At 37.5% G+C, this 72,089-nt stretch overlaps 2 protein-coding genes, 1 long non-coding RNA gene and 1 other non-coding gene across 4 annotated transcripts; 3 read left to right on the forward strand and 1 right to left on the reverse strand.

The window, feature by feature from the left end:
- Positions 1-812: 812 nt before the first annotated feature.
- LOC148862045 (uncharacterized) lies at positions 813-11,133 on the reverse strand. The gene is made up of 4 exons (XM_088941658.1): positions 10,999-11,133; positions 9,989-10,072; positions 9,084-9,239; positions 813-1,665 (listed from the first exon to the last, which is right to left on the reverse strand). The coding sequence occupies exons 2-4, from the start codon at positions 9,993-9,995 to the stop codon at positions 1,493-1,495; spliced, it is 336 nt and encodes a 111-aa protein (XP_088797784.1). The 5' UTR covers positions 9,996-10,072; positions 10,999-11,133; the 3' UTR covers positions 813-1,492.
- A 1,981-nt stretch (positions 11,134-13,114) lies between these two features.
- On the forward strand, positions 13,115-14,870 carry LOC148862046 (uncharacterized). The gene is made up of 2 exons (XR_016095009.1): positions 13,115-13,998; positions 14,511-14,870. It is a non-coding gene; the product is annotated as an uncharacterized LOC148862046 (long non-coding RNA).
- Positions 14,871-44,582: 29,712 nt separating this feature from the next.
- LOC148862047 (uncharacterized) lies at positions 44,583-60,321 on the forward strand. The gene is given in 7 exon segments (XM_088985085.1): positions 44,583-44,693; positions 54,931-55,030; positions 56,847-56,984; positions 57,107-57,241; positions 59,143-59,421; positions 59,424-59,464; positions 60,145-60,321. Coding segments are annotated over 7 exon segments (981 nt in total).
- Positions 60,322-68,479: 8,158 nt separating this feature from the next.
- On the forward strand, positions 68,480-68,586 carry LOC148862048 (small nucleolar RNA R71). The gene has a single exon (XR_016095236.1). It is a non-coding gene; the product is annotated as a small nucleolar RNA R71 (small nucleolar RNA).
- Positions 68,587-72,089: the final 3,503 nt, after the last annotated feature.

Genomic DNA, 72,089 nt, shown 5'->3' on the forward strand with positions numbered 1-72,089 from the left:
ACAACCCAGAAAAAGGAAGAGGAACAATGGGGGACAGGTATTGTTTTACAAAATAATTATCAATCTGTGATTTCAAAGATAGTTGAAGGATCAGAGCTGCTTCAAGTCTTCAAGCTGAATGGAGGGCAGTAATACATGGACTGGAAAAAGTTCTTTCAATGAAAATCAAATCCGCAACTATTTTGTTCGATGCCCAAAGTATTGTAAATAGTATCAATGGAAAAGAAGAATGCACCAACTGGCAAGTGGTACACAACAAGGAAGCGGCCACTAACCTTTTTTGATACTATATATATCAAGTATGTTTGTAGAACTCAGCATAGTATCTCAGCATGTAGAGAAGGTTTTACTCAAGTAATGCAGTTTCATTCTTTTGAAAAAAAAAAAAGACTAAAATCATGACTAATGCATTATATGTAGAGAAAATTTTGGATTCTATTAAATTAGGTAGGGGTGCAACTCAGGTTCCAATTAGCATTTTATATACGGCTTTGGCCTTGGGCCTTTGGGCCAGGCCCATTGGAATTTTGAAAAAAAATCTCAATCCAAGCGAAGTCAAATTTAACATTGCACCCATAGTTATAGGTACAATAACTTTTTCAAAGTGGATGTTAAAGCCACATCAATCATTATTAAAAAAAAATTCACCAAAACAATGTTTGGCCTATTATCATCCATCTTAAAGTAATTGTACCACAACTGATTTTTTCTCCTGCAAGTATACAAACAACTAAATAAAATATAAAAGTGCAAGGTTTAATTTACCGATAGACAGGTGTATCGATACTTTGAATCTTGCTTGCGACCTCCAATGAAACACAAACTTTTTTTTTTTTATAGTATTGGAAGGGGCTACACAGGACGGGGGGGTAGCACGTCCCCACACATCACTAGACACAATTACACTAAGATCATACGGAAGAGCTCCTGGATTGAAGGTTGAAGAGGCATCACCAAACTTTTTGCGCTTCACGGGCTAACTAGTTAGGATGACCTTGTTATCTTCTTGATTGCTTCATAGTGTAATTCAGAGTGCAGAGGAGCCTCTCGTAGTCCTCTGTATTTGCATCATATACAAGTCCGAGGTCAAGCGCCTTGTTAAGATTGAGGTGACCCACTCCCGTGACTAGAGGACTGGTGGGTTGCTCATTGTCTAAGAGTTCTGTGATGGGTTCAAGAGTGGTATCTAGTGAATCTGTTATGGTCATCATGGCAGATTGAATGGCCGTTGGGCTCCATTTAGGATGAACTGCTTTCAGAACTGCTGCCACTCCCGCCACATTAGAACAAGCCATGGAGGCTCCGTATATGATGTTGAAGTTGCTAAACAACCTTGTTGATCCTTTGTTCACCACAGGACTTACTGGAGGTCAATGTTGTGGTCTCCTTTAAATTTACTGTTATAGCTACTCATGCAGTCACACAACAATTTTGTAACCAACATTACTAAAATCTTGCATACAGTTGCTTATGAAGACAAGGGGTACTCGGGTCAGCGATGAACCTCCATATAAAGATGCACCTGCAATTGAAACACCATAGCCACTGTACTGCTTGATATCAATCTGCATGGAACAATCTCTGATGAACTTCTCACACTTAGCTGTCCTGTGTTGATAAATTCATCCTTACCAGAAATTATGGAGACATTAACAGACAATGAACCTGAAAAGTAAGTGTACAACTTAATCAACATTCTTCACGGAAAACTTGAAGGGCTTGCATTGTCCATTTAACTTACAGTCATAATTAGCCCATCCAATGCATTGATTAGTTAGATCATAAACAAAAAAGAAAATCTTAGAACAAGGTCTGCAAAGAAAAAAAAAAATTGTTTCCTTCTCTCTACTCAGGCTTACCAACTCACACATTTAATAACCCATATACCAATTGAGGCATATATACACGCAAGTTTACTGGTATTGACATTGCATCCACATCATTCAAAATGTGGTTGCCAATATCGTGATTTTGTTTCAGACAGAAGTAGCTGCTATGCAACAGTTTGACATTTCATAAAAATGAAAGGAAGCATTTCCAATGTGTCTTAAGGTAGAAAGGTTTTAGAGAATCTCAAACAATGTAGAAAGTATATTGATGATTAAAAACATGCAGGAAGTTTAATGATAAAACAATTACTGATGAGAAAGAGGATTGTTGGGGAAGTCAGAGTTGGCAGAACTAGCTAAACCTCATAATGGACTTTCAGCCAAATTTTTATCTTAATATAACTTGATTAGTTGTTGCAAATTATCTTTTATCTCTAGATAAAATAAGGAAGTTCTTATATATGTTAACATTTGACACTGCTCTCGTGGAATATATTCCATGATATTGTAAGGACCATCTATTGTGACTTGCATAATTGCATCTCAAACTACCTAAGATAGACAATTGTAAGGATTTCCTTGCAAACAATGCAGGGAGTGCACATATCTAAAAAGGCCATTATCCAATGGTGGCTCTTGCTATCTGGGGTCTTGGGAAGGGTAGATTGGATAGTCCTAACTCTTAACCTTTGCCATTTTCTTTTGCACAAAGTGGTTGATCTCACTTTTACGATATGAGGGTGCACATATTTCTCATTCAAAGATAGTACTCAAGGAACTTTCAAGCAGTTTACTTCTATCCAACCCATGCCTAGCACATCGTTGTGAAAAGTTGTTTATTAGATATAATTGTTGCATAACTTATGCCCACTTTCTGAATGTTTTGTCAACTAAGCTTTTATGCAGTGGATAAAAGTGGAGATACCTTCAAATGATTTCTACATTGCGAATGCATTTATTAAATCCTTCTTTGCTATTTCTCTCTATTGGATATGGTGTCATGCCCTGATTTATTGTAATGTATTCAAGAGTTTCTGTACATACTACACAGATTACATTTGAAAATGAGTATAATAATTACATTTCATGTAACTAAGAAAGTGGAGAGTTACCAACAAAACCACAAATCATGAAGTACGAAATTAGGAAAAATAAAAACTAAGTTATACTTCACATTTACACAACCTCCAAGACCTAAAATTCGAGAGATCAATGATGGGTGACAAAAGAAGAGATAGGGGTAGACCAAAAAGGACATGGGTATAAGTAAAAAGAAATTATTTATGCACTAATAATTTAACAGTGGATATGGCTTTGAATTGAATGGATTGGCCAAACAGGATTCATGTAGCCAACCTCATGTAGCTAGGATAAGGCATGGATGATAATGATGATGACTTGTTAGGAATGGTTGTTTATGACCTAGCCCGGCCTACCTGGCTTGCGAACTTCTAGGCCCAAGCAGCCACATTTCTCCTAGGCTTGGCCTAGCCCGGAACCGCATTAGGCTTGCAAAAAATGCAAATATGTGATGTTTTTCTATAACTAGGATAAATCCGATATTAGTTGTAACTTCATAATGGACTTTCAACGTTCAACCAATAATTGTCACCTTAGAATGGATTGTCAATCAAATTTTTATTCCGATATAACTGATTCGATTGTAGATGTGTAGTTACAATTGTCTTGAGAAGTCCTACAGCTTATCTATGATGTTTGGGAACACATTAGACTTCAATATCTTAGTATTAATACAATATTATTAAATTAATAATAAGATAATAGTAATAACAATAACAAGAATATAATAATAATAATAATAATAATAATAATAAATATTAATACACTATTAACAAAATATTAGCAAAATAATAGTACTATAACAAAATAATAATAACAAAAAATTATAATTATTAAATATAATAATAAATGTAACAATAATATAATAATAAAACATTAAAATTAAATAATAAAATACTATAAATGTAACAATAATATAATAATAATAATAATAAAATAAAAGTATATTAATAATTAGAATAATAATAAGACATTGGTCAAATATTCATTAAATAATAATACTATAATAAAATATTAATAAATTAATAATAAAAACCAAAGATATTAATTTATTAAATAATACTCCCAATAATAATTAATTTCAAATAAAACGTTAATAATATTATAATTAACATTATAATAAAATATTGACATATTATTTATTAAATAATAATAAATTAATTGTAAAAAATAATTTTTAATAAAATATTCATAAATTAATGATAAATAATAAGATATTAATTATTAAAAAATAATAAAATCAAAATAACAATGTACTAATAAAACAATAATTATATATTCATAAAATAATAATAAATACTAAGATATAGCCCAAAAATCACAGACAAGTTGTAGGATTTCTTAAGACGATTCTAAACCTACAGATCTGTAATCCCATCAATTATATCAGGATAAAAAATTGACTAAAAGTCCATTTTGAGGTTACAATTAACGGGTGTAGGCTGAAAGTCCATTCTAAGGAAACAACTAATATCAACCTTGTAGAACTAAGCATCACATGTATGCATTTTTTGAAATCTCAAAGTGGGTCCAAGCTAGACCAAACTCGTGAGAAATGTGGCTGACTGGGCCCAAAAATTTGCAAGCTAGGAAAGTCGGGATACGTCATAAACAATCATCCCTAATATCGTCATCATTATCATCCATGCCTTATCCTAGCTATATGGGGTTAGCTACATGAATCCTGTTTCACCAATCCATTGAATTTAAAGCCATATCCATTGCTAAATTATTAGTGCCTAAATCATTTCTTACTACTTATGCTCATGTCCCTTTTGGTCTACCCCTAGCTCTTTTTGTGTCACAATCACTGATCTCTTGAATATTTTAATTTTAGGTCTTGGAAGCTGTGTAAATATGAAGTATAACTGAGTTTTTATTTTTACTAATTTCGTATTTCATGACTTGTGGTTTTGTTGGTAACTCTCCACTTTCTTGGCTACATGAAATGTCATTATTAAACTCATTTTAAATGTAATTTATCCAGTGTGTACTCAAACTCCTAAATATATTGCAATAAATCATATCAAGACACCATATCAAATAAAAAGAAATAACAAGGAAGAATTTCATAAATGCAATTACAATGTAGAAAACATTTAAAGTATCCACACTATTTATCCACAACATAGATAGTTAGCAAAACATTCAGAAAGTGGGCATAAGTTATGCAATAATCATATCCAATAAACAACTTTTCACAATGATGTGCTAAGCATGGGTTGGATAGAAGTAAACTGCCTTGAAAACTATTTTTGGACGAGAAATATGTGCACCCTCATATCATGAGAGTGAGATCAGCCACTTTGTGCAAAAGAAAATGCCAAAGATTAAGAGCTAGGACTATCCAATCTACCATTCCCAAGACCCCAGATAGCAAGAGCCACCATTGGATAATGGCCTTTTTAGATAATGTGCACTCTCTACATTGTTTGCAAAAAAATCCCTACAATTGTCTATCTTAGGTAGTTTGAGATGCAATTATGCAAATCACAATAATTGGTCCTTACAATATCATAGAATATAGTCCACGAGAGCAATGTCGACAGGCCCTACGGTAAAATAAAAAGAGGACTTAGTCAAGAGGCGAGCTAAGTAGGGGAGGTTCAAATTCAAATGGACCCCACTTAGACAAATCGGGCCACCATATGGACAGTTTGGAAAGGGCTCGATCCGGAAACAAACAATAAAGACTGAGTTGGAGCAGACTAAAGAGCAAGAATTCAGGAGCTCAAGAAGACAAATGGGTTTGGGTAGTTGCTCATTTCGATGGAGAGAAGAAAACATTTAGTTTCCAAGGACACACTACAAGCACAACTGAAAGCATCAAAACTGGAGTGCATGAGGTTGAGGAACAGACTGACATATCTGGGAAGCTGCCGATCGTTGAACACCAGGTTATCTCGATCTCTAATCATGAGATACAAAACCAGGACTAGCATCCAAAGTCACTGACTGAAGGGCTGCCAGTCTGAAGAAAGGTGAGTCTAGTGTGACAACAACTAGATAGTGGAATCTCAAGAGTTGGGAAGGCTCGACTTCATTCCAGGAGACCCAAATAGAGGAAGAGGTACGAATTTCTGAAATCTCAATTGCTTCAGTCTCCACATTGGTGGGAGAGCATCAATTAGCGGAGGAGGAGAAGAAGACGGGGGAAAGGGAAGGAGAAGAAGGAACCGGGGGAAGAAAAATAAAGTTTTCTATAGAAGGGGGGAGGGTAGAAGAACCGAGGAAAGTGTACAATAGAATGAGAAGATTAGAGGGAGGCAGCCTAGGCACTGAAGGAGAGGAATCGGAGGAAAAAGATAAGGAAGAAGAGCAAGAGGATCGACAAAGGGAGAGGGAGGAGCAGGGGAGAATGCGTGAGAAGTCGGGTGGGTTGGAGAGTGCCCAAAAAGGTGTAGTGGAGATTGACAAACTCGCTGAGAGGGAAGTATCAATAGGTAATTCACTAGGATTGTTTTTCTAGGGGAAGAGGAATTTGCAAGAAGAGCCTTCGTGCAATTTGAAAAGGACAAGAGGGAGGAGAAGGGTAAGAGAAAGGAACTAAGTGGGTTGAACAAAGAGTGGGATGAGGAAGGGGGCAAAGAGGAAATGCTAGAAGAGGATATGTAAGAATTGAGAAAGAGCTGCTCTAAGGAGTGTGGAAGAAGGAAGGATGAGGGTATTGAGCTGGAACGTGAGGGGCCTTAGGGAAAGCAATAGGAAGGTTGCCATGGACAGCATCCTAAATACTGATCATTTGAAGAGTAGGGGATTTTATATGGCAAGAATTTTTGTCACGTGTAGTTCAGATGAAGAATCTCTTTTACATTTATTTTCCACCTGCAAGACTGCAAGAGTCAGCAGCTGTAATTTTCCCCTTTGCTGTGTGTTGGATATTGTGGAATGAAAGGAACAAGAGGATCTTTTAAGAGAAATTCAAGAACACTGGTGGCTCTGGTGGGGAAGTTAATTGCAGGTTGGGTATGGGGGAGAATTTCTGGAGCATGCTTGAGATTCAGTTGATGTAAATTGTATCGGTCTTAGTTTGGATTGTGCCTTTAGTTCAGTATGCTCTGTTTTATAAGCTAGGTGCCATCTTGTCACCTATTGCAGTGTAATTAATTTTTTCCATTTAATAAAATTTCTATTTTACTCTTCGAAAAATGAGAGCAATGTCGACTGCTAACATATATAAGAACTTCCTTATTTTGCTTAATATGTTTATTTTCTTAGTTTTACATGCCATCAAGAATAATAATTTAATGGGTAATTACTTTAAGCAGAATAATGCTTTCATGTATACATCATAATTATCTTTAAAACCTTTTTACAATGAACTTTATGAAAAAGAAACACTGCTAGATCAATGAGCAGAATTTGCTCAATGACAGCAACGTTCTGCAGAAACAAATTATGATGAGGCCTGGAAGTTTTGAGACAAGGGAATCAAACCCAAGACCAAGGAAAGTCCTATATATCCCCATATGTATGCTGTTTGTGCTTGACAGCCGGGGAATCAGCCAATCATTTTCTGATCCACTGGGAAACTAGAAAATTCTGGATTTTCTTTCTCAATCTTTTCAATTTTAGTTGGATTTTCCCTGAACATGTGATAGACTGTCTCAGACAAAGGACAACAAGAAGGTTAAGCAAAAGAGGAAGGACTTTATGGATTTCTGTAGCACATGCTATCCTTTGGAGCATCTGGGAAGAGAGAAATAACCGAATTTTCAACAACAGAAGAAATATTTGAGGAGATTTTGTCTATTATATCTTATAGAATTTTCCTTTGGACTTCCAACTCAACGTTTTTTAAAGGAGTTTCCTTTTCTGATCTCCAAAGAAATGCTGCAGATTTTTTGTTTTCTAAACACTAGACCTTAATCACCCCTCTCCCCCACTCTTCTATGGTGGAAGGGGAGATAACCATGCACTTTGATGGAAGTGCGTTTGGAAACTCAGGTGCAGCAGGAATTGGTGGAATTTTTAGAAAAAGAGATGGTACAGTTATTCGGGCTTTCAGTGGACCGATAGCCTCTTCAACAAAGGCTGAAATTGTGGCAGCACCAACTGGAATCAGGATTGCAAGAGATCTGGGTATCAGAACATTACCATAAAAGGAGATTCAGCAAATACCATCAAGTGGCTAGGTGACTTTGGCAGTGGTCCATGGGCTTCAGCTCATTTCTTGGCTTAAGCTAGATATATCCTATTTAACTTAAATGCACAGCTGGGTTGGATCACTAGGGAGCTAAACTCTGATACGGATGGTCTAGCAAACGCTGGTGCTCACAGGGATTTCTTGTTTAGTGATAGCTTTCTTCCTACATAACATTTGAGTTGTAATTTCTGTGTACATCATCTTATGTACCCACTATTTCATTAATAAAGTTACCATCTTTTTCAAAAAGATCAGAATTAAAATGAATCAAATTTGCTTTTTCTTATGCACATAAATAATAGTAGTGATGAAACTGAAAAGGAGATGAGTATCTATAATAACAAACTTGTCTAACAATGGTTGTTTAGCACACAAGGATTGTCATCTATGATAGGATCCCTCATGTAGAATAAAAGATGTATGAATGTTTTAAGATAAACTGATGTTTAGACAGGAAGAGATGATATGACATGTTTTGGGAAGGAAATGAATGAGTGAATGACAAATAGATATGTGGACCAAAGAAATGAACATACTCGTGGAAATCTAGGAGTAGCTTCAACAAGTGATAAAATGAGGGGGAAGTAGAGTAAGATGGTGATAAAAAATGTTGTTAGAGCCAGCTGAACAAACTTAAGGAAGAAAACAAGCTTTAACCAAATTATATAAAGATCCATATGATAAACGCAAAGTTATGATATAAATGAAATAGAACCAAAGGAAGCAAACAAGCTTTAACCAGATAGTTCCATAGGTAAGTAAAGATCATTGAATACTAGGGTTCTAATTTCTTTTCTCTGCTTGAAGCGTAGACTTCCAAAGGCAGTGCTAGTGGACAAACTCCTTATTTTTAAGAATCAAAACAACTATCTGTTTATCTGGTTATCAACATTCAACCACTAAAATTTATAAATGTGTTCCATAATAAAGAAAAATGCCCTTTGCAGATAAAAAAGGAAAAAAAAATGCAAGTGCATTCACAACTTTTTTATGGTACTAATAATCTAGAAACTAACACATATACATACATATGGTATAGTGCCATCCATATGCTTGGAACTTTTCAAAATTGAAGCTACAAAGTTTCAAGGCCCAATCTCTCTCCTGCTCCAGTCCTTGATTCTGGGAAGTGGTAACTAAAGCAAAACAGAAGGAGTGCCACTCTTTAAGAGAGTACGAAAATCCTAATACAGAAAATGAACCATGATCAAATAGTAGATACTTACAGTCTACTAGCTTAGTATGATATTAAATCTAAGTAATTATAAGAAAATATAAATCAATTTGATGAGCAAAATTTAGAAGGTAGATATACTGAAGGGTGTGCTATGTGCAAGAAATGAATGGTATAGTTACAAAGGACAGAGAAAACAGGGCTTTACTACTACTAATTTGATGATCTATTACTACTAAGTGGAACTCAAAAAAGCTCCAGAAATGAACATTTGACCCCAATTAAAACCCTTATCTATAACTATAGTTATAAATCCTATTTTGACTTGCAAATAGAGAAAGAGCAAATGTGTTATGCATTTCTTGAAAAGAAGGTATTACTAAACAGCTGGTTTGAATGCTGTTTTTAATTTTCAATGGTTTTGGGGGGCGAAAAAATAGTTTTCATATGACTACCCACCTGCCTATTTCTGAAATGTAAATTTTGGGATTGGGAAAGTAGTGTATTGGCAATACCAGTTAATAAGTAATGAGGACTATGGAAAAAAGAGGTTAGAAGGTAAGGACATAGAAAACAAAGACTAGGCTTTTCCTTTTGCATTCAGTTGGGGTTTAGTAATTAGCAAATGTGGGTTGCGTAATTTATCTGTTAGTTAGGGTGAATTAGATTTAGGTCAGTTGTTAGTTCTTGTTTATGCCTGTACATTTTGCAAGTCAGCATTTTCATTCTAAACGGTTTGTCTACATTTCAAATACTTGCCTTTCATCTTATAATATTCTTCTGATGGAGTCAGGATATTGGGGGATACGACATTAAAATCAGGATACTTGGTAAGGATTTCATCTGCAAAAATGTCAATGGAATTGAAAGAAGAGGAAGGAGGCGGAAAAAAAGAAAAAAAGAAAGAAAGCTTTACATTCAGGCCGCTATATTTAGGGCAACCACTGCAGGCATTGCAGGTGACCCACAAGACATCACTCCTAGTATCAATTTGAACATATAATTCGTTTGGAGGAGTCCCCAATTTCACTCTCGTAAAATAAGAGTCAGGTTCAAAGAAGAAAAAAAAAAGTGTCAAAACCATTACAATAGAACATTAGTAACAAAGAAAAAGAGAAGCACTTGCGCTGTTGCACACCCATAAATCCCCACCCAGTTGAGTTTTAAAGAGATAAAAAGCCGAAGAAAACACACAAATAGAGAGGAAGAATCAACATCTTCGAAAACTCAACTATGAACTACATCAAAAGCATCAAAAGAGAAAGAACAGTATAGACTTACAAACTAAAGAACCTCAGAACATCAAGAACCATCAAATCCAGAACCCATTAGACAAAGAAAAGGAAAACAGTAAATAAATAACGAATATCAAATAGCCCATCAATGTAAGACCCGGAAGCCAAGAGGAGAAAATTAAGGGGCAAAATAAAACGAATTCAAGAAACAAGACGCGGAAGCCAAACGCCATCCTCAATTAAATCCAAAGCTTAAAATCAACCGCGGACAAAAAAAATAGCAAAATGGTGTAAGGGTTGTAGGTCCCCTCGGAACCCATTAGACAAAAAAAAGGAAAATAGTGAAGAAACAATGAATATCAAAAAGCCCATCAATGTAAGACCCGGAAGCCAAGAAGAGAAAATTAAGGGGCAAAATAAAACGAATTCAAGAAACAAGACGCGGAAGCCAAACGCTATCCTCAATTAAATCCAGAGCTTAAAATCAATCATGGACAAAAAAAAAGGGCAAAATGGTGTAAGGATTGTAGGTACCCTCGACGGTAAAATCGACGATCCCACCCTGCAAGATTCGGCGGTGCCTTGCCCTGTCACGAACTCTAAGCTCGCTCAATTCAACTCTCTGGTTTCGGGTCTGGACGATAACCGCTCGTGGCCCCCAGTTCACTAGCCCAGATGGCCTTGCGTACTCATTTTATCCAATTCTTGAGATACACGGAATCATTCTTTTCTTCGAATCCAACGGTTGATATTCTCATGCTCAAATGATAGGTTCGTAGAGTTTAGTCTAAAACACCTTGGTTCTTGAAGGAAAATTCGTGCGGGTTTTTCCAGAAATCAACTTTTTGAATTAAGAAGATCTATTTTGGAAAGAACGATACAAAATAGATCAAAAGTTTTAAAACATTTATTAAAATCAAAGGAAGACAGTACATAGAAAACCGATCACGAATGACAAAGCAGGGGTAAAGTGAAAAGCTTATTTCCATTTGACAAAAAAAATTACAAAATCACTTGAAATATGAGAAAAATGTTAAAAAAGGAACAATAAAAAAAAGGGAAAAAGAAAACCAATAATTTCTCCTTGCAGCGACAGCGAGAGAAATTTTTAGAAAGGGGTGCAATTGAACTAAGGCGAGTCAAATTTCTTTTGCTCGGTTCGAATAAAATAAGTCTTAAGTATAAATTTGAATTCGATTCAAACCCTATTTCCTGGTATGAGATTGATCCGATTAAATATTCGATGATTTCGAGTTTTATTCGAAAGCTTTAAAATGAATATATTTTTATATTTTATAAATATATGATATATTTTTTAGGATAAATTTCTTAAATTTTGCTTATAGTTTAGTTAATTGATTAAGCGTACCCTTACTATTTGAAAATTGATTGCTCTGTTTCAGACAATTGAATAATTCTACCATTACTTTTTTATATCTGTTAATATTCCGTCAAAACCGAGTTGGTCGGTCCTTAATCAGTGATGGTAATTGCCCGCTCGTGGCAGCAATGGAACAATGGCATCATTAGGGGTGTCAACGGTATTAAAAAATCTGATTTCGAATTCGATATTTGATATAATCGAATCAAATTTGGATAATTCAAATTTCTAATCGATCGAATTCGGATATCTTATTCTTACCAAATAGTTAATCGGATTTGAATTTGGATATAGCCTGATTCGATTCGATAAATATTCGATTTTGACCAATTATTTAATTTTTATATATAATATATAAAATATTTTATATAATTTATATATAATAATTAAGTTATATTAATAATTTATATATTTATATACTTTATATCAATAAAATATTTACTTTATATATTTATTAATTATCTAAAATAAATAATTAATTGGATCCAAATTCAGATATTAATTTTCAATATTCATCAGATATCGAATCGAATTCAGATATAGATGTGTAAATCAGGTCATGCCGCCCACAATCTAGCACAATGATCCGTGAGTCATGCCAAGCCCAACACAATCATGCGGGTCATGTTGGGGCTGGGGTTTTAGGTCCATGGGCCGACATGGCCCAACCCATAGCCCGGCCCATATACATATTTTATATATATTATATTATATATATATTATATAATATTATATAAATTATAATTATATAATAATATATAATATATAATATATTAATAAAATAAATACTTTTTTATTTTATTATACTAATTTATTTAATTATTATATATAAGTAATTATATACACAAAATTCATATAAAATTAAAATTTTAAAATTTTTATCACTTTTTTTAAATAAATAACTTTGACCCAATACACGGCACTAACTGGCATAAGACTAGACTCGACTCACAGGCCAGCCCAACCTAAGGCACGGCATAGACAGGCACATACGAGCCTGGCTGTGGGCCGTAGGCCAGCATGGCAGGACCCGCAGTTTGTACGAACCGCCCACAGGCACTGCTTTTATTTGGATGTAGAATTTTTTTCTAATCGGATTAGAATTCTATTATTGGCTGATCCTATTCGAATTCGATGCGTTTACACCCATACGTGTCATGAAGAAGTAGCAGACTAAATCATCCATATATTCCCCGGAATAATCTCCACGTGAATGCTCGCAAGATTCTTCGAAGGAGATTTTATTTGTTTTGGATGGTTGTCTGGATTGGCGCTCACTTTGGCAGGGGCGGTTCTTTCCCATCAGATCACGGTATCCGCTCGGAGAATCCATTCAAGGCTACGAAAGTCAGTGCGGTTTTTGATAACCATGGCACCGATGTTCAATATATCGTGGAATCTGCCAGAGAAGGGGGCGGCAAGCCATGGAATTTACCAGAGGAGGGGCGGCAAATCTAAGAGCGGATACGAGAACGCTAGAGGAGAGGCAGTTGCTAATGAGAAAACAGACGATACCGATGAGAGTATCTTTCAGGTAGCCGACGGCGTAAGTCTGCATGCGCCAGGGGTTAGCAGTGGAGGGCTTGAGGCCTTGAGTGGAGATCAACTTAATCTCCAGGAGATGAGTTTCCGATTCTAGGTGGAGTTTTTGCAGCCGACACGGTCGACACGAGTGCGGAGCTTTGTGGCGGAGTCGACCCAGGTGACGACAAAAGTCTGCATGCGTCGGAGGTTAGTAGTGGGGGGCTTGAGGTCTCGAGCGGAGATCAAGTTAATCTCCAGGAAATGAATTTCCGATTCCATGGCGTGTTGCTCTTCTCGGTCTCTCTGGTTTCGACAGGAAGAAGAAGAAGAAGAAGGATAGCAGAAAGAAGAGAGACAGACCATCGCTGCTGCTAGAAGTTGCATCGGTGACGATCTGGTCTTAGACTTAAACAGGGGAGGTGAGATTGAAGGGGGAAGAAGAAGAAGAAGAAGAGCGAAAAGAAGAGAGAGAGAAGAGGGAAAAGAGAAGAAATCGGAAGGGGGTGCTGCCACTTTGCGTCCTCTGTGTCGAGTGTATGTTGCAGCGACCTTCGTCGCAAGCAATGGCGATGGTGATCTATTCAACTAAGTAAACCCGCACATATGCGTTAAAACGAGGTTAAAAAAAGGTAAATTTGACTTTTGTCTTAAGCTTGAATTAAAGGGTAAAACGGGCATTTGAGCCATTCCTTCCGTATTTAATGACACCAGCAAGAACTGGTCAATTGTCATATAGAGGTGGCGTTAGTCAATTTTTAAAGAGTAAGGATATATTTAATTAATTAGCTAGATATACGGGTAGTTTAAGAAATTTATCATATTTTTTTAAATATATAGTATATTTTTGTATAATATATAATATAAAAATATATAATTTTTATAATATATATTAAAAATGTATTTATATTATATAGTATATGTATGTATGTATTAATCGAGTCAAGCATGCAAGCTTTTAAGTTAAATTTTTTTTTATTGGCTGAACTCAAATTCCAATAACTAATTAAACTTGCCTTGAGATTCAAACTTTATTAGAATTGAATTTGAATCGAATCTAATCAAACTTAAACCCAAGATATTCGATTAGAGCTTGATTTAATTTCAACCCTTCTCTTACGGAATAAGCGGTGAGGCTTCCCAGGTTTACTTGGCAATTTAAGATGGAATTTCTACCCATTTTCAAAGCTTGAAGATGAAAGGGAGGTTTACAATCGTTAATGGCATTCACCCAGCTCTGCGGTTTGGTATGCAAGACTTCTCTTCTTTGTTTAGTCTCTCATAACTCTCAAATTTGATTTTTTTTCACATTTTCTTTTTTAATTTAATAAATTATTATAAAAACATCTTATTATAACCCAGCACACACCAAAGGAGACTTTCCACCACTCAATATATGAAGTTTAAGATTTCAAATATAGTTGTTTAGAATTTGTTAATATTTTTTTTTTTGTGTAATCAAGACTTTATTAATCTAAATATAAAACATCTTAACCTTTTTCGTTAATTAATTAATTAATTAATTAATTTATTGTTTGTGCGCATGTAGGTGATACCCGCCACCATTTTTTTATAAACCAAATCAGATTTCTGCACACTAACTTGTCAATGGGATTATAAGTTCAGAATAGCTTCTTGTAATCTGATTCCAAAATGGCCATCTGGCAAGTTTCGCTTGCTCACACTGTTCGAACCTCTTGCAACTTGTATTGGGAATATCTCTCCTTGAAATAAAGTACATAAATACAGAGATATTCCCACAAGGCTGTAGAGATTGTTTGATCGGACATTAGACTGACCAAGTCCGTGCTCCCATCTTGGGCATTCTTACAACCTGCTTAATTACTTTACCTTCACTCTATTGAGGTTGCATGATGAAGATGGGCATGGTTACTCTGAACCTGAAGAGTTCAGCTTCCGTCAGGGCAACGCCCATTTGAGTAGCCTTTCCAGCCTTTCATTGGGAATATCTCCCTACCCATGTGTTTTATTTCATGGGGAGATATTCCTGATGCAAGGTTGCAAGTGGCTGTTGGGATGGTGTGAGCACGGGCTTGCCCTTATTTGGACACCTTACAAGCCCTTATTTGGGCGGAAAAAAAAAAGACTCACTATATTCCAAATAAATGGTGTAGGATAGGCCCGTAACAGCTACGAGAAAAACAAATTGCGTATGCTTAGCACTTTTCTTCTTTAGTACTACACACTTGACACTACAAAGTGCAATACATAAATTCATATTGTTGGGGCTTAGTTAGAGTTCAAATCTGCCCTTTAAATGTTCCACAACACATCGAAACTGTTGTCATTGGGAGATGTTCTTAATGCACGTAGAGATGTGCATGTGGAGTATTTTTTGGGCACATTCTGTGGGGGGTAGATGTGAACTTGCTTTATTGAAACCTCAAACACCTTCCTAGAACTTTAAAAGCCCCTCCCTTTAAAGATTCCTTTTTCCATGGGAACAGAAGAAGAGAGAGAAGAGGTTGTCGCTTCATTCAAAGGCTTCCAAAAAGGTTGGGACTTGAACCGCCCCTTTTAGAAAACCTCAAGGAACCCTAGAAAACTAGAGTGCCCCTTTCTAGGTCAAAATTGAAGAGTCTTACTAAATCAGGACTCTCACACTTTCTCCAGTTCTTCTTGATTTTGGTGTAAAACCCTAGACCAGCTACAAGGGATTGTAATTCCACTAAAAAAATCCAAAAATTGGGCTTACTTGAAATCTTTGATCAACTCTTTACCTTATTATGCAGTCAGCTGATGTAGGGTTGCATGATGGAGTAGTTCAAAAAGTCTTTAAACCTACTTTGATACCAAGTAGAAAAAATTTGGACAACTTGTTTTGATATAAAAATTGTAAAAGAAAGAAGAAAAGAAAGAGAATAAAAGGTTTCAGCTAAGAAAGAGAGATGAGAGAGATAGAAGAGAATGGAAGAAGCTTAGAATTAGGTTTGCCTGCTCCTTTCATTAGATTATATACTCATAAATAAAAAAGGAGTACAAAGACAAGTATGCTCTTAGTAAGTCGGCTACTTGTGAGACCATATCTTTTGCTTCTTTTTCATTCCCCACATGAAGCCTACACAATAGGATTTGATCCTAAGTCTCTACTACAACAAGTCATAGGTCCTGCCAATTGAGTAACCATCAGTTAATATAAGATCAAATCTTTTTAGCCATCACCCTGCAGCAAAAAGATGCATGATTAAGGGGGCATTGTACAACATGAATTGTTTTTCTTATTGCTGGTTCCAAAAACAAATCAAAACCATTTAGTTTGAAAACTGATTGTTTCTCTAAAGAAAAACACAAAAAAGAAAAACATGTTCTTGGTTGTATTTGTTTTCTATTTTCAAAACTGAAACCAAAAACATGTTCTTGAATCTAGTTTCAAAAACATGTTTTCATCTGATTATTCAACTCCTTGCTCCATAAGTCATCTAATTTCTATACTCAAAATTCTGCTTTTATTTTAAAAACCAATATTTTGTTGGTTTCAAAAACATGTACTGTTTTTTGAAAGAAAACCAACTTGTTTTTCTTTTTGAAAACAAAAACAAAATTCAAGAACATGCTTTTGTTTTTTTGCTGATGTGGTGATTCCAAAAACAAATGAAAATAAAAACATCCATCTTATAGAAGGCCCCCTAAATGTATCAATACCATGGTTGCCACAACAAACACATTTTTCCTTACCTTTCTCTACCTTTTCCTTCAAACCAAACATAACCGAAAAGGAAGACCAGATTCCCAAGTAGAAGAACTTGTAAACTTCCTTCTCTTAAAAAGACAAAGTTCCTTCATTGTTTAAAACCTTGTTTAGCTCAAAGTTTGCAACTATCACATCTTCAACCGCATTGAACAGTGGGTCAGGGCCAAGCTAGTTGTCATACAAGAAACACCTTTCCTTACTATCAACCCGTTACTGCTATGGCTGAAAAGCCAAATCTGGTTAAAATTGAATTCCACCGATATATTAATATATAATTTATTATATAAATAATAAAGTTTGGTTAATTTGATTGTTTTGATTAACCTAACTTCTAAACATGAAATTAGAAATCAAAACCAAAATTTTCGATTCGATTTTTCAGTTTTAACCAAACAATGCTCACCCTTTACATACAACAGTTTGCTTTTATTCAAGTAACTCATTCTATATAATCTAGAACAAGATTAAGGTTTGTCCAATAATGGGATAGGAGTAGATCAATTTACTTTTCATTTAAGTAAGGTTCCCAAATAAGGGCTTGTCTTGGCCACACAGTAAGTTTTTTTTTTTCTTTTTTTTATATAGCTGAAATGATTTAACAGCTGAGGATATGTCACTGAACAGAATGAACCGAATGTAATGCCAAAACAGGATTCATGTATTTGGCCCCATATAGTTGGAACAAGGCTTAGATGATAATGATAAACCTATGGTAACGACAGGAACATGCAGTAGCTTTAGAATCAGCGAAACACCAAACAATACATTAGCATTTTCCATAACCAAAATGAATATGAATTCAAGGCACTATTTTAAGTGACAAATAATTGGGCAAATGAGCAATCAACCAAAGTAATTCACCTTGACTCTTTAAAGGCTTCACCAATTCCTGTTCCTGAATTTCCTTTACTACAACCATTTATATTCAGCTTAATGGCATTTTCGAAAGGACCAAGACTTGAGGGCTACTGGAATGTCTTTCTGAAGAAGAAGATATGTGCTGCCAACTTCTGATTATTTCATCTGTAGAGAATGGTTTGATTTTAAGCCCCACCAATTTTGACACAGATAGGCATTGTAACCATGATCATTCTATTTATGCCTCTTTGTTTTCTCCATACTAGGAAAAAAACATGCAATTCCATTCCAAACTATCCAAAATACTGCTGTTCTAGTGCATCTAAATTTCTTTTGGAATAAGAAAATGATGGCCTAAATTAGCTGCCAATGTCCCTAGGGGCTGTTCACCTGAAAGACAAAGAAAAAGACATGGTCTGAGATACCAAATATAAATAGCAGGAGATAATCAAGAGAATTTGGAATTTATTTTGGGTGCATTCTAGAGTCATGGTAGAAAGAGGTTACATTTTAGTATGAAAGGAAGATATCTATACCTAGTATAGAAGGGATTTGAATTTAGTAACCCTGCTGATTTAGTGCCCTGATGAATTAATGTTTTTTTACAAGATTATGCTTGCAGATGTGATTAAAAACTACTTGTATTGTGTTGTGTTTTCCAGCAGGTTTAGGTGGGCTATCCTAGCATGGTTCACATTATTTATACTTACCGTGATTTGAATTCTTTAACCCTTCTTGGCTTTGAAAGTTCAGTATTAAGTGAAAATATCCTAGAGAGATTTCTTCTTTTGAATGACTTCATTTCTTTTTTTTTTCCTTTTTGATCATTAATTGAATTGGACTCGTTAACTTCAATGAAATAAGAAAGAGGTACAAATATGTGTTTTGAATAACTTCATTTCTGACTCTAATCATTATAGTTTTTCCACTTATCAATCTCAATATACACATTTTTGCCACACTCAGCTTCATATAACATTGCTGATCTCACAAATGTTTCATATATATTTCTTTTCAGCCTAAATGGTATCACCTATCACATAAGACTCAATAAAGAGAAAAGGAATTGAGCTACTCTAGCAATCTATAAAGAGAAAAAGAATAAAAACCATTTGGGCTATCAGGATGTAACTTTTTCTTTTTTAATGAAATTTCATTTTTAACTTCAAAAAAAGGAATAAAAACCAAACAATTAAGCTTTTTCAGGAGTAGGCATCCTTGGAAGAACCAAGACCATTAGGAGTTAGGACAATTTCCAATTCTTGTAGCTTCATACCCTTATACCAGAAAAAAGGTAGGTTTTTCGCAAAGGAATAATGGGGATTCATTGTTTTTTAAATCCAAGAAGAAAATTCCATGAATTCCTTGGGTTTTGGAATTCAGTTTTTTATCAAAGATTATATATATATAAGCATACAAAAGACAATTTCTGGTCTTCCTTGTGTTTGATCTCAATAATAGAAGAAACTAAATGATTTATGTTTGGCTTTTGAATAAAAGAAACTAAATGTTTTTGTGGGTGTATGAGAACAATACAAATAATTAACAAATTCAAAATAATTCAACAATTAGCATTTTTTGACAATGCTTCAGAATGACACTAGCAATTCCTAGTAATCAAAAAGGGGGAGAGTTGGAGGCAATAGTTAATATTTTTTTCCATCAAAAGCAGGGAAGATTTTATAGCCACCGGAGCTTGTTCTCAGGTTGCTATAAACCAATATAGGAGGTAAAAATTGAATTCTTATATCCAAATGCATAAGGTCCATTAAAATAAGTAGTTAATTGACCTTCCATCCTAGGATTTCTATATCTTCAATATCCACAGGATATATTTTCTACATATGCATCTTTCATCATTTTATTAGAAGAGAAGGGAAGAGGCCATCTTCTACAACCCTTTTCTTTTCCTTTTAGCCTTCTTCCCTAACTAAAATTCCCTAACTTCGAGATAAATGGGCCAGCTTTGACCAAATCATTTAAGCCCGACCGACTGATAAAATGAATTTTTGTTTTGATTGATAACTGAAAAAAAGAGGAAGGCCAAAGTGTATGGCCCAGAGAAAATCCATGCTCAAATGGTTTAGAACTATCCTATGTATTTGGTTTACACCAAGCAAATGTAAATGATAATGCTCAACCAATATTGGTTAAAATGCTTCCAAATATGAGGAGCATATGATTGGAAGACACAGACACAAGAACTTCTTCACATCACTCACTCAAAAATAAAAAACATTCATTATATCTGAATAACATCCATGAGACAAGATGATAGCAAAATCTCATAAATACTCAATATTGAAAGAAAGGGTATGAGGGAAAAAAACAGAAGAATGGAACAGGGAAGTATAAGACTTAAATAGGTTTTACCTCCTTCTTCTTGCATTCCTTATAAATATCAAATTGCTCTTGGCATTTGATCTTGTCTGAGTTAAATTCCTCCATGACTGCAAAGTTTTCTTCATGACAATATTTTCAAAAAAGAGAACTAAGGGTGAAGTATCCAGAATATTTAAAAATAAGAAACTATTCATTTGGTGTTTGCATTACCAAAAAGGAAATTCCCCTATATCACTTTCATTTTGAGTCCTTGAAGGAGGCATCTTTAGGGATGAGGAAGGTCATACAGTGGCTTTATTTTCAAGATTAGCAACTTGAGGCATGAAAAAAAAAATTCTCTATATCATGCTAATAGAAAATAACTCTAGTCTCTAGCATAATTGTTGGGATTGTGTCATATTTTTCAACAATTTGATCAGATTGTAATCTAATGGTTGGTGTGTTCCCTCCTTTAGGTTAATGTGGGTTTTACATATAAAGGATTTCTTTTATATGTAGGGTTTAAAAGTTTGGGTTTTTTTCTTGTTGGAGAAGAAAATAATAGAGGTTGGAGAGGTTATCTTGATGTAAGAGTAGATTCTTTTTTCTTCTAGTGTTCTTCTAGTTGAGAGAGGAAAGAAATAAAGGGTGTGTAAAGGTTAAGGGTTGCAATCCACAATGTAGCATGTACTGTTTTTCATTTTATTTCATAGTGAAAAATGGTTTTCATCTCTCCCATGGAAGTAGGAAGTAAGGCTGAACCATGTAAACCTTTTGTGTTCTTAGTGGGGTTTGTTTCTTGTGTTTGCCTAAATTTCATTTGTTTTTGTTGCTATTTTTTATCAGCATTTGTTTTGTTTTTGTTGCTATTGAATTCTCTTGGTTGCTATTTCATTCAAATGCATTGTGGTTTTATCATGTAGGTGATCCCAAAAATAAATTCTGTGACATCATACCTCAAATGTGTTCTTTAGGCTTCACTTGAGGCTTTATGCTCAACAAGTAAAGTATGGGAACAATGTGAACTAGGCCATGGCCCATTTAGCAATCCAAAAAGTCTATTCTATGTATTAAAAGCTCTAAAAGAACTAGTATTATGCAAGATTTTATTCTTGAACTTTAGTACTTGATTATGTAGTTGTCTCTTGTATGATGGCCTAAATTAGCTGTCAATGTCCCTAGGGGTTGTTTACCTAAAGAGACAAAGAAAAAGAAATAGCCTGAGATACCAAATATAAATAGCAAGAGATTAGCAAGAGAATTTGGAATTTATTTTGGATGCATTCTAGAGTCATGGTAGAAAGAGGTTACATTTTAGTATGAAAGGAAGATTTCTATACCTAATATTAGAAGGGATTTGAATTTAGTAATCCTACTGGTTTAGTGCCCCTGATGAATTAATGGTTTTTGTTGAAGATTAATTAGTTTTATGATGTGTTTCACAGTACATGTTTTATGTTAGTCGTTAGATAGGAGGTGGGGACTACAGTAATTATGTGAGTCCAAATTTTATTATGTTTTCTGAGTGTTATATATGTTGTTTTTTATGTTTTGTCGCCCTATAAGGGCATATTTGTCTTTGTATTGTTCTATTATTTTAGTATAAATAATAAGTGAAGAGGGCGGCTAGATCATTTCTCTCTTTTCTTTCAACTTCTCTTCTTCTCTTCTTCTCCTTCTCTCTTCCTTCTCTCTTCAAGAAACTATTTTCTTTCATATTTTTTAATTCAGTAGATTTGGTATCAGAGCATTAGCTAGGGTTAATCGAAGCATTCTCATGCAGCCCTAGATCAGCCGACTGCATGAAGTAGTAAAGGGCTGATTGATCTTCTATAGATTGCACAGTTCTTGGAGTTTTTGGTGGGATCTAAGCATCAGGAAGGTGATATACTATTTGACATCAAAATCAGGAAGAACTGAAGTACGGGGAAGAGTTCCAGAAAAGTTGGACTCTTTGTTTTTTATATGATCTTGGGCGCCCAGGTATTGTTAGTTTTCTTTTGATTTTCTGAAGAGGGCGGTTTGGTTTTTGAAATTTTCTAGGCCTCCTAGAGTGATCGATTCACTTTTCTCTCTGTTGGGAGGCATGGGGAAGAGAGAGATTTCCCTCCATGTAGGGTTTTCTTCTTCCGAAAGGGTTGGTTTTTGTGTGTGTGGTATTAAATTATTTTTTAAAGGTCTCCAATCTATTTTTTTTCTTACTATTGAACTGTTTGAAGTAAAATGGAGAATTGGAATACTGAAATGAAATCTACAGATATTGTGGGACTGGGTGTTGGAGGTAATAGTGATATTTTTGGGTCTGTGATCATTACTACAGTAAAACTTGATGGTACAAATTATTTGAAGTGGACACAATCAGCTAAGATGGCTATTGGTGCCCGTGGAAAATTAGGGTATCTCACTAGGGAAGAGAAGAAACCTGATACAGGGTGCAAGAGAATTGCATGGTAATGTCTTGGTTGTGTAATTCTATGTTACCTCATATTGCAAAAAATTTCCCATGGGCTAATACTGCTAAGGAGATTTGGGATAGAGTGACTGAAACCTACTCTTAGAAGCAAAATGAAGCCAAAGCCTATCAATTAAGAAATCAGGTGATAAGTATGGGAAAGTGTAAATGATGCAACAACTTATCACAAACTGGTAGAGAGGAATAGAGTTTTTGAGTTCTTGGCAAGGTTGATCTTGAATTTGACATTGCTAGGCAGCATATTCTTTCTAGGGAGGGTGTGACACTCTCTCAGGCCTATGCTTTTGTCTCTGGAGAGGAGAGTACAAGCAATGTAATGCTGAGACAGCCTGGGATTGACTAGTCGGCTATGATTGGTACAAAAAAACCTAAGCTGAATGGAGACAGGGGGAGTAGTGAGACTAGAAGGGAAGATAAGAAGGACTTGGTGTGTGATTATTGCAAGAAGCCTAAACATACCAAGGACACTTGTTGGAAGCTTCATCCAAATCTTATGCTTGCTCAGATAAGAAATAAGAAGGGAAATGCAAATGTAGCCACTATAGGAGACTCTTCAGCCCCTCTCTCCCAAACTAATTGGGAATCCATTGCAGTAGTAGTAGTGAGAACAGAATTGAAGAGGTTTGGACAGCTTATGAGTAAGAAAGATTCACAGTTCTAGTCTTCCAGATGGACAGTAGAATGCAAAAGCCAACTACACCACTTCCTTTGCACATACAGGTAGTTCATATGCAACTATGAATCTTGCATCCACTTCAGGTAAGGAGGAACCTCCCTGAATTATAGACTTAGGAGCATCTGAGCATATGACTAATGCCCCTACCATTTTCAGTTCCTATCAATGCTCTGTTAGAGACAGTCTCTATAGCAGATGGTTCACATATGCCCATTGCCAGGAAGGGGACAGTTAGAGTGACCAATGATATAACTCTGTCCTCTGTTTTACATGTCCCTATACTTCATACCAACCTACTATCTGTTAGTTCTTTGACAAAAAAAATTGAATTGTTTTCTAACATTTCTTCCTAGTAATTGTGTTTTGTAGGATCTATAGTCAAAGAAGATGATTGGGAGTGGTCGTGAGGTGAATGAAATCTACCTTCTAAATGAGATTCTGAGACATTAGGGCCATCATGTTAGCAGCAGCAGTAGTAGTAGGTTAGAGTCAGTAGACCAGATTATGCTTTGGCACAATCGCTTGGGACATCTTTCTTTTAATTCTTTGAAATGTCTTTTCCCAAAGTTGTTTGAGTCTGTTCAATTATCTACTTTGGAGTGTGAGAGTTGTTAGTTAGGAAATCATTATAGACAGTCTTTTAAACCAAGTAATAAAAGAAGTACTTTTGCTTTTAATACTGTTCACACTGATGTATGGGGGTCATATCAAATCCCTTCCATGGGAGGATTCCATTACTTTCTCTTGTTTGTGGATGATTATACACGACATTCTTGGATATATTTGATGAGATCATGTGATGAGGTTCCTAACTTAGTACGACAATTCCACCAGATTGTTCTCACACAATTTGGAGTGAGAACTAAGGTTTTTAGATCAGATAATGCCAGAGAGTACTTTGAGAATGACCTAACCACGTATCTCTTAGAACATGGTGTAGTTTATCAAAGCAGTTGTGCATATACATCGCAACAGAATGGAGTTGTTGAGAGGAAAAACAGACACATTGTAGAGGTGGCAAGGAGTCTTATGGGGCGTGCTTCAGTTCCTATGCAGTTTTGGGGAGATGTTGTTCTTACAGTCGTACATGTGATTAACCATGTTCCTTTACAGATTTTGGGGTTTAAGGTGCCATTTAACCTCCTTTTTCCAGATGGAGAGATATTTCATATACCTTTCAGGGTTTTTGGTTGTGTTTCTTTTGTTCACATTCTTGGCCCTCATCGCAAGAAATTGGATCCTAGGGCCAAGAAATGTATTTTTCTTGGGTATGCTCAGAACCAAAAGGGGTATTGCTATTATAACTCAGTGTCAAGGAGCAGATTTGTCACTATGGATGTTACCTTTTTTGAATCCACATCCTTCTTTTCGAGTGGTTCTCCTCAGAGGAGAGTTCTGGGGAGGAGAACTCACAATCTGTTCCTCTTCCTGTTTTCTGTGGTTCCTCCATCAGTTCAGCCACCACCTGCACCATCAGTTCAGCCAGCATCAATTCAGCCACCACTTGCACCTCCAGTTTCATTACTTGAGACACTACGGGCAACCTCACAGCAATACCAGCGCCGACAGATGATGGTTGACTCCAAACATCCTCGACCCACACCACTCTCTGTCAGTCCTTCTGAAACTCTAGATTTGGCAGATATAGTCTAGGTATTCCTCTTGAACATGTTATGTTTTCTGATGATAATGTTTATGTCCCTAACAGCACTTTTGCAGTTGATCCCACTGACCTTGATCTTCTCATTGCACTTCATAAGGGGAAGAGAAAGTGTACAACCCACTGCATTTCACACCATCTTTCCTATAGTGCCTTATCACCCTCCTACCATGCTTTTTTTCCTTCCCTAGATTTTGTGTCTATACCCAGGAATGTTATTAAGGCTCTCTCCAAACCTGAGTACAAAACAACCATGAAAGATGAGATGGATGCTTTGGTCAAAAACCAAACTTAGGAAATAGTTGATCTCCCCCAAGACAAGGAGACAATCGGATGTCGATGGGTATTCACAATGAAGTATAAGGCCAATGGCAAGATAGAGAGGTACAGGGCAAGGTTGGTAGCAAAAGGGTACACTCAGACCTATGGTGTTGATTATCTGGAAACCTTTGCACCAGTAGCTAAGATGAGTTCAATTCGTATCCTTTTATCTCTAGCAGCCACCTATTCACGGCCCTTGTTCTAGCTTGATGTCAAAAATGCTTTCCTCGATGGTGACTTACAAGAGGAGGTATATATGGACATTCCAACAAGCTTTTTATGAAAATGTTGGGAAAGGAAAGGTGTGCAGACTCAGGAAATCTTTGTATGGACTAAAATAGTCACATAGGGCTTGGTTTGACAGGTTTAGAGGGGCACTCATCCATTTTGGATACACACAGACACAGTCTGATCACACCCTCTTTGTGAAGATGAGAGATGCTTTGGTGTCAATTCTGATTGTGTATGTGGATGATATAGTGGTGACAGGAAATGATCTGGAGGAGATCATTGCAGTAAGAATTTGAGATCAAATATCTTGGTGAACTCAAATACTTCTTAGGGATTGAAGTTGCAAGATCCAAGCATGGGATCTTCATTTCATAGAGAAAGTATGCACTTGACCTACTACGAGATTGGGCAGCTGGGGACCAAACCAACAGACACTCCTATTGATCCAAATCACAGAATTAATGGTGTGAATGGTGAATTGGTAGAGGATGTGGGGAGATATCAAAGAATGGTGGGCTGACTGCTGTATCTACTTATGACACGACTAGATATTTCTTATGCTATCAGTGTTGTGAGTCAGTACATGCATGCACATCGGGTTCAGCACTGGGAAGCTATTGAGAGAATACTTGCATATCTAAAAAAACACCCTAGCAGAGGCATTCTTTTCTCAAATCATGAGAATCTAAAGCTAGAATCCTATACAGATGCAGATTAGGCAGGATGCTTAGATGACAAGAGGTCTACATTAGGAGTGTGTACCTTTGTAGGTGAAAACTTGATCTCCTGGAAGAGTATGAAGCTAGCGATTGTGGCAAGGTCAAGTGCAGAGGCTGAGTATAGATCCATGGCTCATGGTGTCTCAGAACTTTTTTGGGTTAGATCTCTTTTGAGTGAGATAGGGATGAAAGTAGAGGAACCTACGATGTTATACTATGACAATCAAGCTGCAATCAATATTGCCCACAATCCAATTCAGCATGATAGGACAAAACACAGTGAAGTTGATAGACACTTTATAAGAGAAAGGGTAACAATTGGATAAGTTTGTTTGCCTTATGTCTCTTCAGAGTTGCAGCTGGCTGATGTTCTCACTAAAGGGGTGGCAAGGAACAAGCTTGAACATGATCTACACAAGTTGGGAATCACATTTACTCCCAAATTGAGGGGGAGTGTTGAAGATTAATTAGTTTTATAATGTTTTTCTAAGTAGATGTTTTATGTTAGTTGTTAGATAGGAGGTGGGGACCACAGTAGTTATGTGAGTCCAAATTTTATTATGTTTTTTGAGTGTTATATATGTTTTATATTTTGCCGCCCTATAAGGGCATAGTTGTCTTTGTACTGTTCTATTATTTTATTATAAATAATAAGTGAAAGGGACTGTCAAATCATTGCTCTCTTTTCTTTCAACTTCTCTTCTTCTCTTCTTCTCGTTCTTCTCCTTCTCTCTTCCTTCTCTCTTGAAGAAACTACTTTCTTTCATATTTTTTAATTCAACAGATTTCTATTGTTTTGAACAATATTATGCTTGTAGATGTGATTAAACACTACTCGTGTAGTGTTGTGTTCTCCAGCAGGTTCAGGTGGGCTATCCTACCATGGTGCACATTATCTATACTTAACGTGATTTGAATTCCTTATCCCTTCTTGTCTTCGAAAGTTCAGTATTAAGTGAAAACATCCTAGAGAGATTTCTTCTTTAACCTTTTTTTCCCTTCGAGGCTTTGATTGGTAAGAGATGGTTTATTCAAAGGAATAAAGATTGAATTATATATACAATGGTGCCAGGTAAACCCCCTCCTTAGGTTGACTTCTGCCACGTCACCCTAACTTCCATTTAAGTCTTAACTACATGGCTCCTTTTACATTACATGTTCCACGGAAGCCCCTAAAATAGATGTCCTCTTTTCACCCCTTGTTTTGCAATTTCATCTGCCAAATCATTGGCTTATCTGTTGATTGATAACTGTATCCCTATCCATCACTCTGATAATCTGATTTTATCACCCTCATGATGTTTCTGTACAACCATGGGACCAGACTGTCATTTTTAAGCCAGCTCGCCACCACTTTTGAATCTCCTTCCACTGCCAATTTTCTATAGTTGAGAGACCTTGCCAGCCTCAAACTGTGTAGTGCTGTAGTTTATTATGCCCTTGCTTTTCCTTGGCCTGTAGGACCTGATTACCTGAATGCAAGGCAGTGATCATCAAAGTGTAGTTTTATTGTATTCATATGAGGGAGCCTCCGTTGTGAAGGGACTAATTATCTGGCTGTTGAGGAGCCTACATTCTAATACCATCCAATTATGACGTCATCAAAAGAGAAAATGACCAAAAAGCTTCACCATTTTAACTCAATGAGTCACTTTCAGTGTAATGTTCTCAATGGTTTGCACTTCTAGACCGAGCCTTTCCATTCAAGAGCCTGTCCTTTCTCTCTTCCTACATAGTCCTTAATACTGCTTTCCTTGTGCATCTCCAGATGATCTTCCCTCTTTTCCTTGGTAGATTGAAATAGAAAGAATAGAAAGCCCAGCAATTATGTTGGAGTCCATCAATACCTCAATAGAGCAAAGAACCATTCCCAAATTTCAATAACGAAGGACAGGAGATTAACAAGGGGAAAGTAGCTTCTCTGTTTACAAGAGACAAATTTGTGGAGATAGATACCTGCCTGGTCTTTTCCTCTGAAGACTTTTAGAGGTATTACTTTCAGGTGATGCACTTCCCAACAAAAGAGTTTGTTCCATCTTCAACTGTCATCCCATCTGTAAGATTTTTGCAGATAAATAATAACTTACCAAGAAATTCAGTTGTTCATAATAACGTGCATATGCTAGGGTATAGCTAGTGGCCCAAGTACAGAAGAACCAGAAGAAAACTTTTTCTTTACGAGAAAAGTTAACTTGAATTCAAAATTTCAAACAGGAGAGGGATGTACATGAGAAGATGTACAAGAAAGGGCCATGGATACACATAAAAGAACATGAACCAATCTAAAAAATTGGCATTGTATTTTTCTTTGCATTCTTGTTTTTTTTTTCTTTTAGTAAAATTTTCTTTTTATAATAAAAAAGATGGCAATACACTATACAAATCCCTTCCCAACCCAGATGTAGCTAAGCTATCGGCAATCTGATTCAACTCCCTAGGGATCCGTCTGAAAGTGCAGAACAAGAAGAAACAATTGATGACTATTTGTCTGTTAGATATAAATGTTCCAACCTTCTGCATACGTTTGGATCTGTTCTGTGCACACTATTTAGTGATGGTCGGCTGTCCATCCTATGCGTTATGGTTTTGGCCTATGCACAGGGGTCAAGTGGAGCTCTGGAGGCTTTAAGCCCTCCATACAGGAGTCCTGATGAAATAGCTGTCTATTGCTGATTCGTGCACTAAGCAGATCTCATCTCTATATCTATTAAATTCTGAGTATATCCATGGTTTAGATTTTCTGGAGCATCTGTATGCATCCATCATATGCTTCTTAAAACTGATTTACCGTTCCTTATAATGTTGATTTTTAGCATTTTGTTGTTTTTCCCATAGTGCACTGAGTTTGTAACCCATAATACAATTTTTTGTATGGAACATGGTTGCAAAGCTTCCTCCACACCAAGTTGATTTTTAGCATTTTGTTGTTTTTCCCATAGTGCACTAAGTAATTGTCTTATATAGGGTAACATTGCATGATGGCTCAAGAAAGAAGGTGAGAAGGTTTCTCGTGGCGAAGTTCTCTGCCAAGTTGAAACCGTAGGCTTCTTTCTGCTGGTCTACAGTCCAAATTTCTAACTTTGTAAAATATGTGTTAAGGATGCAGCAAAATTAGAAAAACTAATAGCTCAAAACCAGGTTGCATTCATTAAGGGCAGGCAAGGTGTTGATAGTATCATCATGGCACAAGAGATGGCAAATAAAATGAAGAAACAGGGCAGAGGAAAAGGATGGGCCACGCTGAAGATAGACATGTTAAAGGCATATTATAGAATTCCAAGGGCTCTTTTAGCGAAAATGATGGAGAAAATGGGATGCCAAGAAAGATGGTGCAAAATGGTGAATTTTTGTATTCAAACACCAAGGTTCTTGATAAAAATAAATGGAACCCTAAAAGAATTTTTTTCAGGTATCTAAATGGAATAAGACAAGGTGATCCACTTTTTCCTTACCTATTCATCATAGGGATGCAAGCACTGTCTAGTCTCTTCCTGAAAGCTGAAGATAATAAGGAGCTGCAAGGTATAAGATTGTGTAGAAATGGTCCTTCAATACCACATCTGCTATTTGCAGATGACTGTGTTAGAATCTTTAAGGCTGAACCAGATAAGTTAAAGAAGGTCAAAGAAATACTGGCAACGCTTGAATGCTGGTCAGGAGAAAGACAAAAGCAGGGGCACAGTTCAGTAGAGGAATACACAGAAGAAAGGAAAAAATACTCAAAATTTTCAGAATGAAACGCATGATGATTCAAAAAAAATATCTGGGAGCCAAGCTATGTTTCCAATGTAAACAAAACAATGACAATTGGAAAATTGTGGATAAAATAAACACTAGACTGGCTACTTGGAAGGCAAAATTGTTGTCACACGCAGGGAGAACTACACTAGTGAAAACAGTGTTACAAGCCTTACCCACCTACTTAATGTCCCACCCATTATTACAGAAAAAACAATTAAAGAAATAAAAATAATCTAGAAGAGGTTCGGAAGGGAAGAAAACAACACAAACGAAGTTAACACACAATCCCATGGCACCATATCTGTAAAACCAAAAATCAAGGAAGCATAGGCTTCAGGAAAATTGAGGAATTCAACAAGGCTCTCTTCTCAAAACAGATATGGAGACTCTTCACAGTCAAATCAGAACTCTGGGCCAAAATCACAAAAAAAAAGTATATCAAATCCAATCTATCTTCAAAGCTAACAAAAAAACCAAGGGACTCTTGGTGGTGGAAGCAAGTAGTAGTTTTATTTGACCAGCTGAAAGGGAATCTGTTCTGGCCGTTTTGGCAACTAAAAGATGGAAAATCCATTCACCTACTTGACCCCTGGATTCCATCCATAGCACACCTCCAAGGCCAACTACATATAGAAATGATCAGTGATCCAAGGAACCAAGAAGGGCACCGAAACCTCCCCCTACTACAGCATCTATTTGAGGAAGAAACAATAAACCACATCATACAACTGAACAGAATTCCATCCACATACTCAGACAAACTCCTATGGAAGAGTTCAAGAAAAACCAACATACAGAGTCAAAACAGACTACAAATTCTTTATAGATCAGCAACCATCCTCCTCAGGACCACATGAGAACTGGAATCTCATCTGAAAAACAAAACTGCCCTTCAGGTTTCAAATATTCATGTGCTAGGAATGTTGGTGTTGAATGAAAACTAGAGACAAACTCCTTTTTCAACAGGAAACAGAAAAACTCTGTCCTTTATGTAATGCTGCTATATAATCATGGCAGTAAATAACAAACAGCTGAGTCAGTTCGCCACTAATTGGATAACAGCAAAGTTAAAAAACTTATCACTAAACATCAAACAGAGGTATACTGCCAAATTCTTCATCATTTTCAGAGTCATACGGGATATGTGTAATACAAAGATCCACCAACAACACATACTTGATCTCACACAGCTGCTAGATAAAGCTGATTCATACATAGAACCTAGAACCCATTGACAACTCTGAATAAGCATCAGACAATGCCTGGGGAGACTCTCAACAGAACACAGATGTCTATATTTATGTGGATGGCTCATACGACCTAGCAAAGGGAACAGCGTGGACAGGTATTGTCTTACGAAATAATTATCAATATGTGAATTCAACAGATAGTCGCAGGATCAGAGCTGCTTCAAGTCTTCAAGCTGAGTGGGTGGGTAGTAATTCATGGACTGGATAAAGCTGTCAATGAAAATCAAATCTGCAACTCTTTTGTCTGACGCCAAAGTATTGTAAATAGTATCGATGGAAAAGAAGGATGCACCGACCGGCAAAGGTGGTTTCAAATGCCGCCAAATGTTGCTAATGTCGCCCGACATTACATTATGTCACCAACATGAAAATGGATGGTAATATAAAAATTACATTATGTCAGTCAACATTTTCTATATTTTGGAAATATCAACCAAATCGGTTCAAATAACAAAAAACATACAATTTTCCTATTATGTCGACAAGATGTCGACTAATGTACATTAAAAACATAATATATTAGTATATTATATTAATATAATACAGTACATTAATATAGATTATTCCATTAATAATTTTTATTTAATATTTCAAAAAAATATTTATAAAAAAGAATTAGCAAAATATACAAACAAAAGAATAAATTAATTACTTTATAATATAAAACATAAAATATTTTTCAAGTAATAAAATATTAACTAGTTAGTATTTTTTTAAATATTTATTAAAATCAGAAAATGTTTATTAAATTTTATAATAAATCATGCTCTACATTTAATAAAAAAATCAGAATAAATTTAATAAATTTTATATTAAATCATAATTTATTATAAATTTAGTATTAAAAATCATAAGAAATTCATTAAGTTTTATAAGAAATCAGAGTTTATCATAATCTTAATACTACAAAAAGGAGAATCAGTTTATTAAATTTATAATAAAACATAATGTATTATAACTTTAATATTTAAAAAATCAGAATAAATGTATTTCTATTTACTAGTGTGAAATAAATATATTAGATTTTATAATAAATCAGAATGAAAAATAAGAAAAGAAAATATCAGATAACCTTGTAAAAACATCAAAATGCATAATAAATTTGTAAATCATCATTTACTAATTTGTTATTGATCTTAGTTTCTTAGATTTATATAGTGGTTGGGAATAAGATAATAGTCTAGAAATATGCATTAATGCTTCTTTTATCAATATTTTCCCTCGACATTTCCTGGTAAGCGACATTTCCATCGACATCGACATTTTAAACCTTACTGTAAATGATACACCTCAAAGGAAGCGGCCACTAACCTTTTTGACTTTTTTTGATACTATATATATCAAGTATGTTTCTAGAACTCTCAATACAATATAATATAGTTATACAAAATGAGGGCAGTAGTATATTAGCCTGTATTGAAGGTTTTACTTAAGTAATGCAGTTTTGCTCTTTTGAAAAAAAAAATGTCCGTAAAGGGCATTTGATAAACAACTTTGTTAGTCCTTCGTTCACCACAGGACTTACTGGAGATCAATGTTGTGGTCTCCTATAAATTTATTGTTATAGCTACTCTTGCATTCAGCCACAACAATCTTGTGACCAACATTACTAAAATCTTGCGTACAGTTTCATATGAAGACGAGGGATACTCGGGTCAGCAACGAACCTCCATACAAAGATGCACCTGCAATTGAAACACCATAGCCACTGTACTACTTGATATCAATCCGCATGGAACAATCTCCGATGAGCTGCTCACACTTAGCTGTCCTGTGCTGATAAATTCATCGTAACAAGAAATTGTGGAGACAGTTACAGACAATGAAGCTGAAAAGTAAATGTACATCAACATTCTACACTGAAAACTTGAACGACTTGCATGGTCTGTTTAACTTATAGTCATAATTAGCCCATCCAGTGCATTGATTAGGTAGATCATAAACAAAAAAAACAAAATTACACTTAGAACAAGGTCCGCAAAGAAAAAAGAAAAAAAAAATAGTTTTCTACTCTTTAGTCAGGCTTACCAACTTACAGCTTTAATAACTCATATACCAACTCAGGCAAATATACACATAAGTTTACTGGTAAAGACATTGCATCCATATCATTCAAAATGTGGTTGCCGATATCATGATTTTGTTTCAGACAGCATAACAGTCATGCAACAGTTTGAAAGGAAGCATTTCCAATGCCTTAAAGTAGAAAGGTTTTAGAGAATCTGAATCAATGTAGGAAGTCTGTTGTGGATTAAAAAAATGTATGAAGTTTAATGATAAAACAATTACTGATGAGAAAGAAGTTCTTATATATGTTAATACTTGACATTGCTCTCATGGAATATATTCTATGGCATTGCAAGGACCAATTATTGTGATTTGCATAATTGCATCTCAAACTACTTAAAATAGACAATAGTTGGGATTTCCCTACAAACAATGTAGAGAGTGCATATATCTAAAAAGACCATTATCCAGTGGTGGCCCCTGCTACTTGGGGTCTTGGGAGGGGTAGACTAGATTGTCCAAATCACTAACCTTTGGCATTTTCTTTTGTACAAATTGGCTGCTCTCACTCTCACAATATAAAAGTGCACATAGAACATCCAAAAATAGTATTCAGGGAACTTTTCAGCTAGTTTACTTCTATCCACCCCATGCCTAACAGCTCATTATGAAAAGTTGTGTATTAGATACGGTTGTTACATAACTTACACCCACTCATTTGAGTTAATATTCCATATGATGCATACGTTGACACTAATGGCCAAGGAGACTTTTATTCTCTAATTTGGCCACATTTGGGTTCAGTAACTTTTCTCTGCTTTTAGAAACCAAGAAAAGTTCTAAACCCAAAATTATAAGATGTAGGGTCCAAGTGGGAGTTTCTTTCTTTCTGCTTGAGTTACTAATCCAACTCATTTAAATTTCAACAACGATGGCCAAATTGATAAAAAATTAGTCTAACTTGGCCTCATATGGGTCCTATAAATTTTCTTGGTTTTTAGAAACCAAGAAAGCTTCTCAGCCCTAAATATAAAACCTAAGGGAGAGGTGATGACAATTTCTCCCTACTCATCTGGGTTAATAATTCATACGATACATACCTTGACACTAATGGCCAAGGTGACAATTTTTTTCTAATATGGCCACATTTGGGTTCACTAACTTTTCTTGCTTTTCAGAAACCGATAAAGTTTCTGAACCATAAATACTATGATGTAGGGGCCAAGTGAGAGTTTCTTTCTTTTTTCTTGGGTTACTAATACGGTTGATATAAACTTCGACATCAGTGGCCAAATTGATGAAAATTTAGTTTAAGAAAGCCTCATATGGATCCCGTAAGTTTTCTTGGTTTTCAGAAAATGAGAAGGGTTCTTATCCCTAACCATAGGATCTACAGAACAAGTGACAATTTCTCTCTACAAATTTGGGATAATAATCCATATAATGCATAACTTGACATTAATGGCCAAGGAGACAATTTTATTTCTAATTTGGCCACTTTTGGGTCTAGTAACTTTTCTTGGTTTTCAAAAACCAAGGTTCTAAACCCTAGATCCTAAGATGTAGGGGCCAAGTAGGAGTTTCATTCTTTATGCTTGGGTTTCTAATCCAGGTCATTTACACTTTGACACCAGTGGCCAGATTTATGAAAAATTAGTCTAACTTAGCCTCATATGGGTTTCATAAATTTTCTTGGTTTTTAGAAACCGAGAAAGCTTCTCAACCCTAACCCTATGATCTCAGGGACAAGTGATGACAATTTCTCCCTATGCATTTCGGTTAATAATCCATATGATGCATACCTTGACATTAATGGCCAATGAGACAATTTTTTTTTCTAATTTGGCCACATTTGGGTTCAGTAACTTTTCTTGTTTTCAGAAACAAAGAAAGGTTCTGAACCCTAAATTCTAAGATGTAGGGTCCAAGTGAGAGTTTTTTTCTTTGTGCTTGGGTTACTAATCCAGGTGATGTAAATTTTGACACTGGTGGCCATACTGTTGAAAAATTAGTCTTATTTGGCCTCATATGGGTTTCGTAAATTTTCTTAGTTTTTAGAAACGAAAAAGGTTCTCAACCCTAAACCCAAGATCTAAGAGGCATGTCACAATTTCTTTCTACTCATTTGGGTTTATAATCCATATGATGCATACCTTGATACTAATGGCCAATGTGACAATTTTTTTTTTCTAATTTGGTCACCTTTTGCTTCAACAACTTTTCTTGGTTTTTAGAAACCGAGAAAGGTTCTCAAACCTAACTATAAGATTTAGGGGACAAGTGATGATAATTTCTCTCTACTCGTTTGGGTTAATAATCCAAATGATGCATACCTTGATACTAATGGCCATGTGACAATTTTTTTTCCCAATATGGCCATATTTGGGTTAGTACATTTTCGTGGTTTTTAGAAACCAAGAAAGGATCTTAACCGTAAATTCTAAGATGTAGGGTTCAAGTGAGAGTTTGTTTCTTTGTGCTTGGGTTGCAAATATCAATCCAAACAATCCCACCACTTAAAGAAACTAAACAACTCAAAGAAGAAACCTGACATAGTCAACTCAATCGATAAGAGTCAGGTGTATTTCAACTCTAAAGTCACTATTCTACCTTAGATGAACCCATCATATCTTGACAAGATAAATCCACCCACCTAGACTTATAATAGAAGCCTGGTAAGAAGCTATCACATTATATAACAAATCCAAACTAAACAATCAAGACATTAACTAAAGAAGACTGTCTATGCAAAATGTAGATAAAATCAACTTAAAACAACCCAAGAGTATCCAAACAAATGTAACCTATCAAGATAATGCCAAATTAAAGACAACAAAGCTAAAAGCATATGCAAACAATTTTTGAGGACTCACTTTCAAACCATCCATTCCAGATACTAATGAAACCAACTCAACATAGATAAACCCATCTGGCAAACATCGATTATCACTATGGTTAATCAAACCATTCAATCAAATACTAGAAAACTAATTCTAGCCAAACCAGGTAGAACCAATTAAAAATTTTCCAATACTAACCAAGCACTCGCCAGCCATCTTGATCAATTAGATTGAACTCCTCCTTAAAATTGCACAATTAAGCTCCAAATCATCTTGCAAGACAATTTCGTCATAATTAGTGCAATACCATTGCTAATTCCAAAAACATTATTACAAAATCATCAAGTTAGAGGTATGAAAATATGTACAAATATAGGCTTATCAGTAACCTTGGCCCTTCAGGTGTAGGGGGTGTGCTAAGGAATAAGGACAGCAACATTATTTCTTGTTCTCAAGACTGGTGGGAGTCGGAGACTCCACAAGAGCTGAGTTACTAGCTTTTGTTCAAGGGATCCAGCTTGCCAACCAACTTGGGGTGGAATATCTTTTAATTGAAGGAGATTCTCAAGTGGTAGTAGGATGGCTGTAAAATTATGTAGCTTCTTCCAATATTGAAGAGTCTGTGCATATAACTAGAGCCAATGAAGCCGTTGACCACCAACATTTAGCAGATGGAGAAACCTTTCACTTATAGTAGTCACCATCATTGTTGGTTCATTCAACATTTGTTGGAAAAAGAGGTATGGAGTCAATACAATGACTATGTAGTTGATTATGTTCAGATGTTATGTTGTTTGTCAAGTGAATTATTTGTTTACTTCTTCAATATTTTGTACTATGTATCACATAATCAAGGTTTTTAGTTGTAAGTCTTCCATTCATAGCATGTGCCCAATTCTCTCTCTCTCTCTCTCTCTCTATCTATCTATTTCTCTCTCTCTTTCTCTTCTTTCTGCTAGATGCAAATCAGTCCTCAAATATTAAGAACAAATTTAGGGATTAGAAGAAACAAAGGAAAAGTATGAACAACAATACAAGAGAAGAAGATGGCGAAAAGATGAGGTAAGAGAAGAAGGAGTCGAATAATTCTCCATTCTCCTCTAACCCTATTTTATTAAGATCTAAAAATTAGATGATGACAAGAATACCCTTAAGTGGGCAGCCAGTTTGGCAGTTACATAAAGAGAATAAAACAAGGAGAAATAATAGACCCATTAAGTGTGGCCCATCAAGAATAAAATAAAAGATATTACAAGAGAAGATGCTAGGGCCCATTCGGCCCAGTCTCTTTACACTCCCCCTCAATCATGCCCAGCTTGCTTATATAGTTTGTCATTTTCCCTCTTGGAACTCCCTTGGTCAAGATATCAGCCATTTGCTCTTCTGATGTGATGAATGGTAAACAAACTTCTCCTGAGAAAACTTTTTCCCTTATAAAATGCCTATCAACCTCAATGTGCTTGGTTCTGTCATGTTGAATAAGATTATGTGCAATGTTGATAGCTGTTTGGTTGTCACAATAGAGCATCATTGGTTTCTCGTAGTCCACCCCCAATTCTTCTAGAAAGGAACGTAGCCACAATAATTCTGACACACCATGTGCCATTGCCCTGTATTCTGCTTTAGCTGAGGATCTAGCAACTACAAACTGTTTCTTACTCCTCCATGACACAATATTCCCAACAATCAGATCATAATAACCAGAGGTGGATCTCCTATCATCAATACATCCTACCCAATTGGCATCAGTAAAAGCTTCCAGCTTCATGTGACCATGTTTAGCAAATAGAATACCTTTCCCTGGGGTACCTTTCAAGTAGCACAAAACCCTTTCTACAACAACTAAATGAGTATCTTTGGGAGAATGCATAAATTGACTAATAACGCTTACTGCATAGGAAATATCTAGCCGAGTCATGCAAAGGTATAACAACTTCCTAAGCAGTTTCTGAAACACTCCTTTATTAGACAAAAGCTCACCATCTGTAGCAGAAAGCTTATGATTAGGATCAATAGGAGTGGAGATGGGTTTAGCTCCAAGTTTACTAGTTTCAGCAAGGAGATTAAGGACATTTACGCTAAGAAATGAAAATACCATCCTTACATCGAGCAACTTCAATGCCCAGGAAATATCGAAGGTCTCCCAAATCCTTAGCTTCAAATTCAGAGTTGAGAAATCCTTTTAGTTTACTAACCTCTTTAGTGTCATTACCCGTGACCACAATATCATCAATATAAACAATCAAGAAGGTCCCCAGAGAGTCATTTCTCTTCAAGAATAGAGTATGATCAGATTGAGTTTGAGTGTAGCCAAAGGAGACAAGGGCAACCCTAAACCTTTCAAACCAAGCCCGAGGAAACTGTTTGAGACCATAAATAGATTTGTGTAGTTTACACACCTTGCCTTTCATTTCCATCCCATACACTCTTGAAGGTAGAGACATATAGACCTCTTCATACAGGTCTCCATTCAAGAAGGCATTTTTAACATCAAACTGGTGTAGGGGCCAGTCAAAAGTAGCAGCTAGAGATAGCAAAACCCTGACTGAGGTCATCTTAGCTATAGGAGCAAATGTCTCAAGATAGTCAATGCCATACATTTGAGTGTAGCCCTTAGCAACCAACCAAGCCTTAAACCTCTCAACAGAGCCATCAGAGTGGCATTTAATGGTAAACACCCATTTACAACCCATTGGTTCCTTCCCTTTCGGCAAGTCAACAATATCCTAGGTATGGTTCTTATGCAATGCATCCAGTTCGGCTATCATAGCATCCCTCTATTCAGCTTGAGATAATGCTTCCGGTACTGACCTGGGTATCACATGAGAAGAAACAGAGGCAAGAAAGGAGTAGTATGAAGGAGAGAAGAGGCTGTAAGATAAGTGTTTGGAGATACAATGGGATGTACACTTCCGCTTGCCCTTGCGGAGAGCAATAGGAAGGTCAAGGTCTGGGACAGTCAGAGATGGGTTAGAAGAGAGCTGACCTGTTACCTCAGTGTAAAGAGACTGGGCCGAATGGGCCCTAACAACCTCTTGTATGATATCCTTTTTTTTATCTTTTATTTTATGTTGATGGGCCTCACTTAATGGGCCTGTTATTTATTCTTGTTTTATTTTTTTTATGTAATTGCCAAGCTGGCCGCCCACTTAAGGGCATACTTGTCATCATTAATTTTTGGAGATTAATAAATAGGGTTAGGGTAGAAGGGTGTATTATTCGACTCCTTCTTCTCTTACCTCTTCTCTTCGACATACACAGCTCTTGCACTATTATTCAGCTCTGATTTGTTCTATTAATCATTATTTTTAAATCTGATATTAGATAACTGATTTACATCTTGGTATCAGAGCAGGTATAGTTCTGCTTTCTTCCTTTTCTTCATTCCTGTACACTCTAAAATCAAGAGAGTGTATGGAGAATCACTTGCCTAGTTGGTAGAAGGGTTTGGAGATTTAAGTTATGGCCGAATATTGCCAAGAAGTGATGTTGTTTTGTTGCTGCCCGAAACCCTAGCAAACTAGAGATTTTTGAGGTTACCAGGAAAGGTGAAGCTTGGGTGTGGCACTCTGTGCTTGGAAGGTGTCTTGTGACTGCTAAAGGAGGGCGATTCAAGTTTGGAAGAGTTTGGGTCAGTCTGGTTGGTGCGATACCATCTTCTCTCTTCCTCCCATCCGCTGGACAGAGCAAAACCCTAGTTTTCAAGCACCCTAGTTCTGGTTTGACTCCAAGTAAGTTTGCATAGTTATATTTTGCAGTTCTTTGATTTCTGTTTGATTAATGGAGACATACGGAAGTGAGTTCAAGCAGGTTCTGGTTTCTGGACCTGCTCCAGTAGATTCCGTTTTGACTGGTGTTACCACGATTAAGCTAGATGTGACGAACTATCTTGCCTGGGCACAGTCTATAAAAATTTATGTTTGTAGTAGAGGAAAACTCGGATATCTCACAAGCAGTAAGGTGAAACCCGAAGAAACAAATCCTAAATTTGAGAGATGGATGCAAGAGAACTATATCGTTATAGGATGTAGCCTGAGCATACAAATTGAGACTTATTCATAGAAACTGAATGTAGCCTGAGCATACAAATTGAAAAGTGATGTGAAGAACCTAAGACAGGGGGAGAAGAGTGTAGCAATCTACTACTCTATACTAAAATCCCTATGGTAGGAAATTGATGTTATGGAAACTGTGGTATGGGAGAGTAAAAAGGATGCTGAAATGTACAGAAAGGTGGTGGAGAGAAATAGGGTGTTCGAGTTTCTCACTAGACTCAACCCTGAGTTTGATATTATCAGACGGAATATTTTGGCCAGAGATGTGGTTACTCTATCATAGGCATATGCCATGATAAGTAGTGAGGATAGTAGATGATAGGTTCAGTTGCAGAGTCCACCTACAGAATACCTTGCACATGCGGGAATAAAATCTAAGGGGCCTATTGAAAAAAGGGAGCGGGTGTGTTTATATTGCAAGAAACCACGACATACCAAGGACACCTACTGGAAACTTCATCTTGGACTATTCCCTGAGAGGTTTAAGAACAACCCTAAGAAGGGCAGTTAAGTGGGAAAACCCAAGACTACTAATGCTGCTACAGTACCTGAAGGGGGAAGTAAGGAGAGAGGAAAAATCAACCATCGAGGAGTTGGCTGCAATGAAATTAGACTTTGAGAAGTATGGGAGGCTCCTAAATCACTTGGAAGCTACAGTTTCTTCAGTCCACCCTTCCAACAGTGCATCCTCTTCATCAGCTTTTGCTCACTCAGCTACATATGCCTCAACAAATCATGGTTCAGTCTCAAGTAATCATAAAATCCCTTGGATTATAGATTTCGGTGCATTAGACCATATGACTAGCCTATCTAACCTTTTTTGTTCATATCATCTCCTCTCTGGGAAAGAAAAAATATCCCTTGCCAATAGGTCACTTGGTCCCATCTTTGGTAAAAGGAGATATAAAGACCTCTGACACCCTGTTCTTATCTTCTATTCTCCATGTTCCTAGGCTTAACACAAATCTTTTATCTGTTAGTAGCTTAACAAAGTCCATGAACTGCAGCATAACCTTCTTTCCCACTCATTGTGTTTTCCAGGACCTGTAGTCTCAAAGGACGATTGGGAGTGGCCATGAGGCGAACGAGATATACCTACTAGACACACCAAATCAAGCCTTTGGACCACCTCATGGAGTTGCTTTCGAGTCAGTTGTGTCAGAGTCTTGTTAACAAAATTTTGTTATGTCATTTTCGGTTTGGTCATTTGTATTTTTTTGCTTTAAGTCATGTTCCTAGTTATGTTTAAAGGAGTCTTTATCTAGTCTTCATTGTGAGTCATGTGAGCTAGCAAAGCATTATAGACAATCCTATTCAATCAGTAATAAAAGATCCCTTTCTCCTTTCCATATTATTCACTATGATATGTGGGGGCCATATCACATGCCAACCATGGGGGGCTACAGGTATTTTATCCTTTTTATTGATGATTATTCTCCTTATACTTGGATTTATCTCATGAAATCCCGGGATGAAGTATCAAATATTGTGAAAAGTTTTCATGAATTCATCATCACCCAGTTTAATACTCGTATCAGAATATTCCATTCTGACAATGCTAATGAGTATTTTGAGAGAACCTTTTCCACCTATCTTGAAACTTTTGGGGTTATTCATCAAAGTTCTTGTTCCTACACTCCACAACAAAATGGGGTGACAGAAAGAAAGAATAGACATGTGGTTGAGGTTGCCAGATCCCTTTTATTTGCATCCCATGTTCCTATAAAGTTTTGGGGAGATGCTGTTCATACTGCTACCTACCAGATCAACCTTATGCTCTCTAGGGTCTTTGCCTTTAAAACCCCCTTCAGTCTTCTCTTCCCGGATGATGATCTCTTTTCTCTCCCTCTCTGTGTATTTGGGTGTACTTGTTATGTGCATATTCATAGTCACCAAAGGCATAAATTTGAACCTAAGGCTCATAAGTGTGTGTTTCTGGGATATGCCTTTATACAAAAGGGTATGAACCTAAGGCTCATACCTAGGTTGGTTGCCAAGGGTTACACCCAAATGTATGTCATTGACTATCTTGAGACCTTTGCCCCTGTAGCTAGACCTGTTCATGCCCCTGGACGGGCTTGAACAAGTATATGGGCCCGCGGGCTTAACCTCGGGCCAAAAAGCCTGGCCCGCAATAAATTCGAGCCAGGCTCGAGATTTGCCAAAATAGCCCAGCCCGAGCCTGGCCCGGCCCGACCTATACTTAAACCTAAATAAAACCCCTAGTCAAGATATCTATGTCTCTTCCTGTTGAAGTTTGACCTGCCCTAGAATTCTGTCTTGTTCGTTGACTGTAAAGTAAAGTAAACAGCAAGAAGTAGGAGGCAAAAGAAGAGGAGAGAGGCTGGTTCGAATTAGAGAACAGTTATCCCTAGATTTGGCCAGACCTGTTATTATATTATTAACTTATTGAAAAAGACTTGAGTGTCATTCTTTAAGTAAGAGGCACTCGAACTAACATAACAGTACACATCAACATTCTCAACAAGTACAAAGACTGAAATACCCCTTCACTAACACCACTAACACTCCCCCTCAAGCTGGTGAGTATATATTATATAATCGCAGCTTGTTACATATGTAGTCCACTCTCCCCTGACTCAAACCTTTTGTAAACAAGTCTGCCCACTGGTTTCCCATACTAACATATGCAGTTTCTATCACCCCATTCAGCACCTTCTCTCTCACAAAATGACAGTCAACTTCGATGTGCTTGGTTCTTTCATGAAACACTGGATTGGAAGAGATATGAACTGCTGCTTAATTATCACAATAGAGCTTCATTGGAGTACTGATGTCATATCCTATCTCCTGTAGAAGGTTCCTCAGCCACACTAATTCACAAGCAGTATGTGCCATGGCCCTATATTCTGCTTCTGCACTGCTTCTTGCCACAACTATTTGCTTCTTACTTTTCCATGTTACCAGGTTACCCCCCAGAAAGGTGCAATAGCCTGTGGTATATCATCTATCAGACATAGAACCTGCCCAATCAGCATCGGTGTATCCTTCTACTACCAGTTTTCCACCACTCCTGTACAGTAAACCACGACCAGGAGCTTCTTTCAGATACCTCACAATCCTTAGCACTGCATTCCAATGTGGGACCAAAGGTTTCTGCATGAATTGACTCACCACACTAACCGTAAATGAAATATCTAGCCGAGTAATGGTTAGATAGTTTAGTTTGCCTACAAGTCATCGGTATCTGCCAGGGTCTTTAAATACTTCACCTATATCACTACTCAGCCTCGTATTTGTTCCCATAGGTGTCTCAGCCGGTTTAGTACCCAACAACCCTGTTTCTTCCAGTAAATCAAGCACATATTTCCTCTGACACAAATTAATGCTATGCTTAGATCTTGCTACTTCTATGCCCAAAAAGTATTTCAACTTGCCAAGGTCCTTTGTTTGGAAGTGTTCCTGTAGGAATGCCTTCAATTTGTCAATGCCCATTTTATCATTCCCAGTCACAACGATATCATCCACATACACCACCAATATTATTTTGCCTACCAAAGAGTCAAAATTGAAGACAAAGTGATCAACTTGGCACTGTTTCATACCAAACTTCTTGACCACCTCACTGAACCTACCAAACCATGCTCGAGGGGACTATTTAAGTCCATAAATAGCCTTCTTAAGTCTACATACCTTACCATCCTCCCCATGAGCAACAAACCCGGGTGGTTGCTCCATGTAGACCTCCTCGAGCAAATCACCATGTAAAAAAGCATTTTTTATATCTAGCCGATGAAGAGGCCAATCATACATAGCTGCAAGGGAGATGATGACACGAACTGACCCAATCTTAGCAACCGGGGAGAATGTCTCTGTGTAGTCAATGCCATAGGTTTGGAAGTACCCTTTAGCAACCAGTTGCACATTCAGGCGCTCAACACGACCATCTAGCAAGTACTTAACACTATACACCCACTTATAACCGATAACCTGCTACCCAGGAGGAAGAGCGGTGAGATCCCAAGTGTGATTATCATGTAGAGCAGAGAGCTCTTCTTCCATAGCACGACACCACTCTGGAGAGGTAAGGGCTTCCTAGACATCCTTAGAAACAACCACGGAGGATAACAAAGATATGAACTGGCGATGGGAGGCGAAGAGGTGGGTAAGTGAAACAAAATTAAAAATAGGGTGAAGGGTGCAAGTACGTTTACCTTTCCGGAATGCAATAGGAAGATCTAGGTCGGAGGCTGGTGTCGGAGCTGGAGTTGGATCTGTTGACGGTGATGAAGCTGGAGGAGCTGCAGCCGGTACACGCGAGCGATGTGTATACACGTGATGGATGGGTGGACGGTCAACCGACGGTGGCATCGGAGGCAAGGACGTAAGCATGACTGGAACCAGAGGAGGTGGATCAGCTACAGGAAGAGGAAGAGGGGATGGTGATGTGGAGAAAGCAGCAGCATCGGACCCCACGAAGAACGGAGTAGACTCGAAGAATGTAACATCAGCATATACCAAGGAACGATGAGAAATGGGATGATAACACTTGTACCCTTTCTGAGTTTGGGAATAGCCAAGGAAGATACACTTCAGGGAACATGCATCTAACTTGTCAGTCCCAGGACCCAGATTATGAACGAAGCAGACACACCCAAATACCCGAGGAGAAAGCAGAAACGGAGACATGTTGGGGAATAAGACACTAAAAGGAGAACGACCATCAAGGATAGACGTGGGCATCCGATTAATTAAGAAACAAGAGGTGAGCATTGCATTGCTCCAAAAGGTTTTGGGAACATTCATGTGGTGCATGAGGGAGCGTGCCATTTCTACAAGATGGCGGTTCTTTCTCTCAGCAACCCCATTTTGTTGCGGAGTGTAGGTACATGAAGTTTGGTGTATAATTCCATGTTGGTCCAAGTATTCTTGAAAAGATGAAGACAAGTATTCACGACCATTATCAGAACAGAAAATTTTGATGTGAATGCCAAATTGATTGCGGATCTCAACATAAAAATTCTGGAAGATGGCAAATAATTCACTTCTTTCTTTCATTAAATAGAACCACGTCATTATTGAACAGTCATCAACAAAAATAACAAAATATCGGTATCCATTATATGACATCACTTTATAAGGACCCAAAATATCTGAATGAATTAAAGAAAAAAGACTCGACACATGGTTATCAACCGTAGAACGAAACGGAACACGATGGTGTTTCCCAAATTGACATAACTCGCAATCTAAAACAGAAAGTTGACTCAATGAAGGGACTAAGGACTGCAACACTTTCAACGAAGGATGACCAAATCTACAATGCCGCTGGAGAGGAGAAATGGATGACTGAAGGGCCGTTGATGTTCTTCCACCACCATCAAGATAATACAGTCCTCCGGCTTCATGCCCTCCATCAATCCCCGTCTTGAGATCCTGAAAAATACACATAGAAGGGTAAAATGTGATGGAACACTTAAGGAACTTGGTCAGCTTACTAACAGATATAAGATTAAATGGAAGCTTAGGTACATATAAAACAGAGGATAGGGATACAGGGTCTAGGTCAACATTACCAACACCACAGATAGATGATGTGGAGCCATTAGCAAGGGTAACAGATTGTGATGTTGAGCAATGAGTGAGAGATGAAAACACACCTGGAGTTCCCGTCATGTGATCGGAGGCTCCAAAGTCAATAATCCAGGGGTTGGGTGTGGATGCCAAACAAGCCATACCTAAGTGTACAAAGGAAGCTGTGTTCTACTTCGACTTGGATTGAACAAACCTCTTATACTCATCCCGAGGAACACTCACCATCTCCTTGCCTGGACCATCTGAGGGAGTAGAAGGCATCGGGTCAGCTGACTGGTTCTTCTGTCTAGAGTTGAAACTGGTGTCACTAGTCATGGAATGGTTGGCCCACGTCGAGGGAGGACCATGTAAGTCATAGTAGTAGTTAATGGTATGTCCATCCAAACCACAATGAGTACACTTCCGTGGACCCGAGCCACGTCCTCTACCATGAGCTCCCCCTGAATCTCTGCCTCTAGTACGACCACCACCATGGATATGTGTAGATCCACCACTACCACTCCTGCCAGGCTGGGCTCCTCAAGCCCCACTTCTACCACTTCGACCTCTCGACACTACAAATGTTGATTTATTGGAGACATTAGAGTCCATAGATCCAATGGAAGCCCTCCGAAGATGAGCAAACACCTCCTCTAAAGATGGAAGAGCAGATCCCCCTAGTATCTGGGCTCGTACTGGTTCATACTCAGACTTCAGCCCCCACCAGAAACCGTGTCACATCAAGTTGCTCTTGCTGTTGCTGTTGAACTTTGACATCTGAAGTGAGAGGATGATAGACATATAACTCATTACGGATATTCCTCACACTGGCATAATACTCAAGGCTCTGATTTTCCTGTTGCAGATTGAAGTATTCCTGATACAGTTGATATACCCTAGTGGTATTATCCTGACCTGAATATAGTTTCTTAGCATGATCCCACACCTCTTTGGCTGTGTCAAGAAACATGAAGTTCACACAGATTTTGGGTTCCATACTGTTCCACAACCATGTAATGATCTGTGCATCTTCCTGTTCCTAGTCTTCATACTCCTGAGAATTAATGGGGGGTTTCTCCTCTCTTATATGCTTCACTTTCTTCTTCGCCTTCAGAAAAACCTCTACAGACTTGGCCCAAGGGACATAATTCTCTCCATTCAGTTTAATGGAGGTCATTTGGACATTCAGGTAGTCAATAGATATCATGACACTAGGTTTACTATCACTGTTATCTGCCATTGCTGAACTCCCTTATCACTGAATTCTGAGCACTGAATTATGAGCACTACACAATGCACAGTACACACAGACACTTCACTGAAATCTGCACACTGATTTCAACAGTAATAAATACTGAAAACAGCAACACCAACCCCTACTCACCGAAGTCTACACACTGATTTCAGCGATATCAAATGCTGAAAACCACACTTGTAACACCACCAACCCTAATCCACAACTATAGGAAGTTTCACCATTAAGTAGACACTATTTCCCTTCGAATCACACACAAACCAGAATAAACCCTAGCATACTGCAATCTGAAAACCCATCATGCGAACTGTACTACATCTCTCATGTATTCCATAACTGAAAAATATGCATAAAAGAAACTTTACCTCATCGCCTGAAGGCCAACCACACGAAGGGCTGAGACACCGCTGCACCACACGTACCAGCCCTAACTAGGGCTTAGAAACCACAACAACCAATCACCAACGACACAATCGGAGCCATAGGAACCTCCTAGGGAAAAGGGTGATCACTCCTTTTCAGCCCTTTTCCCAGTCTCCAACTCACAGCTGAGAAACCTTAATTCGAATGCGCAGAAGGCAGAATTCTAGCAAGTCTGATTTGGTGAACCTCACTCTGATACCATGTTGAAGTTTGACCTGTCCTAGAATTCTGTCTTGTTCGTTGACTATAAAGTAAAGTAAACAACAAGAAGTAGGAGACAAAAGAAGAGGAGAGAAAAGAGAGGAAAGAGAGAAAGGCTGGTTCGAATTAGAGAAAAGTTGGATTAGATTCGGCCAGACCTATTATTATATTATTAACTTATTGAAAAAGACTTGAGTGCCCTTCTTTAAGTAAGAGGCACTCAAACTAACATAATAGTACACATCAACATTCTCAACAAGTACAAAGACTGAAATACCCCTTCACTAACACCACTAACACTTCCCATTCTTTTTTTCAGCCGACCCTTCATCTCCAATCTCCAGTTCTCCACATCCTCCACACTGCACAGTTCTCATCAACTGGCGAGGCAACGAACGTTCACCGATGCAACAACTCCGGCGGCGACAGTCAGCTCTCTCTCTCTCTCTCTCTCTCTCTCTCTCTCTCTTTCTTTCTCAGACGCGAACTGATCAAGTGATCATTGTCAAAATTGCAGGTCAAGCTCGCAGCTCACAGACCACAGTCACCAATTCACCGTGGACTATCCGGCGAATACAATTATCGGCGGTGACGATGAGTCCTCTTTACCATTTTATTCTATAACAATCTTTAGTGTTTACTGTTTTTATAACTGTTGGTCCTGCTGAAAAGAACAAGGTAGAACTGCATAAGTGGCTTGTTTGTTCCTGAGAACTTGTTAATGCTTGAAGTAGAAACGTTAGGAGACTCAGAAATGTCGGGCTTTCGGCTTTTTGTCAGGGCCGGGCTCGGGCCTAAGTTCTAGGCCCGTTGGTCGAGCCGGGCTCAGGCTCGGGCCTATCATTTTTCTGTTAATGTAGACTAAAAGCCCGGCCCGGCCCATGAACAGGTCTACCTGTAGCTAATATGACTTCAGTTAGGGTTTTGCTTTCTCTAGCAACTACCTTGGACTGGCCCCTACACTAGTTTGAGGTTAAAAATGCTTTCTTGAATGGAGATATGCATGAAGAAGTCTATATTTCTCTACCTCCAGGGGTGTATGGGAAAGAAATGAAAGCCAAGGTGTGTAAACTACACAAATCCATTTGTGGTCTCAAACAATCTCCTCGGGCTTGGTTTGAGAGATTTCAGGCTACTCTTGTCTCCTTTGGCTATACTCAAACACAATCTGATCATACATTGTTCCTAAAGATAAATAATACTCTGGTGACCTTCTTGATTGTTTATGTTGATGATATTATGGTCACGTGTAATGATAGTGAAGAGGCCAGGAAACTAAAAGGGTTTCTCAATTCTGAATTTGAAATCAAAGACTTGGGAGACCTTCGGTATTTCTTGGGCATTGAAGTTGCTTGGTCTAAGGAGGGTATTTGCATATCTCAGCGCAAATATGTCCTTGATCTTTTTGCTGAAACTGGTAAACTTAGAGCTAAACCCGTCTCCACTCCCATTGATCCTAATCATAAACTTCCTACCATAGATGGTGAACCTTTGTCTGATAAGGGAGTGTTTCAGAGACTACTTGGGAAGTTGTTGTATCTTTGCATGACTCGGCTAGATATTTCCTATGCAGTAAGTGTTATTAGTCAGTTTATGCATTTTCCTAGAGATACTTATCTTGCTGCTGCGAAAAGGGTCCTGTGCTACTTGAAAGGTACTCCAGGGAAAGGTATTCTATTTGCTAAGCATGGTCACATGAAGCTGGAGGCCTTTACTGATGCAGATTGGGCAGGATGTGTGGATGATAGGAGGTCTACCTCTGGTTATTGTGCTCTGGTGACTGGAAATATTGTGTCTTGGAGAAGTAAGAAACAATCGGCAATTGCTAGATCCTCAGCTAAAGCAGAATACAGGGCTATGGCTCATGTGTATCAAAACTACTATGGCTATGATCTCTTCTAGAGGAATTGGGGGTGGACTACGAGAAACCAATGATGCTCTATTGTGACAATCAAGCTGCTATCAACATTGCATATAATCCTGTTCAACATGACAGAACTAAGCACATTGAGGTTGATAGGCATTTCATAAGGGAAAGAGTCTCTTCAGAGGAAGTTTGTTTGCCATTTACCACATCAGAAGCGCAACTGACAGATATCTTGACCAAGGGAGTTCCAAAAGGGAAACTGACACACTATATAAGCAAGTTGGGCATGATTGACATCTATGCTCAGCTTGAGGGGGAGTGTAAAGAGACTGGGCCGAATGGGCCCTAACAACCTCTTGTGTGATATCATTTTTTTTATCTTTTATTTTATGTTGATGGGCCTCAATGGGCCTATTATTTATTCTTGTTTTATTTTCTTTATGTAATTGCCAAGCTGGCCACCCACTTAAGGGCATACTAGTCATCATTAACTTTTGGAGATTAATAAATAGGGTTAGGGTAGAAGGGTGTATTATTCAACTCCTTCTCTTACCTCTTCTCTTCAACATACACAGCTCTTGCACTATTATTCAGCTCTGATTTTTTCTGCTAATCACTGTTTTTAAATCTGATATTAGAGGACTGATTTACATTTCTCAAGAATGATGGGAGAGGCGAGATGCTCTTCTGAAGGAGTGGAAACAACCTGCACATGTCTGAATCTCTGCCTTTGGTACTACCTTTGGAGAGCAGGAGGAGAGAGAATAGTAGGAATATCGGAGGTAGGTCCAATGGGAGAAGTGGACACCTCATGATCAGACTCACAAATAATGGGGAGAGGAACAACTGGAGACATAGCAAAGGGCTCGTCAGATTTCTCCCCCTCAGGAGGAATGCTAAAGAAGGGAGTCAACTCAGCAAAGGTGACATCCCGAGATACAAAGCGGGTGCCATGAACTGGATCAAAGCAGCAATATCCCTTCTTGTGGAAGCATATCCCAGAAAAACACATTTATGAGCCTTAGGTTCAGACTTGTGCTTTTGATGACTGTGAATATGCACATAGCAAGTGCACCCAAAAACACAGAGAGGAAGAGAAAAGATATCCTCATCTGCGAAGAGAAGACTAAAGGGGGTTTTAAAGCCAAGGATCCGGGAGGGCATACGGTTGATAAAAAAAGTAGCAGTAAGAACAACATCTCCCCGAAATTTTATAGGAACATGGAATGCAAATAAGAGGGATCTGGCAACCTCAACCACATGTCTGCTCTTTCTTTCCACCGCCCTATTTTGTTGTAGAGTGTAGTTACAAGAACTTTGATGAATAACCCCAAAAGTTGCAAGATAGGTGGAGAGGGTTCTCTCGAAATACTCCTTAGCATTATCAGAACGGAATATTTTGATACAAGTGTTAAATTGGGTGAGGATGAGTTCATGAAATTTTTTCACAATACTTGGTACTTCATCCCTGGATTTCATGAGATAAATCCAAGTGTAACGCGAATAATCATCAATAAAAAGGATAAAGTACCTGTAACCCTCCATGGTTGGCATATGATATGGCCCCCATATATCAGAGTGAACAATATGGAAAGGAGAAAGTGATCTTTTATTGTTAATTGAATAGGAATGTCTACAATGCTTTGCCAGTTCACATGACTCACAATGAAGACTCGATAAAGACACTCCTTTAAACATATCTGGGAACAGATGACTCAAAGCAAAAAAAGACAAGCGACCAAACCGAAAGTGACATAATAAAATTTTGTTAACAGACTCTGACAAAACTGACTCTAAGGCAACTCCATGAGGTGGTTCCAAAGCTTGATCCGGTGTGTCTAGCAAGTATATTCCGTTCGCCTCATGGCCACTCCCAATCGTCCTCTGATACTGCAAGTCCTGAAAAACACAATGAGTGGGAAAGAAGGTTATGCTGCAATTCATGGATTTTGTTAAGCTGCTAACAGATAAAAGGTTTGTGTTAAGTTTAAGGACATGAAGGACAGAGGATAAGAAAAGGGTGTCAAAGTTCTTTATATCTCCTTTAGCAGAGATGGGGGCAAGTGATCCATCAGTAAGGGATATTTTCACTTTCCCATAGAGAAGGTGGTATGAGCAAAAGAGATTAGATAGGCTAGTCATATGGCCTGATGCACTGGAATCAATAATCCAAGGGATTTTATGATTACCTGAAACTGAAGCATGGTTTGCAGAAGTACGAATACCTGAGTGAGCAAAAGCTGATGAAGATGATGTGTTGTTGGAAGGGTGAGCTGAAGAAACCGTAGCTTCCAAGTGATTTAGGAGCCTCCCATACTTTTCAAAATCCACCTTCATTGCAGCCAACTGCTTAATGGTTGATTTCTCTTCACTCTCCTTGTTTCCCCCTTCAGGTACTGTAGCAACATTAGTAGTATTAGGTTTTCCTTTTTCTTAGTAGGGCCCTTTGGTTTCATTCCAGCATGTGCAAAATGTTCTATAGGTGGACCCCACAACTGAACCTGTCGCCTACTCTCCTCACTACTTATCATAGCATATGCCTATAAAAGAATAACCTCATCTCTGGCCAAGATATTTTGTCTAATAATGTCAAACTCAGGGTTGAGTCCAGTGAGAAATTCAAACACCCTATTTCTCTCCACCAACTTTCTATACATTTCAGCATCCTTCTTACTCTCCCATACCACTGTCACCATAACATCATTTTCATGCCATAGGGATTTCAGTATAGAGTAGTAGATTGCTACACTCTTCTCCCCCTGTCTCAGGTTTTTTACATCACTTTTCAACTTATAAGCTCTAGCTATATTCAATTTCTGTGAATATATCTCAGTAACACTGTCCAATATCTCCTTAGCCGAAGACATCCAGAGATAGTGTTGGTTTATATGAGGTTATATAGAGTTGACCAACCATCCTATGACAATATAGTTCTCTTGCATTCATTTTTCAAATTCAGGATCCGTCTCTTTGGGTTTCACCTTACTGCCGGTGAGATACCCGAGTTTTCCTCTACTATAGACATAAATTCTTATAGGTTGTGCCCAAGCAAGATAATTTGTCCCATCTAGCTTGATTGTGGTTACACCAGTCAAAACGGAATCTACCGAGCCAAGGCCTGAAATCGACACTTGCTTGTACTCACTTCCGTATGTCTCCATCAATCAAACGAAAAACAAAGAACCAGAAATTTTGTCTATATGAACTTACTTGAAGTCAAACCAGAACTCAAATGCTCGAAAAACTAGGGTTTTGCTTCATCCAGTTGTTGGGAGGAAGAGAGAAGATGCAGCCGCACCTACCAGACCAACCCAAACTCTTCCAAACCTGAACCACCCTCCTTCAAGAGTCACGAGACACCTTCCAAGCACAGAGTGCCACACCCAAGATTCACCTTTACCTGGTAACTTCGAAAATCTCTAGTCGACTAGGGTTTCGAGCAGCAACAGAACAACACCGCTTCTTGGCAAAATCCAACCAGATCTAAACTCTCCAAAACCCTCTACCAACTAGGCAAGTGATCCTCTATACTATAGAGAACCTATCTCTCCATACACTCTCTTAATTTTAGAGTGTATGGGAACGAAGAAAAAAGAGAAGAACTAAACCCGCTCAGATACCAAAATGCAAATCTGTCCTCAAATATTAAGAACAAATTTAGGGATTAGAAGAAACAAAGGAAAGTATAAACAACAATACAAAAGAAGAAGATGGCGAAAAGAGGAGGTAAGAGAAGGAGGAGTCGAACAATTCTCCATTCTCCTCTAACCCTATTTTATTAAGATCTAAAAATTATATGATAACAAGAATACCCTTAAGTGGGCGGCCAGCTTGGCAGTTACATAAAGTGAATAAAACGAGGAGAAATAACAGGCCCATTAAGTGTGGCCCATCAACAGTAAAATAAAAGATATTACAAGCAAAGATGCTAGGGCTCATTCGGCCTAGTCTCTTTACACTGCTCTCTCTTCAACATTTCTTTTTCCTTTGTTCTTGAATGCTTGTTTCACAAAACTGATCAGAGTATTAACTGTCTCCTATTTTTATATTCTCAAGGAACTCAGCGTGGGATATCCAATTTATTGTGGTGGAGGCATCAAGTTCTTCTAAATTTGTTTCAGCTATTTAAAGATTGGCATTGGTATTGATAGGGTACTATCACATCAGTTGGGCTATTTGTAGCTTTGGCTCAATTGACCTATATGTGAAGTGGTTTTTGTTGAACGATTTGAACCACTGAAAATTTGGGAAGGAAAGCATGAGAATGCTATTGTTTTCACTTCCTTATAGGCATAAACACACACACACACACACACACACACACACACACACACATATATATTATATTTGTCTTAATAAAATATGTACAAATTTCTTCAGCTTAACTTTCTTTTAACTAACTGACCAATGATTTAAAAGGTGCACGTAAGCGCACAACGCACAGGTGATGTGCATTGTAGGGTATGTGCCTCGCCTAGGTCCCAGGCACAACACTTTCAAAAGGTGTGTGCCTGTTGCGCCTTGTGCTTCAGCCCAGGCATGTGCCTTTAGAAAATCTGGATTTTTCTATTTTTTGTGCTTAGCAGTTGGGCCTGGGGCTCCGCCCCCAGACCCCCGACCAAACCCTTTGAGGCAAGCCCAAACAAGTCAATATCAAGGTCTTAAATTCTTAATCCCTATACAAAGATTTTATAGTTTGTCTTAAAGTATCTTTTATTAGGATGAATGAATGAGCTACATTAACAAGTATCTTTTATTGGGCTTGCCTCGAGGGGCTTGGTACAAAGATGGCTCGTAGAATCAGATATGCATAATGTTTAACATCACATTAGCTATTTGAAGTAATGCAATTGGGAAAAAGTGTTTGATTTTCCTTTTAAGTTTTCATTTTAAATATGTTTTACATGTTATGTTTATGTATTTTAATTTGAGATAATAGTTTTTTAAAACATTTTTTTTAATTTAAGTTTATTTTTAATTATAATGTGTTTAATATTTTTAATATTTTGCATTGTTTGAAAATTTTTGGCATTTTTGACATTTTAGCTTTTTTTTTTTTGCATTTTTCGCATTTTTTGCATCCTTGTGCCTTGCTTTAAAAAGGCATGCTCCTTGCCTTGCGCCTCATGCCTTGGGTGCAAAATGGCCCTTAAATTTTGGCATTTTTGACATTTTAGGTTTTTTTTTTTTTTTTTTTTTTTTTTTTTTTTTTTTTTTTTTGCATTTTTTGCATCCTTGTGCCTTGCTTTAAAAAGGCATGCTCCTTGCCTTGCGCCTCATACCTTGGGTGCAAAATGGCCCTTGCACTTTTAAAACACTGTGACTGATGTTCATTGTAATTTGATATTATTTTCTTGTTTAAGATGACTATTTTGTTCAGATCCTTAGATTAATTGATAATGATTCATTGATTTGCAGTTCCTACCAGGTGCATGTCCGTCAAACTTGGACACAATCTTCTCACCTATTTTGCAGTCAGATGTATTTCACTGCAAACCAAACGTTCAAATCTATGGAGGTATTACTCTATTGTTGTTGGTTGAATGATAATAGATTGAGTTAGTAAAATTTCTCACCCCCACTTGCATTAGAATCATTTGGTGGATGGAATGAAGGCGCTTGGATTTTGAAGTCATCATGCTTTTCATTCTGTGGAAGTCTATATCTCTTTGGGTATTGTATATAAAATACTCTCCACCAAGAGAAGAAGATGCTCTTACAGATAAGTACCGTAACTCTGAGCAGGTTTGGTCCAGCCAAAACTCAGCTGAATGATCACTCCTTGGCCCACAGCTAGACTGACCCAAATTGATGCAATAGCCATATGTATAGGAGGTTCCCATGAAATCAATGTTGGATCATGTGTTTGAGTGATCAATAAATAAATAATCTGTTTGAATCATCAAACGGTTGTCAAGTACAAAAGAAGGTAGAAGGATATATTCGATAAGCAATTAAAAATATATTAATATGAAATCTAGGTGCCTAAAACATAATTGTGGAAGGGGGGTTCAAAAAAACCCTATTTCTAATTTAACAAAAGTTTCACTTATCCATGAAAAAGTTCTCAACTGAAATTTGGTGTGACACCGAAGAGATGACAATATCCTCTATTTTGGTCTTATATATGAGACTATAAGGATTGTATTTTTTTTTCTTTTTTGAAAAATGGTAACTATTGTATTGTTGTCCTCTTTCCCCTATTTTTGAAGTTTTTTACTGTATTTGGATTTTGGACTAACTTAACTAATCTCTGCTTTTAGTCTTATAACCAACCCCTAATCCTTAAACCCACGCTGATCCTCTTAGACTCATCATTTGGTCATTAAAGTCCTACATCAGAGAGGGATCCTACATCATCACTGGACACCATGGTCTATGGTGATCACAACCTGAACTTTGCCCAAAGGTAAGGGGACTTAAAAGATTATTTGGTGTTTAAAAGTAACAAAAAATAAAGCTTACAATAAAAGAAGCCAAAAGTAAATTGTAGACGACTTTGAAAATTTTTTGAATGTTGTGCACATAAGATGATTAAGCTAAATAAAAAAAAAAATGTTCCAATCCCTAATGTCAATTGCAAAAAACCCGTTTTGAAATGAACCTTCTCTTACATTAGTCCTATCCAAAACTTACCTTATGTTATGGTAGGTGAAGTAAAAAGCATAAATTCTTCATCCAAATATTTACTGAAGATGTTGTTGTGAGGTAGGTGATGGGGTTCTTAACATGAGAATTTGCGACACTGAGTTCACATGATGTCATTTGTTGTCATAATGGTTTTTTTTTTTTCTTTTTTTGAAATAATGGTATCTATTGCCTTGCTTAACATTGCCTTAAGCGTTAATCTTGATGAACTTCCTGTTCTGTTGCTTAAGGCATTTGCCTTGAAAATATGCTCTGAATGTCTTGAATCAGATATTGTGGTCACAACTATTTTGAACATCTGAAATGTCAAAGGGAAATATGTATACTCTTTGTTCCACTGCATATTGGTTTCACTGCATGTATTGGATAGGTTACTATGGAATCTACCCATAGTCACTTGTTCTTCTATGGCTATAATTTGTCACAGTAAAAAAAGAAATTTACCACAGCAAAATAACTGTGTTGAAGTCTTATTATGATCGGTATTCTGCAAATAAAATGGATCTAGAATTCTTACCTTTTCTTAATTTTACAGTAGGGAGCATTAATATCCCTGATATTGGTACATTTGAAACTTGATGACAATGATGATGGCATCAGTAGCTCATGCTGTTGTGCTTGCAAAATATCGGATTAATATAGGTCTGACATGATTTTTTCTGGTTTATCCTATGATGAGAATGCAGGATTTGATGAAAAAATGGAGGCCACACACTTTCTTGAGTACGAATGTACTGATTCTAGTTTGATATGCAATATGGCTGAGAGATACATGATATTGCCTTTCCTTGAGGAAACACTGGAAACAAGCAATAGTCATGACGGTGAACCATGTGAAGAAGCCATAGGCAGCCCAGATGACACTTGCCTCTATCTAGAGGTCCATCAAAGAAGATCTTTTGACCAGGAATAAGATGCTATCACACACTCTTTGTCTCTGCTGAAGTGGAATGCTTTGATCCACAATTATTTATCAAAAATTTGCCAGATCTATCAGATGTTGTTCCAACTCTGTGGCCTATGTTATTGCCCAAGGAATCACGGAGAAAAAAACCTATTACCTTAGTACTTGATTTGGATGGTAAGGGAGTTCGCTTGTTGATATTTTTATGGTGTGTTTTTTGTTGATTGCTTGATATTTGTTTTCTTGTCATCTTGTAACATGTCATCAAAATTTCAGCTCAATGCTTGCCATGTCTTAATTTAATAATTCTTGTCATATATAATTTAATAATTCCTGTCATATTTTAGAAGTTCATATCCTTGGAGGAGCATTGAAGAACTTAACAAGATCCAAAATCCATCTCGTGGATTTCCATCATAACTGGGGTCATAGTTGTCAAGGCGACAAAGCGCCCTTGGAGGCTCACCTTGCCTAATCGTCAAGCAGTTTTGTACATTGTGTTATAAAATACTTTTATATTCTTAATTTTTTGAGGTTATAATTATAAAATAGACATTATTAAATTAAATATTCATTTTTTTTATTTGTTAGGGTTTAATCAAAACACACATTGCTAAATGCTGTATTGAACCCTCATGGACTTCAAGACCTGAACCAATAAGTAGGAAAGCTGGACAGTGTTTGCCACAACTTTCATGGAAGAACTTAAAATTTCTCCCTCCCCCTTTTATTTTCTGACAAAAATAGGGGTTCATCCCCTATATTTTCTAAATTTTTTTTCTTTCTTTTTCTTCTCATGAATATATTGATTTTCTACACGTCAACTTGAAGTTTATACTTTTTTATGAAAATTATGGATAATTATTAAGGAAATATGGCTATGGAACCTAGAGAACTACCCTAATATGTTTTTTTACTTAAAAAAATCCATTGCCTAGGCATTGCCTAGGTGTCCACCTTGGTGACTAGGCAACAAGGCATCCCCTATCGCTTAGCCTTGCCTTGACACTTTGAAAACTATGACTAGGGTGAACATCCAGATTCCAGAATCTGCAATTTGGTATATTAGATGTTCTTGTGGGTTTCAATATTCTGGATTCTGCATTGTGCTTGATGTTGCCTTAGGAGCCAGAAGTGGATGTCAAAACCTATGCAATCATTTTGTGTGGTATCATGCCAACTCTTAGTTGAGCCTAATGATTTAAAAGGCGTGCCTAGGCGCCCAAGCGAGGCGCATTTTGGGGTATGTGCCTCACCTAGGTGCTAGGCGCACCCCTTTCAAAAGGCACGTGCCCGGTGTGCCTGATGTGCCTTGCACCTTAGCCTAGGCATGCACCTTTTTAAAATTTTGCACTTTTTTCTTTATTTTGAGTCTAATGTAATGGTTGGGTCAGGGGCTCCGTCCCCGGACCCCCAACCATGCCCCTCGAGGCAAGCCCAAACGAGTCTATGATAAGGCAATGAAAGTTATAAAATCATTATCTTTTATGTGAGAAATAAGAATTTCAGACCCTAACATAGACTCATTCGGGCTTGCCTCGAGGGGCATGGTACAAAGGCGACTCATAGAATCAAGAACGCAATATGTTTTACGTCACATTAACTACTCGAAGCAATGCAATTAAGGAAAAAAAAGAGATTGTGGGTTTTACATGCTTGAAAATGCTTTATATGTTTGCTTTTATTTTTAAATTTTTATTTGAATACACTGTACATGTTATGTTTATGTATTTTAATTTTAGATAATAGGTTTTTTTAAATCATTTATTTTAATTTTAAGTTTATATTTTAATATTTTTTTGCATTTTTTTTTAATTTTCTGACTTTTTTTTTATTTTTTAGCCTTTTCTTTTTGTAATTTTGCCCCTTTCTTAAAAAGGCACGCCTTGCCTTGCGCTTCAGGCGCAAATTGGCCCTTGCGCTTTTTTTGCGCCTTGCACTTTTAAAACACTAGTTGAGCCTTGCATGTCTGTTTTCTTGTATTTTAAATTCCTAACATTCTATTTGAAAGATTATGTTTATTGGAAAAAATACTGTACATACCAATTTTGCTAAAGTACTGGTTTCCATCTGTACAGAAACACTTCTTCATTCTACCCTGGAGTCCTGTGATAATGCAGATTTCACCTTTCAAGTTCATTTCAACATGAAAGAGCATGCTGTCTATGTGCGGCAGAGTCCCCACCTTCAGACATTCTTGGAGAGGGTTGCAGAGATGTTTGAGGTCATTGTTTTTACAGCGGGTCAAAGTACATATGCTGAGCAGCTCTTGAATATACTGGATCCAGACAGAAAGTTTATTTCGCGACGTGTATATCGGGAGTCATGCATTTTTTCAGATGGTACCTACACTAAAGACTTGACCTGGCAAAAGTTGCCATAATAGACAATTCTCCACAGGTACTGTTTGTCTTCTCAATACATTTGATTTATCTGTTCAATCTTTACATGGATCTTTACCAAGTTAGATAGGAGTGCAAGTTGGTTAGTTGATTTAGAGAATTTACGTTGCATTGGGCCTGGGTGTCTAGGCCAGGCCCATTCAAATTTTAACAAAATCCCATTCCCAGCTCATCCATGTTGTATCCCTAAAGTGAGGAACCTTTACAAGGATGTTTTTCATGTTTCATAACGATCAATGGACCTTGTATGGGATAAGAAAATTATATATTTAGAGTTCAAACAGTCAGCTTTACTGAATTGCAAGTGCAGAACTTAGGCATATCCCACACCATCAGTTTTTGTTTTGTTTTTTTGTTTTTTTTTTTTTTTGTTTTTTTAAGTTATTATTGTAGTATCTTTTTTACTTAGATACACAGTCGTGTTACTTCTTGTATTTAGGTAGAGAGCCTAGTCTTTGGGTGGTTTCTCTGTATGGTTGCTGGCTGTACATGGAGCTTGATCGGTACTTATATTATTTTGATCTTTTTACAGTAAAGATTAACAATACCTTACCTCTTTCTCAAAATAGAACTTAGGCATATGGCCTTTTTAATTAAATACAAGTTTAATGAACTACTCCTTTTATATGATGAGTTCTGGATTGTTGAATCATTTGTTCCATCTTTTATGATTTTCAGGTTTTCCGGTTGCAAGTGAATAATGGGATTCCAATTAAGAGTTGGTTTGATGATCCATCAGACTCTGCACTAATTTCATTACTTCCCTTCCTTGAGACCCTGGTTGATGCTGATGATGTCCGTCCTATTATTGCAAAAAGATTCAGTATAGCAGCTTACTGTCTTGTCCTCCATTAATTTAAATTTAACATCCCTTTGCCCTTCTTCTCTCTTCTCAAATTTATCCATATTGCAAAAAGACCCTGGTTGGGGCAGCTGTTGGTATTTTTTCCATTGTACTTTCTTCTCTTTATAGTAAGTTTGTGAAGAGTTGTATCTACATGTTCTTTTAGAGCTAGTGGGCAAGCATGTTGCCATTTATTTTTTTATGTGCAGATAAAGATGCAGGTGTTTACAGAGAGGTGTGTATAGAAAGTTTGGTTGCATACTGTGCTTTCTTCTGTGTGTGTTATGGACATTCAAAGGTAGAAATTCCCAGTTGTAGTTGTAGATTTTTTACTACTTTGTTCGACATGACATGTGCTTCTTTCACCTTGTACAAGAGAATGATGAAACATAGAATGAATACTAAATCGCACTATATACTATCAGATTACAATAGTGTCATCTTTTGCTGACCTGTTGTGACACTGATATCTCACTCGCTCCTTGTTAAATAGTTAACATCTCCAACAAATATACTTTATATTTTAATTGAAGAAAAGATATTGGGTGGCACTAACATATACAATCAGAAATGCTTCAGGGTTGACAAATCTCTCAACCAAATGAAAAATATCAAACTTATTTTCATCTCAAAAAAACAGAAGCAGGAGGTTGATGTGTGGCTCATTGTGACACTAGCAAGTGCACTAGCCGTTCAAGTAATAAAGTAGTGAGTGAAGTATCGTTCCCACGAGGATTTAGGAAACAATTACCAATACTAAATTGAACATTTCTTATCTGATCAACAAATAAATCAAAACTCTAATGAAAGCTAAGAAATCCTAAATTAAAATCTATCTAAATCATTGGTCCAATTGCCTTCAATTCAGGTTAGAAGAGTAAGCAGTAAATGTCAATCTCAGAATTCAGCAATCTATCAATTTGGATCATTCGAATGAATCATGATTGAGCCTTGGTTTGGTGAAACCCCAAGGTCATGAACAGCCTCTCTCAAGTGCATGTTCATCCTATGCATGAGTGACGGTTCTTCTATCTCTAGCAAGAATCTAATCCTCATGCATGCATTTCTTCAAACACTTCTAAGGCATCAATTCAAATCTGAATTGATCACCAACTGAATTGTGCAAGTTATCTCTAACCTTGCACTCAATTCAGTTCTTGAATAGTAGATCTGAATTCCTAGAGTCTCTCTCAAGCACTCTAGGAATTCCAAGCTGTAGATTAATTCGCCCAATCTGAAAATTGCAGATCTGAATTCTCTTTCAAGCAATTCAGATCTTGCAATCTCAGATCTGAGAATTCAGATCTGAGTTTTGAAGGTTAGTTGGCCGAATTAATCTACAATCACACCCTTATTCAAGAAACTTCAAATACAATGCATGACCATTTGAATGAATCAAAAAGAATTAGATTGCTGAACTGAAATTTTACAAGCTGAAATACATCAAGGAAGAATGGAAACAAGGAGAAAGAAGAAAGAACATATAACTAAGAAACTGAATTCAAATCAAAAGAGAATGAAACTACAAATGATTTATTACAGAAGATCTTTGAATCACAAACTCTCAATTCGAACTCACCTTCTTCTTCTAGCTTGCTTGTCTTGAACTTCCTTCAGCCCTTCTTCTTCTTCTTCCTTGCGCCTAGCCTTCTTCTCTTCTCTTCTCTCAAGGTGGCCGAACCTCTAAGAGTGGGAGAGCCTTCCTCTCAAGCAATTGAACAACTTTCTCCCCTCCTAGAGGCCTCCTTATATAGTTTTTCAAGGGGGCTCTTGCCCCTTCTTGAAGCCTCTAGAATGGGGTGTATTACACCCCTCATGAACCTTCTAGAGTGCTCCCTCCTTCTCTTCAAGAAACTCCTAGAAGTTGCCGCCCCTAGCTCCCTTTGGGCTGCTATTTGGGCTACAACTTAGCTTGCTTTTGAGCTCATGTGGGCTACACTCTAGGCTGTTATTTGGGCTAAAAATGGGCCTTCCTTGCTGGGCCGAATTCTCCTCATAGCTAGGCTTCTTCCCTTGGATTTTCCAAAGAGTTTCACTTGCTCTTCTTGGGCCGAATGAAATTCTCTTGCTCTCATGGCTGGGCCGGGCTGAACTTGATAAATTTTTGGGTTTTCTTTTCTTGCTTTTGCCTTCTTTTTGTTGATTTGGCTCCCCCTGAAATCTTTCTTGCAATCAAGCTAAAATACGGCAAAAATTTAATTAAACCATTATAAAATTTCATGCAAAAACCTCATAAAATATAGATAAATTGTAAGTTCATCAAATACCCCCACACTTAAGCTTTTGCTTGTCCTCAAGCAAAGACATCAGCCATAAACTTAACATTCCCCCCTTCTGTTCTCACCATTTACCTGGTGAACTTTTTAAGATAGAAATGCATTGAGTAGTCGGGGAACTTTTGTAAGTGCTTAACTCTTATTCTTGTAAATTACCATTTAAGATATGTATCAGATCCGAGGAAAGGAGAATATGAATTTCATCATAGTCTAGCCTTCACTCCTAATTCATATATAAATCAGCTCTTTAATTGTCAAGGTTAATAATCAAATTTCACTGAGTTTCACATCTGTAACTAAATCTCAATGAGAGTTCAACTTTAGAGTGCCCCTTTGAACCTCGATTGTCACCACAATTACTTATTTCTAAGGGTGAGTGCATTTTATGCTCCATCTCACCTTTTTTTTTTTTTTTTTTTTTTTTTTTTTTCGGTGTGAGTGCATTTTATGCTCCATCTCACACTTTTCTCTCTTTTTTTTTTTTTTTTTTTTTTTTTTTTTTTTTGGTGTGAGTGCATCTTATGCTCCATCTCACACTGGTCACTTGTTTGAGGTAGGTAAATAGGACTCATGTTCTAAGCTGCTAGTTTTACTATTCAGCTCAGAATAGCGGAGTCAATTTGGGCTTTTGTCCTTCTTTGCAATTATTGAACCTCAAGAATTAGCACTTCAGATGTGCACTAGCTCTCTTGACCATTAACAATGAAATCAAGGGCTTCCATACACATGAAGGAAGTTAGGGCTAGTCATGCTGAAAGGCATATTCAACTCCCCTTTTCTCCTGCATAAATCAAATTGGGTCATTCACAAGAATAAAAACTTAACAAGTACATCAGTCTCCCTCAACTCATTGAATTCCTTCTTAAAAAAAATCATCAAATAAATAGTAATGAACTTGAGGGGTTCCAGTCTTTTTTTTTTTTTTTTCTTTTTTTTTTTTTTTTTTTTTTTTTGTGATGTCATTGCTTGCATATGTGTGTTGGGGTGCATGAGGTGCATGGTTTCAACCCCCATACCCTAGCCTCGGGCTCACTCCCCCACACTTGAGATGAACATTGTCCTCAATGTTCGTAGTGTTAGGGAGTCACACTTGCTAGAGCAAACTGAAGAAAAGAAAATGATGAACTGAGTCCTTAAAGAATTGGAATTTTGAGAAAAATATCTTTATTTTACTAACTAATATTCTATAAAGATAAATGACAAAAAGATTCCTTAACTTGTTCATGAGCAAGCATAAGAGATTATTGGTTATCTAGATAAACAGTGGATGGAGGGGGTACAGTACTGCCCATTAAATATGGTTTCAGGCGCTGACCATTTACTTTAAACGTGCCCTGAACTGGGTGGGTGAGTTCTATAGCCCCATGGGGAAAAACCTGTGAAATGGTAAAGGGTCCAGACCACCTGGATCTCAGCTTACCTGGAAACAAGCGGAGACGGGAATTATATAACAATACCTGTTGGCCTACATAAAAGTCCCGTCTCAGCAAGTTCTTATCATGCCAGTTTTTTATTCTTTCTTTATAAACTTTGGCATTCTCATAGGTGGTAAGTCTGAATTCATCCAATTCATTCAATTGCAACCGCCTTTTAGCCCCTGTGGCCTGAATGTCAAAATTTAAGAATTTAAGAGCCCAATAGGCCTTGTGTTCCAATTCAACTGGTAAATGGCATGCTTTACCAAAGACCAATCTGTAGGGGGACATGCCAATAGGTGTCTTAAATGCAGTTCTGTATGCCCATAATGCATCATCTAATTTGATGGACCAATCTTTTCTGGTGGATGCTACGGTCTTTTCCAGAATTCTTTTGAGTTCCTTGTTAGCCAACTCCACTTGGCCACTGGTTTGAGGGTGATAAGGGGTAGCTAATTTATGTGTAATTCCATATTTCTGCATTAACCTCTCAAATTGGCTATTGCAGAAGTGAGTTCCCCTATCACTAATTATAGCTCGCGGAGTGCCAAATCGGGAGAATAGCTTCTTTAGGAAGTGTACTACCTTTCTTGAGTCATTTGTGGGTAAAGCCATGGCTTCTACCCATTTGGATACATAGTCAACTGCAACGAGGATGTACTTATTCCCAAAAGAATTCGGGAAAGGTCCCATGAAATCTATACCCCAAACATCAAAGATTTCACAGATTAAAATATTGGAAAGGGGCATTTCATTCCGTCGGGAAATGTTTCCCGATCTTTGGCATTTGTCACATGTGGACACATACCGATGGGCATCTTTGAAGAGTGTGGGCCAATAAAAACCTGATTGTAAAACCTTGGCTGCCGTGCGACTAGCTCCAAAATGACCTCCTGCTTCTTTATCATGGCAAAATTGGAGTACCGACTCCATCTCCTCTTCGGGGACACATCTCCTTATGATCTGATCTGCACACAATTTATACAAAAAGGGTTCCTCCCACAGATAGTATTTTACATCAGAAAAGAATTTCTTTTTCTGTTGATATGAAAGGTTAGGAGGAAGGACTTGTGCAGCTAGATAATTAGCAAAATCAGCATACCAAGGATATGAGTATTTCTGTATTGAGTACAACTGCTCATCCGGAAATTCTTCTCGAATGTTGCTGGTTATCTCCTCTTTTGAGCTTACCGTGTCCAACCGGGAGAGATGGTCAGCAGCCAGGTTTGCAGCACCCTTCAGGTCTCTAATCTCAATGTCAAACTCTTGCAATAAAAGGATCCACCTGATCAGTCTTGGTTTTGAGTTTTGCTTGGTAAGCAAGTGCCTTAATGCCGAGTGATCTGTGTGGACAACAACCTTGGATAATATCAGATATGAACGAAACTTATCAAGTGCAAATATTACTGCTAACAGCTCCTTTTCTGTGGTGGTGTAATTGAGTTGGGGTCCAGTCAAGGTTCTGCTAGCATAGTAAATTGGCTGAAAATGTTTGTTCATTCTTTGTCCTAAAACAGCTCCTATAGCAAAATCACTCGCATCACACATCAATTCAAATGGGAGGGTCCAATCTGGTGCTATCATGATAGGTGCATGGATCAATTTGTCTTTCAAGATGTTGAAAGCATGAAGACATTCAGTTGAAAATTCAAAAGGCACTTCTTTCTGAAGCAAGGTAGATAATGGCTTGGAAATTTTTGAGAAATCTTTAATAAACCTTCTATAGAATCCGACATGTCCTAAGAAACTTCTCAAAGAACGAATAGATGTTGGGGTTGGTAATTTTTCAATTGCCTCCACCTTGGCCTTGTCGACTTCTATACCTCTTTGAGAGATCTTGTGTCCAAGCACTATGCCTTTTTGCACCATAAAATGACATTTCTCCCAATTCAACACAAGATGTGTTTCTTTACATCTAGTAAGCACCTGTTCCAGATTATTCAAACATGCATCAAATGAAGAGCCAAAAACTGAAAAATCATCCATGAAGATCTCAATAAATTTTTCAACCATATCAGAAAATATAGACATCATACATCGCTGAAAGGTTGCTGGGGCATTGCATAACCCAAAGGGCATCCTTCGGTATGCAAAGGTTCCATATGGGCAAGTAAAAGTGGTCTTTTCTTGATCTTCTGGTGCAATTGGTATCTGGTTATACCCTGAATATCCATCCAAGAAACAATAATACTCATGCCCGGCTAGCCTCTCCAACATTTGATCCATAAATGGGAGAGGGAAATGGTCCTTCCGGGTGGCTTCATTTAATTTTCTATAGTCAATACACACACGCCATCCGGTAATGGTTCTAGTAGGGATGAGTTCATTTTTCTCATTTGGAACAACAGTCGTACCCCCTTTTTTGGGCACAACTTGCACAGGGCTTACCCAAGAACTATCAGAAATAGGATAAATGATCCCAGCATCTAACAACTTAATTATTTCAGCCTTTACCACTTCTTTCATGTTGGGATTCAGGCGCCTTTGGGGCTGAACGGAAGGCTTGCTGTCCTCTTCCATCAAAATTCTGTGAGTGCAGATTGATGGATTAATGCCTTTGATATCTTCTACCTTCCAAGCTATAGCATTTTTGTGTTCCCGCAGCACTCTTAATAATTTTTCTCTTTGTAAGGGATTCAGTGCTGCGGAAATTATCACGGGGAGATCTGATGGTTCCTCAAGGAAAGCATACTCTAAATGGGATGGTAATTGCTTCAGTTCAAGGGTGGGGGGTTCTTGGGGTGATGGCTTACCTGATGGTCCGGGCAATTTGCCTAAGTTCTCTAATTTAAGAAACCCCTTTCCCTTGAATTGAGGCTTATCATTCAGGTATGCTATCATGAGGTTTATTTTTTCATTTTCTGTTTCTTCAAGTTCTCCCTGCTGGAGGCAGAGTTCAAGAGGATCAGTTATTCTACTTACCTGGAAGCATTCATCAATTGTCAATTCAATGGCATCAATCATAAAACAAGAATCATCACTAGAGGGTGCATGTTTCATAGCATCAGACATTTTAAAAATTATCTCCTCATCTTGTATCCTAAGGCTGAGTTGTCCTTGTTGGACATCAATCATTGCTTTCCCGGTAGCCAGGAAAGGTCTCCCTAGGATAAGCGGGACCTCCACATCTTCTTGCATGTCTAACACAATGAAATCAACTGGAAAAATGAATTTGTCAACTTTAACTAACACATCTTCTATGATCCCCCTAGGATGTCTAATGGATCTATCAGCCAATTGTAATGCCACTCTAGTGGGTTGGGGTTCATATGAACCCCAATTTCTTGAAGATAGAATATGGCATTAAATTGATGCTAGCTCCCAGGTCACATAAAGCTTTTTCAATTTTTAAACTGCCAATGGTACAAGGAATAGTGAAACTCCCTGGATCTTTGAGTTTCTGAGGCAGCTTGTTCAGAAGGATAGCAGAACATTCCTCATTTAATGCAACTGTAGCCACATCTCCCAGTTTCCTTTTGTTTGCCAATAATTCCTTCAAAAACCTTGCATAGTGTGGCATCTGGGCTAAAGCATCAGCAAAAGGAATATTAATATGTAAACTTTTAAATATTTCAAGAAACTTACCAAATTCCTTCTCCAATTTTTGTTGCTTCAGCCTGTTAGGGAATGGAACTTGTGGTTGTTGGTGCATCCCTTGTTGTGCTTCTGGTTGTTCCGTCTTCTGTTGTCTGGTTCCAAGGCTTGTTTCTGCCTTGGGTTCAGCCCAATTCTTCTTTTCTACCTCAGGCAACTCTTTTCCACTTCTTAAGGTAATAGCTTGCACCTGCTCTCGTGGATTCACTTCAGTGTTGCTTGGAAGAGTTCCCGGCAGTCTGGAAGAGATTAATTGTGCCAATTGCCCCACTTGGTTTTCCAGGTTTTTGATTGAGGCTTCCTGGTTCTGGAACCTAGTTTCTGCACCTGCTATAAATTTTGTCATCAGTTCCTCCAAATTGGATTTCGGTTCAGGCTGATGATAAGTCTGGTGGAACGGCTTGGAAATATGCTGATTTGGCCAGGACTGGTTTGAATGTCCCCTCCATCCTGGATGAAAAGTATGGTGACTCTGGTAACCCTGCTGTCTTGACGAATTGCTGACATAGTCAACTTGTTCAGTAGATGGTCTGAACTGATTGCCAACTTGGCAGTCTGTACTGATGTGGCCTCCCCCACACAATTCACAATTAAGAGGCTGCACATGCATGGCAGCTATCTGCATTTCATCTATTTTTTTACTGAGTGCTCCTATTTGTGCAGCTAGTGCTGTATAAGTGTCAACATTATGCAAGCCTTGCTGCTTCCTAGTTTGAGTCCTTTCCGAATGCCATTGATAATTGTTGGCTGCCATTTCCTCAATAAGTGCATGGGCAACCTCAGGAGTTTTATTATTTATGGATCCTCCGGCTGCAGCATCTAATATGGTCTTATTTGAGTCAGTAAGACCATTATAGAAAGTCTGCACTTGCAGCCAAATGGGGAGGCCATGGTGAGGAACTCTCCTTAACAGCTCCTTGTATCGTTCCCATGACTCATATAAAGATTCCCCCTCTTGCTGGAAAAAAGTAGTGATGTCATTCCTCATTTTAGCAGTTTTAGAAGGGGGAAAATATTTAGAGAGAAAACGGCTGGCCATTTCGTCCCATGTGGCTATAGATCCTGCCGGTAATGAGTTCAACCAAGCTTTGGCTTTATCCTTCAAAGAAAATGGGAATAACCTCAGCCGGATGGCATCATCACTTACCCCATTGTGTTTGAAGGTGTCACAGATTTCCAAGAAGTTAGCAATATGGGCATTCGGATCCTCATGGGCCATACCACAAAACTGAACCGTATTTTGTATCATTTGGATTATGGCCGGTTTAATTTCGAAGTTATTGGCAGCAATAGTTGGCCTGATAATGCTGGAGACAGTCCCGGTGAGGGTAGGCTTGGCATAATCCATCATAGTTCTTTGTTCAGCCATTTCTTGTGCTTCTTGTCTGACTTGCTTAGCAGCTCTCAAACGGACACGGAGAGTCCGTTCAATCTCTGGGTCGTAAAGGATCTCTTCCAGTTCAGGTCTGCTTGTCATAAACTGTTAAAGTCAAAGCAATAAAAATGCCAATATTCACAAAAGAAAATAAATAACTAATCCTATCACACTGAAAATGTAAAGTGAAGTATTGGAATACAAAACCTACATCCTATCATGAATAAATGAAGCCGATTATACTAAAAGCAGATTTAAACCAATCATCTTATTCAAGGTTCCTTTATCTACATCCATCGATTGCAACATCTGAATTCAGACCCAATTTAGATCTGAGTTCAGATCTACAAGTCTTTGGTATTGTTAGTCTAGAGAAATTAATAAATAATAATTCAGATCTGAGCTGGATATCTCATACACACTCATTGGTATACACTACAATATACATCCATTAAGGTTGGAATCAATTCTGTGATGCTTTAGGGCTGAAATCAGATCTGATCTAAAAAAAAAAAATTTTAAAGGATCTGAAATAAACTAAAACCAGTCCTGAGTTAGGCTTGGGTTAAAAACTCTACAATTGAAGCTCAAACCTGTATAGCTGATGCATATCAAACACTTGCTAAGACCTGAAAATTGGGTCTGCAATGTTTGGTATTGCAAGCTATTCGGCCCATACAACTTTTGTAGAAATCTGAAATCAGGTCTGCTAACTGTTGCACTATAGCAGCCCTGCTACAGATCTGAATGCTAAAAGAAATACTTGGAAAGTGCTAATTTTTCTTAAATATCTGAGGCATAACAATTATTCAATCCAAACATACACCTCCTTAGCTAATGTAGCTCGGTTACAAGTGGGTAAAGCCAAGAATTCAGTCCACCCAGAATTCATAGTATGCTCTGTATCAGTTCAGTCCTCACATCATATCAACTGCATTTCAGATTTGAATTTCTCTCATTCCTTGCTATCCATTCACCCTTGAGGCAGGTTGGATGTATCCTAGGGTGGATTGGGGTAGTGATGGCACCCAATTCACCTCAAACTTGCATCGGTTCAGATCTGAGTTCAGAGGAATTCAGATCTGAACTGAGCAGATCTGTAACAGCAGAATTCAGATCTGAACTCAAGTCTGAGTTTGGATCTGAATTCTCAATTGCCTTACCTTCAGTTATTGCTACCAAATTGTTTTTGGGGAATAGCAGAAGTGCCCTAGGGTGAATTGGGGTGGTGATGACACCCAATTCCCCTCAAAATTTCATCAGTTCAGGTCTGAGTTCAGAGGAACTCAGATCTGAACTGTTGCAGATCTGCAATAGCAGAATTCAGATCTGAACTCAGATCTGAGTTCTGATCCGAATTCTCAATTGCTCCTCTGGTTGTTCAGAAGATCTCCCCCTTTTTTCTTTCATTTGTTTTTTTTTTTCTTTTTGTAATGAAAGAAAAGAATAATAAAATCTGAAACACAAGCAACTCTTTTCGGCTGAGTGCTGCAGATCTGAAATCTGTTGATCTGAGTGCCGAATGCAACTCAGATCTGCAACACTCATGTTTATGTGAATTTTTTTTTTCTTTATTCTTTTTGAAAGGAACAACACCAAGATTGAATAGAAATCAAATATGCCTTTATTAAAATGAAACTGAAACCAGAAAAAGAGAGTAATCTACTTAAGAAAGAAGAAACATAACTACATGAGTACAGCAGTTGCAGTCCAAGCTGAAATGAAAAAGTTAGCAAATTAACCCAACTATGAATGCAATGCTGAATGAGATCAGATTAAGAATGCTCAATGTTTCCTAATATTGCTTCTCTAAATCCCCGGCAACGGCGCCAAAAACTTGATGTGTGGCTCATTGTGACACTAGCAAGTGCACTAGCCGTTCAAGTAATAAAGTAGTGAGTGAAGTATCGTTCCCACGAGGATTTAGGAAACAATTACCAATACTAAATTGAACATTTCTTATCTGATCAACAAATAAATCAAAACTCTAATGAAAGCTAAGAAATCCTAAATTAAAATCTATCTAAATCATTGGTCCAATTGCCTTCAATTCAGGTTAGAAGAGTAAGCAGTAAATGTCAATCTCAGAATTCAGCAATCTATCAATTTGGATCATTCGAATGAATCATGATTGAGCCTTGGTTTGGTGAAACCCCAAGGTCATGAACAGCCTCTCTCAAGTGCATGTTCATCCTATGCATGAGTGACGGTTCTTCTATCTCTAGCAAGAATCTAATCCTCATGCATGCATTTCTTCAAACACTTCTAAGGCATCAATTCAAATCTGAATTGATCACCAACTGAATTGTGCAAGTTATCTCTAACCTTGCACTCAATTCAGTTCTTGAATAGTAGATCTGAATTCCTAGAGTCTCTCTCAAGCACTCTAGGAATTCCAAGCTGTAGATTAATTCGCCCAATCTGAAAATTGCAGATCTGAATTCTCTTTCAAGCAATTCAGATCTTGCAATCTCAGATCTGAGAATTCAGATCTGAGTTTTGAAGGTTAGTTGGCCGAATTAATCTACAATCACACCCTTATTCAAGAAACTTCAAATACAATGCATGACCATTTGAATGAATCAAAAAGAATTAGATTGCTGAACTGAAATTTTACAAGCTGAAATACATCAAGGAAGAATGGAAACAAGGAGAAAGAAGAAAGAACATATAACTAAGAAACTGAATTCAAATCAAAAGAGAATGAAACTACAAATGATTTATTACAGAAGATCTTTGAATCACAAACTCTCAATTCGAACTCACCTTCTTCTTCTAGCTTGCTTGTCTTGAACTTCCTTCAGCCCTTCTTCTTCTTCTTCCTTGCGCCTAGCCTTCTTCTCTTCTCTTCTCTCAAGGTGGCCGAACCTCTAAGAGTGGGAGAGCCTTCCTCTCAAGCAATTGAACAACTTTCTCCCCTCCTAGAGGCCTCCTTATATAGTTTTTCAAGGGGGCTCTTGCCCCTTCTTGAAGCCTCTAGAATGGGGTGTATTACACCCCTCATGAACCTTCTAGAGTGCTCCCTCCTTCTCTTCAAGAAACTCCTAGAAGTTGCCGCCCCTAGCTCCCTTTGGGCTGCTATTTGGGCTACAACTTAGCTTGCTTTTGAGCTCATGTGG

Source organism: Nelumbo lutea, chromosome 4 (assembly GCF_056320005.1).
Source record: "Nelumbo lutea isolate HS-2025 chromosome 4, American lotus-T2T, whole genome shotgun sequence".
Lineage (NCBI taxonomy): Eukaryota > Viridiplantae > Streptophyta > Magnoliopsida > Proteales > Nelumbonaceae > Nelumbo > Nelumbo lutea.

Coding starts and splice junctions, on each gene's coding strand:
- LOC148862045 (XM_088941658.1), bottom strand. Junction 1,666..9,083: donor TGGATGGCACTATACCATAT/GTATGTATATGT, acceptor CTTACTTTTCAG/GTTCATTGTCTGTTAATGTC.